Source organism: Rattus norvegicus, chromosome Y, assembly GCF_036323735.1.
Source record: "Rattus norvegicus strain BN/NHsdMcwi chromosome Y, GRCr8, whole genome shotgun sequence".
Lineage (NCBI taxonomy): Eukaryota > Metazoa > Chordata > Mammalia > Rodentia > Muridae > Rattus > Rattus norvegicus.
Window position 1 is genome coordinate 5,224,813 of NC_086040.1, and position 72,089 is coordinate 5,296,901.

The 72,089-nt window shown below is 37.7% G+C and overlaps 1 long non-coding RNA gene across 1 annotated transcript; it reads left to right on the forward strand.

Annotated features, from left to right (window-relative positions):
- The first annotated feature begins 5,886 nt into the window (after positions 1–5,886).
- On the forward strand, positions 5,887–59,884 carry LOC134484467 (uncharacterized). The gene is made up of 3 exons (XR_010061926.1): positions 5,887–5,960; positions 13,615–13,669; positions 59,687–59,884. It is a non-coding gene; the product is annotated as an uncharacterized LOC134484467 (long non-coding RNA).
- The last annotated feature ends 12,205 nt before the right edge of the window (positions 59,885–72,089 follow it).

A 72,089-nucleotide genomic window follows, 5' to 3' on the forward strand; every position in this document is an offset into this window, starting at 1 on the left:
CCCCTTTGGAGGAATTAAAGGTAGGACTGAAGGAGCTGAAGGAACTTGAGACCTCAACATAAAAAACTTCCTGCCTTGGTCCCCAGCTCCGAAAAAAAAAAAAAAGAACCAAAAACAACAACAACAACAACAACAACAACAACAACAACAACAAAAACTTCCTGCCAACCAGACCTTCCTATACATGATCTGACCCTGGGCTCCAACTGCATAAGTAGCAGTGAATAGCCTTGTTGGGGCACCATTGTGAAATTCTTGGTCCTACTAAGGTGGGACACTTCATGTAGGTTAAAGTACGGAGCTGTGCTTTAAGGGTAGGAATGGATGTGGAGGGGACAACCACATTATAAAAGGGGAGGGAGAGAATTTCGGGCTGATGGACTGGAACCCCAGAAAAGGAAAAATAATTGAAATATAAATAGTAAATACCTAATTTAATAAAATGGGAAAAAAGTGTAATCTTACACTTCCAAAACCTTAGTTTAAAATCAATATAACTTTTGAGGTTTTAAAACATTTATTTCCTATCGAGATTAATATTGTGTATGCACATGCATTAGAAGTGCTCAGCACTATATTAGTTAGTTATATGGAGCCTGAAAATGGAACTCAGATGTTCTAGAAGTATCTTTCAGAATAATTTAAAAAAAGTTTTTGAATATTTCTACATTTATCTGACACTTCTTTATTGACTATGTCCAATTGCTGTTAAAAAGATACAGAAAATTATTTATTCTTTTTACAAACATTGTTACACATATTTCAGCACTGACTCAATATGAATTAGGGTGGATATTATAAGGTATTATTAACCTACTGTCTTCCAATAAAAGTAAATTTTTTACCTATTTATTTATTGGATCTTTGATTTTTTATTGTATGAAATATCAAAATCAAGATATGAATGCCATTATCACTTACTTAAAATATTAATTTAATTGATTGTAACATAGTCCACATGTAGAGGACCATGGAAGAAATGTAAGGATTGCTGAAATGCATACAGTCTCCTCTTTGTTAAGCTTGGTATGTATCAAAATCAGAAAGGAAGAGTGACTGATATTGATATGTAAAAAAGAAGAAATTACACATGGTGTCCTATGCTGTGAAAATGATAAGCAAGCTCAATATTTAAGATTTTTAATATTTGGGGTTGGGGATTTAGCTCAGTGGTAGAGCGCTTGCCTAGCAAGCGCAAGGCCCTGGGTTCGGTCCCCAGCTCCGAAAAAAAGAAAAAAAAAAGAAAAAAGATTTTTAATATTTAAAGGAAACAAAGTTATGTTATATTGCTTTTAGTGGATATCCTTCTGAGAAGATAATTGGGCCTTAGTAACCAATGCCCACTAATATAATATACTGCTATGATTATTATTTTAAATTAATAATACCTGGGGTAGTCAAATGCTGTATGAGGTTCCATCCACTTGACCCCTGTTTAGAGATTGGATATGTCAGAGATGAAATGATTATTTTCGGTACCTTATTGAATTTTATTTAATTAAATGAATGTTTTGAAAAAGAAATATTAAAGAATATATCCATATCTGAACAGATTTTTTGTCACATGTTTTTGTTAGTGTTCTCACTCTATGTAATTTCCCTATAGGGTCAAGCAATATTCTTAGTATATATCAGTCATTCATCACGTTTTATCATCCACTAACCTTTAGCATATTCAAACTGACAACATCCATATTGAAATCAGGACCAACTTTTAACTTCATTTCCTTTTCTGCCCTATTACAATTTGATGCCATTTTTTCTAGTATTTCCCATGGATTTGTAAATAAACCTGCTTATATAGTCCACTCAGAATCACTTGTAAATATTCTTCAACAACTTTCACTCAATATGAAAATTCAGGTTTTTTACACTTTTTGTTTATAATTGCATCAAGCACTTCCCTGCACGAGGTCTTCTGCAAAGCTCTGCTTTCTCTTCCAGAAGTGTTCTTCCTATGCTTCCGCTCACATAGACAGCTTTCAATTTTAGGTCTGAGTAGAACTAGCACTTTGTAACAACTTTGTTTTTCTTGTCTAAAGTTTCAATGGAACAAACTGTTGGTAGATAATTTATTGGGGTAAGAATAGGTAATTTTATTATCTCATAAAAAGAGCAGTTATAATGTGGTTGATGTTGTAAATAGTACTGAAAACACAGAAGTGGGAGTGATCACATTTGTAACAGAGTAATAATAGTTACCTGTATGAGAGCAATGTTATTAAAGATAAAAATGATGAATCATGATTAATGTTCATGATATCACATGAGGATCTGTTATAGACTTAAATATAGCCATAGGATTTGAGGTAGAATGCAGAGCAGGGTGGAAAGTGACTGAAGATTTGAACATGCAGACAAATTATGATGTTGTGGATTTAAGTAACAAAGACAAGATGAAAAAAGAATTTGACAGACTAATGCAAAGGAAGTTAAGTATTTCATCTCTGTTATCTACCTGTGTGGAAGTGTCAAATAGACATTTTATTTTAAAAATTATGGCTGATTAATCACCCTTTAAGAATTAAATATGAACACAATTCACATTTAAAATTTTGCTCCATATTAGAAGATATTTTTATCTTTTCAATACTAATTATTTCATGATTTATGATTCTGAGTATGTGATATTTGTCTACTTATCATCTGTGATCTTTCATCAATGTAACTATGAATGTATGTATGTATGTATGTATCTATCTATCTATCTATCTATCTATCTATCTATCTATCACTCTGATCTATAACATATACCTGTCCTTTGATATATTTTCTACCTCCCACAATTATAGTAGTATCCTGAAATTAAATCACATGCAGGAAAAGCTAATTCATTATGTCTCATGCTAAAACATATATGCAGTCACATAACTAAAGTAAATATTTTTGTTTTATGAAATAGAAAAAATTTGATAGTTTAAAAATTAATTATGTATACTGAATCTATTTTCTGATATGTAACTTTAAAATGAATCAAAATTTATAAAGCAGCTTTTAAAATTCTTGAGTACTAATGTAAATATGAGAAAATTTTCATAAAATTAGAAAATAGAGTGCATTAGTATGTTATATATCTATACACATATACACATAATATATATATATGTATGTATACATATATACACATACAAATATACATTTATACATATACATTCACATGTGGCCAAATACACATATATACACATATATACATATACACATATATAAACATATATACAACATAAAAACATATGCCCTTATGTACACATACACATATAGACATATATAAACATACATATATACATACATACATGCTTTTACAAAGCAAAATCCTTGCTTTTAAAAGAATTTGCATAGGCATGATATATAAGGTTTAGCCAAATATGAGAATAATGATGTTATTGCTAATTGGCTCTGTCTGAGTACTCATTTCTGTTTGTTTAACATGAGGATAATTCTACCAATCTGACTTCTATGTAATTGAGGATTGATATGATGTCCTTTGCTTTTCTAACTCATTCATACACTTTCTCCAAAAATGAGTGATTCCTTATCACTACAACTAGATGGCATGTGCCTTTAGCTAAACATAGTAGGAAAATTAACAAAGGAGCTTCATGTCTTACAAACATTATTTCAAAACTTGCTGCTGCTTCCTGTTTGTTATGACAACTCTACAAAACTGAACTGTTAAGAGTATTCATGAAATGTTGCTAATGGAACAAGCTGCCTATTCCAACTTGAGAACTGAAATTCTGCTTTCCAGACAACACAGATGTGAGTTGCTCCAATGACCCTTTCTAAACAGGACCACCACCCCCACCCACGAATGCCCCCAATCAGTTATTTTACCTCTGATGCCTGGAGGGCTACAGGGAGGTTATAGCTTTGAAGAATCATCAGCAAATATTGATATGTGGAAAAAATAAAGTTTAAGTTTGAAGAGTTATTAGCTATGGGCTCTCCTTGGTGTGTAATATGACTCAGGCATTTGACATATACTGCATGGAAGGACCCTGGGGATGACCAATTAACAGCAAAAAGACAGGTATTTTCTGGTCCTGCATATATCAATGAATATAAGGTTTTATCAACAGTGGTAAGAAGCAGGATGTTTGGGGTCTGGGAAGAGAGAGAGGAAGACGATTACTATGTGTAAAATTGCATGGCTTCTCAGCTCCATAAATTCAAAGAGATCTGGGTCAGAGAGGGAGTTACAGACTCACACCAGAGATGCTGAGCACTATACTGAAAATGGTTCCTGGAAATCCGAGAGTTTAAATCATTAATTTCTTTATTCCAAAAGCCAAGTGTTGGTAAGGGCATAGTTGTTTTATTGCTTTTTTAACTTGATTTTTCTATATTTTTTTTGTTCTTTTTTTTTTCCGGAGCTGGGGACCGAACCCAGGGCCTTGCGCTTCCTAGGTAAGCGCTCTACCACTGAGCTAAATCCCCAGCCCTTGATTTTTCTATATTGACATTTAATGCTATTTTGTTTCCCATTTTCCTGCCCATAAGATTCCTAGCATATCTTTCCCCTTCTTCTCTAACCCCCCTGACTGCGCCTTTACATTCCCTTGACCTGGGAGAAAACCTAGAGAGGACAAATAGCTTCTGTTTCCATTCGTGATGAACAAGGCCATCCTCTCCCACATGCAGTTTGAGCCATAGCTCTGTCGATGTCCATTCATTGAATATTGGTCTAGTACCAGAAAGCTCTGGTTCATTGACATTGTTGTTCTTATGGGATTGAAAGCTCCTTCAGCTCTTTTAATCCTTTCTCAAAATCTGCCAACAAGAGGTCTGTTTCAGTTCATTGGTTTGCCACTAGCATTCACTTCTGTAGTTGAAATGATCTACCTGTGTCTCTCAGGAAAGACCTATATCGGGTTTCTGGCAGAATGCAATTTTTAGCTACATCAATCTTATCTAGTTTTGAGTTTTGGTGGCTGATTATATATATATATATATATATATATATATATATATATATATATATATATATATAATTTGGTGGCTCATACAGCTAAGTGGTTAGGTGGAATTGTAACATGGATTCTGACCAATTGGGTCAAGAATGTAGAGTTCAGAGATGACAATGCCAAATAGACACCCTCCTGTTCTTACGAAACTATTGAAGTTGAGGTTTCACTGGTCCTCAAGCCATTCTTCTTTCTGCCCATCCTCCTGTATCTTATGTTTGGCCTTCAGAAAGAATCATGGTGAAACATCAGACCCTCAAGTTCAGCAATGTGAGCAGAGGAAGGTAGATATTGTAGTATTGATATCCAATAGGACTAGAGAACTGAATTCTATACTTATTTATCCTTTGCTTTTCTGAAAATGGAATTGTAATCAGAATTTTGAGTACACATACAGGAATATTGATAAAGTCTCTTATCTAGGAATGTACAATGAGAAAGTGTAATGCAATATTCATTCAATTAAGTACTGTAGTCAAAATACTGGCCTTTGTGAAATAGAAAAAACCTGGTATATTGAAATGTATGTCACAGGAATGTACTGTGGAATAAAATATTATCCAGAAGAATCTCTTCCACTCTATGTTCCTAAATCTTTTCTAGCAATGTTAAGCTCGTGACTAACTTTGTCCATTCAGAGCATATAACCACTAATGAAGCAAAGAGAAGTCTCTAGCTTTTTAGAGTGATGTAGCATGTAAATGTTTCCACTGTTTCACCGGAGACACTCCTGGAAAGGGCACCCTCAAATCTGGTCAATGTAAGGAAAGCTGTTAAGCAGGTAGACCAGGGTGGTTCTCACTGACATCACCACTAGCCCTCCCTGAAAAATCTCTTATATCCTGGAGAGCCCTAGCTTCTTCTGTGATGTCACAACTGTTGTTGTGACTGCAACTGCCTCTCAGATATTCCTTCAGTACCTCTAGGGTTTAGCAATTGGCCTCTGATGTGGAGTAAACAGCCATTTGGGAGGGAGAACACAGAGAATGAAGTGATCAGGTATGGGGAGTAGGAAGCTGGCCTTCTCTCTTGGTACAAAAAAGGAAGAAACACGTGGTCAATGGGAAAGCTCCTTGAGTCTTGGGTAGGGGATGAGTAGGTTAACTAAAGAGATAGCTTTTATCTGAATCTTCCTTATATTGGAATCATGAACAGGGAGCCTGTCAGAAGTATGTGGACTTCCCTGCTTGTTATTTTTCTTGGAAGTCAAATAGCTTATATAATTCATTTCTTTACCCCAAAAGCCATGTTTTGGGAAGGGCACTATAGTTTTTCCTCATTGGTGTTATCCGTTTGCAAAGAAGGAAAAGGTCCTAAGGAAGAAAAGTAAGGTGAGTATTTGTCCTCAGCACAGAGTAAACTCCTCTATGCATTGGATTCTAGTAATGCAGTTCGTGTGTGGCACTGATATCTGGGAGGGACAAGTGCTTCTAGATGAGACTTCATCATATCAGTCTTTTCACTGGTATTACTCTGACCACCATTCCCTGACAGTGACCCTTTAAAATTCTGAGTCACTAGGTGTGATTAGTTGGTAGATTTCTTTTCTTTTATTTCTTTCATTTTTTTTTTAATTTTTAACAAATTTTATAGCTTTTTAAATGGATATTTTTAAATTTACATTTAAAATATTATTTCCTATCCCAGTTTCCTGATACAAGATCCATTACCAGTCCCCTTACCCTTCTCCTATAATCCCCCTTACTGCCCCTGGACATTCACTCTTACTGGGAGTCAAACCTAGGCAGGGCCAAGGGTTCTCCTTCCATTGTTGCCCAACAAGGGCATCCTCTACAACATATGCTGTTGGAGCCCTAGGTCTGTTCATGTACATTATTTGAATATTGGTCTACTACCAGAAATCTCTGTTTCATTAGCATTGTTGTTCTTATGGGGTTGAAAGCACATTCATCTCTTTTAATCCTTTCTCAAAATCGATCAACAAGAAGTCCGTTTTCAGTTCACTGGTTTGCCACTAGGGTTGATGTTGTCGTTTGAACTGAAGTTATCTGTGTTTGATGCTAATTCCAATGCCCAAGTTCAGCTGCATAGTCCTGTACTCAGAACTACCTCCCCATTGAATTTGTAAAGTATATGTGAGTGACAGGAACAGGATAGAAGGAGGGTTATCGTGGGAGGAGAAAGAATGGATGGGAGAGATGTTTGAAAGAAGAGGAAGAGACTAGAGGAAGAAAGAGAGAAAGGAAGATGACAGAGTGAGAAGTCATGGGAGGTGAATTTAAGATTCTGCTCTGTGTATTTACATGTCGTTATTAATGTTCCTAAGGGATGGATAGTACCCGGCATTGTATGTTTAACTGGCCAATGATCTAATCAACTATATCAAAGATTATTGTTTGGGTTTGAGTATAGGAGTGTGTGTGATGACATGAAACACTGTGTAGCCGAGGAGTGGGAAGGTGTTTCTTCCAAGATATCTAGCAGAGAATTTCAGACACATCAGTGCCAGAGTTAGGAGGGTAAAAAAATATTTTACTTTTTTTTATTTTTATATTTTTACAAGAACACATTCACTTCTGTATATAATATGTTCTAGCTGTGTCTCTCAGGAAATATCTATATCTGGTTCCTGGCAGAATGCACTTCTCAGCTTCATCAATCTTATCTAGTTTTGGTGATATATATATGGATGGCTCCTTCTGCTACTTGGGTAGGGAGAATTTTCATATGGATTCTGGGCAACTAAGTCAAGAATGTAGAATCCACAAAAGAAAATGCCAAATAGACTCCCTCCTGTTCTTATGAACATATTGAAGTTGAGATTTCACTGGACCTCAAGCCATTCGTCTCAGTGACCTTCCTCCTGTATGTTATTATTCCTGAAGAATGAAATATGGTAAAACCTTCACAACCCTCAAGTCTCTTCCTGGGAACACAGTATGGTAGATAATGCAGAACTGATATCAAATGGGACTAGAGACCCATATTCTATAGTCCATGTTGTCATTTGCTTTACTGATGTCTGGTAATTTTGGGATAAAATAAGCATTTGGGAGTTTATCATTTCAAGTAGGTACACAATATTTACAGTTATACTCATTCTATAGCTGGACCACATTTGTTGCCAAAATCATTGCAGAAAATAGAATTGGAATACAGAAGATTTGAGTACACATTCAGCAATATTTATAAAGTCTCATATCGTGGAATTTACAATAAGAAAGTGAAATACAATGTACACTCAATTGAAGTTTTGTAGGGAAAATACTGGCCTTTGTGAAACAGAGAAAAACTACAAAATTTAACTGTAGTTCACGAAATGTACCTGGGAATAAAATTATTATCTGGAAGAATCTCCTCTACTCCATATTACAAGATCTTTTCTACCCATGCCAAGCCCTTGACTAACTTTCTCCATTCAGATCATGCAACAACTAATAAAGCAAAGACAAGTCTCTAGCTTTAGAGAGACGGAGTACAGAAAGGTTTCCACTGAATCACAGGAGACATGCCCTCAAATCTGGTCAATGTAAGGAAAGCTCTTAGCAGGTAGGCCATGGCAGTTCTCAGTGACTTCATCATTAGGCCCTCCCTGAAAATCTCTTGTAACCTGGAGAGCCCTAGCTTCTTCTGTAATGTCAGAAGTGTTGTCATGTCTGCATCTGCCTCTCAGGTATTACTTCAGTACATCTAGCGTTTAGTAATTGGCATCTAATTCAGCATAAATAGTCATTTGGGAATGAGAACAAAGAGGATGAAGAGATCAGAAATGGGGAGAGGGAAGGGGCCCTTCTGTCTTGGTCTAAAAAAAGGAATAAATACGTGTGCTTGGGAAAGCTCAGTGACTCCTTGGTAGGTGTTGAGTGGTATTGCTGAAGAGATAGCATTGATCTGAGCCTTCCACATATGGGAATGAGGAGCTGGGGTCCTCTCAGAAACATCTGAACTTCTCTGTTCTTATGGTTCCTGGAAGTCAGAGAGTTTATATCATTCATTTCTTTATTCCAAAATTCATGTGATGGGAAGGGCACAGATGATTTCCTGAGATCTCATGGCCTTTATTCTTTTTGACAAGAAGAAAAAGAACCTAAGGATGAAAGTAGGGACAAGTATTGTGTCTCTAACTCAGAGTAAGCTCCTCCATGCTATATATATATATATATATATATATATATATATATATATATATATATATATATATATATATATATATGTGCAGTTTGTTCTGACACTGATATCTGGGAGAGATAAGTGCTTCTATTTGAGACTTCACCATCTTAGTCTTTCCACTATTATATCTCTGACTATCATTCCCACACAGTGATCCATTAGATTTCTGAGTCAACAGCAGTGTTTAGCTGGCAGTTTTCTTTTCATTTATTTCTTATACTCTTTTATTCTTTACAAATTTATTTGTTTTTTAAACGAATAAATTTATATATTTACATTTAAAATATTATTTCCCGTAAGACTCTCTTCCCATTAGATCCCTAACTGGTCGCTCTCCACTTCTTCCATAAAAAACCTTACTTTCCCTTCACATTTCCTTTAACTGCGAGTCAAACCAAGGCAGGATCAAGGCCTTCTACTTCAATTGGTGCCCAACAAGTCCATCCTCTGCTACATATGCAGTTGGATGCATAGGTCTGTAATGTAAAGTCTTTGAATATTTGTTTAATACCAGAAAGCTCTGGTTCATTGGCATTGCTGTCCTTATGGGGTTGAAAGCTCCTTCAGTTCTTGTTATCCTTTCTCAGAATCTACCAACAAAAGGTCCATTTCAGTTCATTGGGTTGCCACGAGCATACACTTCTTATTTGACACAGTCTAGCTGTGTCTCTCAGGACATATCTATATCTGTTTCCTGGCAGAATGCACTTCTTAGCTTCATGACCCTTATCTAGTTTTGAGAGCTGATTTTAAATATATATATATATATATATATATATATATATACATACTTTTGTTGCCTCCTAGAGCTATATGATTAGGGGGTTAAGGTGGAATGTTAACATGGATTCTGCAAAACTAGGTCAAGAATGTAGAATTTACAAATGACAGTGTCAAATAGACTCCCTCCTGTACTTATGAAGGTATTGAAATTGAGGATTCACTGATCCTCAAGCCTTTCTTCTCCCTGCCCATCCTCCTGTTTCTTATATTTGGCCTTAATCATGGTAACACATATAAAACCTTCAAGTCAGGCCATTGGAATACAGGAAGATAGATAGTGTAGAACAGTTATCAAATGTAACTAGAGAACCAAAATCTACAGTCATGTGGTCATTTACTTTATTGATGTCCGGTAATCTAGAATAAAATAAGGATTTGGTAATTATGATTTGAAGTAGGTACACAGTATTTACACTGCTATGCTCAATCTATAGGTGGGCCTACTTTGTTGCCAAAATCAGAGAAGAAAATGTAATTGGAAAACAGAAATTTTGAGTACACATTCAGGAATATTTACAAATTCTCCTATCAAGGATTGTACAATAAGAAAATGAAATACAATATTCATTCACCTAAAGGTCTGACAGAGAAAACCTAGAACATTGAACTGTATGTCACAGGAATGGACCTGGGAATAAAAATATTATCCAGAAGAATCTCCTCCATTCCAAGTTCCGAGATCATTTCTACCCATGCCAGGACCCTGACTAACTTTCTCCATTCAGAGCATGTAACCACTATTGAAGCAAAGAGAAGTCTCTAGCTTTAGAGAGATGGAGTACATAAAGGTTCCCCCTGTGTCACAGGAGACATATCTGGAAAAGGCACTCTCGAAATTGGTCAATGTAAGGAAGCTGTTTAGAGGTAGGCCAAGGCAGTTCTCAGTTATATCATCATTAGGCCTTCCATGAAATATCTCTTGTATCCTGGAGAACCCTAACTTCTCCTGTGATGTCACAAGTGTTGTTGTGTCTGCAATTGCCTCTCAGATATTCCTTCAGTACCTATAGGGTTTACTAATTGGCCTCTAGTTCAGAGGAAACATCAATTTGGGAGTGAGATCAAAGAGGATGAAAAGCTCAGAGATGGGGAGAACGAAGATGGCCTTCTGTCTTGGTATAAAAGAAAGGAAGAAATATGTCGACCGTTGGAAATCTCACTGAGTCCTTGGTAGGAGTTGAGTAGGTACATAGAAGATATAGTATTAATCTGAGCCTTCCAAACATGGGATCAGGAGCTCGGATCCTGTCAGAAGCATCTGGACTTCCCTGCTTCTAGTGATTCCTGTAAATCAGAGAGTTTATATCCTAAATATTTTTACCCCAAAAGCCAGGTGTTGGGAAGGGCACTGTTCTTTTCCTTAGAGCTCATGGCTTTTATTTTTTCGTAAAGAAAAAAAGGTCCTAAGGAAGAAGTGAAAGACAAGTATTCTGTCCTCAACTCAGGGTAAACTCCTCACATATTTGGATACCTATATTGCAGTTTGTGTCTGATAATGCTATTTGGGAGAGAGACGTGTTTCTAGTCCATCATATCAGTCTTTCCAGGAGTATTACTCTGACTCCCATTGCCTGATAGTGACCCTTTAGATTTTTCAGTCAATATGTATTTACATGGCAGTTTACTTATCTTTAACTTATTTAATCTTTTTTTATTTTTTAGCAATTTTTTCTTTATTAATTTGATTTTTCCATATTTACATTTCAAATATGTTTGCCTTTCCCCGTTTCCTGCCCATAAGATCCCTATCGGGTCCCCCTACCCTTCTTTTATAATCTCCCTTACTGCCCTTTGACATTCCCTTGAATTGATAATAAAAACTAGTTTTGACCAAGGGCATCTCCTTCTACTGGTGCCTAACAAGGCCATTCTCTGCTACATATGCAATTGGAGCCATGGGACTATCCATGTACAATCTTTCAATATTCATTTAGTACCAGAAAACTCTGGTTGGTTGGCATTGTTTTTCTTATTGGATTTAAAGCTCCTTCAGCTCTTGTAATCCTTTTTCAAAATCTACTGACAAGAAATCTGTTTTCAGCTCACTGGTTTGCCACTACCATTCACTTCTGTATTTGACATGCTCTAGCTGTGTCTCTCAGAAAGACCTATATCCGTTTGTTCTAATCATGCAATTCTATGCTTCATCATTGTTATCTAGTTTTGGTGATATATATATATATATATATATATATATATATATATATATATATCCTATAGCTATGATGTTAAGTGGAATTTTAACATGGATTCTGGGAAACAAGGTCAAAATAGTAAAATCCACAAATGACAATTCCAAATAGACTCTCTCATGTTCTTATGAAAGTAAGAAAGCTGAGGTTTCACTGGACCTCAAGCCATTCCTCATCCTGCATATCCTCCTGAATCTTGTTTGGCCTGAAGAAAGAATCATCGTAAAACATCGAAATCCTTCAAGTTTCTTCCTGGGAATACAGGAAGGTAGATATTAGAGAACTGATATCTAATGGGACTACAGAAACACATTTTATAGCCCATTCTGTCCTTTCCTTTAATGATGTCTAATAATTTTAGGATAAAATCAGAATTTGGGAGTTTATCATTTGAAGAAGGTACAAAATATTTACACTTTTATATTCACTCTATAGCTGTGTCCCCTTTTTGCCAAAAGTAATGCAAAAAATTGAATTGGAATACAGAATTTGTGAGTATACATTCAGGAATATATATTATATATATATATATATATAATGTCTGAAGAAAGATTCATGGTAAAACATCCAAAAACCTCAAGTCTTGCCTTGTGACCACTGGAATGTAGATATTAGAGAACTGATATCTAATAGAACTACAGAACCACATTCTATAGTCCATGTTGTCCTTTGCTTTACTGATGTCTGGTAATTTATGGATAAAATAGGAATTTGGGAGTTTATTGTTTGAAGGAGGTACACAATATTTACACTCTTATATTCACTCTATAGCTGGGCCCTGTTTGTTGCCAAATTCGTTGCAAAAAAATGGAATTGGAAAAGTGAAATTTTTGAGTACACATGCAGGAACATATATAATGTCCCCTGTCAATGAATGGACAATCAGAAAATGTAGCACAATATTCACTCAATTAAAGGTCTGATGGGAAAATACTGGCACATGGGAAACAGAGAAAACCAAGGGAATTGAACTTTAAGTCACAGGATTGGACCTGGAAATAAAATTAATCTCCAGAAGAATCTCTTTCTCTCCAGGATCCTAGATATTTTCTACCCATGACAAGCCCCTAACTAACTTTCTCCATTCAGAATGATGAAAAGAGATGTCTCTAGCTTTAGAGAGATGTAGTACATAAAGGTTTCCATTGTGTCACAGGAGACTCTCCTGGAGAAGGGTACCCCAGAATCTGGTCAATGCAGGGAAAACTGTTCAGCAGTTAGGCCATTGCAGTTCTCAGTGCCATCATCATTAGGCCCTGCCTGAAAAATCTCTTGTATCCTGGAGAGCACTAGGTTTTTCTGTGATTGCACAAGTGTTGTTTTGACAGCCACTGCCTCTCAGATATTCCTTCCGTATATCTATTGTTTACTAATTGGTTTCTAATTCAGAGTAAAGAGCCATTTGGTTGGGAGGACAAATAAGATGAAGAGATCAGAGATGGGGAGAAGAAAGCTGGACATCTGTCTTGGTATAAAAAAAAAAAGAAGAAATATTGGTTCTTGGGAAAACACCCTGGGAAGGTGGCTTAAGTTCTTTTGTTCTCTAGGTTCATCAAGCTCTTGGAGAAGTTGCTGAACATCCTAAAGACCTTTGGGCAAATGGTAAGGTTTCTATATACCCCTTTTTAGATTTCGACATCCTGGGGATTGTATGACTGATGGTAAATGTTTCCCAGGAAGAGTGCTAGAGCCAGATTGATTTTTTTAGATGCTTTAGAAGACATTGAATTTTTCTGATATACTTGGGCTAATGGCACAAGGTCTAAATGATTTTTTTTTCGATGTAGACTTTCCCTCAGAACTTTGGAAATATAAAAAAGGTTTTGTATTTTTGAAATCTAATTTGCACAATGACAAATCACTTTGAGCATGGAGAACACTTTCTGGAGCCATAGAGTGGGGTGAAGAAATTCTCTGAAACCCTGGGGAAGATGGTGAACATGCCTTTTGGGTAGAAGGAGGAGTTACTTGAGCATCTTTGGGCGATATGGAATATCCAGCATTCCCTTGTAAGGATTGGCAACTTTCCACAATTCCATGGTCATTTTTGGAAAATTCCAGGCCCTTTGGACAGATGTAGAAGGTGTGGGACTCACCTGAGGAGTAGTTGTAGTCTTTGGTGTCTCTTTGGCCACAGAAGATGGCACAAGATCCCTTCTGGCAGAAGGGGGAAGGTTGAAATTGTCTTCCTTAGAGGAGAAATTTCTCAAGACTCAGAAGGATCAAATCTTCATCCTTCGTTTCGAGAAACTGGGTGCCTGTGGTCAATTTTGGTAGAGGGAGAATGTCGAATATTTCTCCCCAGAGTGGACATATGAAATAAATCTACTGGGGTAGATGGGGATAGTTGTAAAACATGCTGTTCAGATGAAGTAGATCCTAAGACATCCTACTCAGATGAGGAAGGTCTTAATGTGCCATGGATATGTGTAGAAATCCTGACTGTTACGTCAGAATGGGGGCTTAGGTTTTACAGCTACCGCTGAAAATGGGACCTCTGCTAGAGCATCATGGACATATGTGAAAGGTCTCAGAGTCTCATGACCAGATAAGGATGTTTCTAGATACCATTGTGTAATTAAGGAAGTTCCAAGAAAAATTTCTTCTGCTGGAGAAGAGGAAACAGACTTTCCTATAGAAGTGTCAGGTTCTGTAGCCTGCTTGACAGGCAAAACAGGTTCCAAGGCCCCTTCAGAAGATTAGGTAAATTCCAGAGGCTTTGAGGTATTTGGCAGATGTTCTGGGTCTGCTTGGGGGATAAAGAAGGACTGACAACCCTTTGTGCACATTTGGAATAGTGTGTACCATCTTCTGTAGTTGCAGAAGATGGCTGATCTTGAGGAGATAAGGAAGTTCCTAAAGCCTCCTGTGAAGTTTGCGGAGGTCATATGCATTCTTTTGCACAGATGGAATCGACGTAATCCCTTTCCTCAGATGCTGAGGATGCTACAGACACTGGTGTTTTCATATCATGTTCCACCACTCCTTTTCACTTATGGTTGGATCCATAACCTTCTCTACAGATGGAATATGTCCTAGATCATCTTTTGTACATGTGTCACATCCACAAGCCATTTCTAAATATGTGGCTGTGGGTAGAATTCCTTTTGTAGATGTGTCTTGTCCCACAGTCTCTTTATGAGATAGAGTACAACTCAGAGAATCATGCTCAGTTTTGGGAAATTCTAGCATCTCTGATGTATATGTGGAAAATTTTTGAGCCTCTCCTTTCAGGACAGAATGAGCTAGAGTCCCCTGAGGAGGAAGGGGATGTTTACTGTTCCCTGTACATTGTATAAGTATGGCTCATTGACTGTGTGTTGTGATAAACTTGTCTCTTATGGGCCTGATGGCAAGTCAGGAGGGTCCTTTTCTGTGGTAGAGGATATTTGAATAATTATCTGATATATAGGGACATAGGAAGCACTGGGGGAGATGGTGAGGGTGCTAGATCCTATTTTGTATGTGCACAAGGCACAAGAGCCCCTTTGTTAGACTCAGAATTTTCTACCACATCTTGCATGGATGTGGAAATCTCAAGAGACCCTTCTTAATTAGCAGTGGTCCTTGATCTAATGGTGTACATGCAGAAATGTTTGTCTCTTCTTGGACTGGTATGTGTGTTATGAGGTTCACTTGGGGATTTGTGACTGCATTTTGTCACCCTTGGACCATAAGGGATTATATAAACTCATTTCTTAATAGTGGAGGACTTTGAAGGTCCTCTTGGTTTAATAGGGAAGATACGAAATCCCTTTGTCAGCACAATCAGGTTTAAAACTCACTTTACCCAAAGCAGATTGCATAATGCACTTTGGTGGAGATGGGATATATCTTTTACTGTCTTTTTGAGTGGACATAGCTCTCTGCCCTGCTTTGGCAGCTGGTGAAGGTATTAAAGTCTCATATGGAGAGGGGCATGCCATAATCCATTTGTGGAATATGATAAATCACTTAGAGTACCTTTAAGAGAAGTTTTGCAGCGCTCTTTGTCTGATGGTGCCTGTTGTACCTACCCTTGATCAGAGGGGTCTTCTCCAACACATTTGGAGGAGAATTGGAAAGAATGGAGACCTGTAGGATAGGGAATGAATATTTGAAACTCCTTTGGAAACTCTGTGGGACAGAGAGCTGGTCACCCTGTACAGTAGGCGATACTGACACCTCAGGGAAGGAGAGACTGCCAATTCTGCCCACCTGTGCACACATTCCTAGCCCAAGAGGAAACTGCATTGTGCCTCTGGACACATGAATATAGGAGCAGTCAAGCTGCAGGAGCCCTGTAGTCCAAACTGCACCTGGATCTGAACTGGTCCAAAGAGCATCCTACACCCAAATCTCGTGTGGGGAGGGGAGGACTTAGACCACCAGAGGGGCAGAAATCCCTGAGAACTCTGCTTACATTCCTGACCTAAGACAAAAGCAAATAGCTCCATCTGGGCCTCCTGTTCATAGGGACCTAGGAGCAGTAGGTGCTGGACATTTCTTGTTGCAGCTCACATGGAGAGCTGAATGTCAGACTGAGGAGGAACTTCAGGTCTGAGACCAGAGGTGAATCCAACTATTTTGCTCTAAGTGACCTGACTGTTGGACTTAGGACATGCAAAGGCATAACTCCTCTGTAACTAGGCACTTCCAATTTCTAGCTGGCTTCTGAACCTCGCTGATCCCCTGCCCAGATCTCTCTGCTCCAAACGATGTGGAGAGAGAGCTGATCACCCAGTAGTGTGGGCAATACTGATCCTACATGGCACAGAGACTGCCACTTCTGCCCACCATTACCCACATCTCTGGCCCAAGACAAAACTGCATAGTGCCTCTGGACCCAGGAATATAGGAGGAGTAATACTGCAGGAGCACCATGTTCTCGACTGTGCCTGGATCGGAACAGAACTGGTCAAACAGCTCCCTGCACACAAATCCTGAGGGTGGGGAAGCTAGACATTTGGAGGAGTAGAACCAGAGGGAAACCAGTGGAGACTACTCTCTGCCCAGATTCCTGACTCAAGAGGAAAACACCTGTCCCTTCTGTGCTCCCTCCCCCCACAGAGGACCTAGAAGGATTATGGGAAGTTCCTTTTGGTTCCTGCCCACCAGGACAGCTGAAAGGCAGTGGACAGAGCAACTGTACACATGAGAGCAGAATACTCTGTTCTCATGACTGGGAAAAAAATAGGTCAACAGCAGTCCTGACACATGAGCCTACAGGACGGTCAAACCACTGTCAGAAAGAGCATGACATGCTAACTCCAGGACAATCTGATGGCTAGAGGCAAGCACAGGGAGAAAAACCACAGAAATTAAGACTACTTGGGCTCCTCCGAGTCCAATTCTCCCACCAAAGCAATCACTGGATATCTTAACACACCATTAAAGCAAGATCTAGATGTAAGTTCACATTTTATCATGACAATGGAGGATGTTAAGAAGGTCATAAATAACTCCCTAAAATAATACTGGACAACAGAAAATACAGAAGTAAACAAGTAGAATCCCATAAAGAGGGTACACATAAGTACCTTAAAGAACTACCAGACAAACAACAAAACAGTAGAAGGAAATGAACAAAACTATCCAGGAGTTAAAAATGGAAATAGAAACAATAAAGAAAGCACAAAGGAAGACAACCCTGGAATTGGAAAACGTAGGAAAGAGACCAGGAGTCATAGATGTGAGAATCACCAACAGGATACAAGAGATAGAAGACATAAGCTAATGAGCAGAATAGTCCATAGAAAACATTGACACAACTATCAAAGATAATGGAAAATGGAAAAGCACCTAGCAAAAAACATAAAGGAAATCCATGACACAATGAGAAGATCAAACCTAAGGATAACAGGTATATAAGAGAGTAAAGACTGCCAACATCAAGGGACAGTAATATCTTCAACAATATTATAGAATTAAACTTCCCTAATATAAAGAAAGAAGTGAACATAAACATACAAAAAGCCTACAAAACTCCAAATAGATTGAACCAGTAAAGGAAATCCTCCCATCACATAATAGTCAAAACATCAAATACGAAAAACATATTAAAATATTAAAAGCAGTAAGGCAAAAGGTCAAGTAACATATAAAGGCAAACGTATCAGAATAACACCAGAATTCTCACCAGAGACTATGAAAGCCAGAAGATCCTGGACAGATGTCATACAGACACCAAGAACAAAAACTCCAGCCAAGGCTACTGTATCCAGCAAAATTCTCAATTAACATAGATGGAGAAACCAAGATATTCCATGACAAAACCATAATTACACAATACCATTCTACATATCCAGTCCTACAAAGGACACTAACTCTCAAAGCCCAACACAAGGAGACATGAAAATCATAAAGCAAGATATTAATCTTTTCACAACAAAACAAAAAAAAAAGAGAGAAGCACAGAAACATAAACTAAACTCCAATAATGAAAATAACAGAAAGTTACCATCACTATTCCTTAATATCTCTCAACATCAATGGACTCAATTCCCAACTAAAAATACACAGATTGACACACTGGATATGTAATGAGGACCCAGCGTTTTGCACTACAGTAAACACACTTCGAGACAAAGACAGACACTACCTCAGAGTAAAAGGCTGGAAAAAAACTTTCCAAGCAAATGGTCTGAAGAAGCAAGATGGAGTAGCCATTCTAATATCATATAAAATTGACTTTCAACCAAAACTTATCAAAAAGCATAAGGAAGGAAACTTCATATTCATCATAGGAAAAATCCACCAAGATGAACTCGAAATCATAAATATCTATGCTCCAAATACAAGGGGACCTACATACATAAAGGAAACCTTACTAAAGCTCAAAGAACATATGGCCACAAAAAATAATAGTAGGAGATTTTAACACCCCATTCTCACCACTGGCCAGATCACAGAAACAGAAATTAAACAGAGACATAGGCAGACTAACAAAAGATATAAAACAAACGGACTTAAATGATATTTAGAGAAGATTCTATCCTAAAACAAAAGGAAATACCTTCTTCTCACCACCGCATGGCACTTTCTCCAACATTGATCATATAATCAGTCAAAAAGCAGGCCTCAAACTATACAGACAGATAGAAATAACCCATGCACTCTACCAGACTAACATAGGCTAAATATGTTCCTCAATAAAAATTAGGAAAGAACGCCCATATATATATATGGAAGTTGAACAATGCTCACCTCCTGATAACTTGGTCAAGAAAAAATTAATGGAAGAAATTAAAGACTTCTTAGAATTCAATGAAAATAAGGTAAAATATACCCAAACCCTTGGAACACAATGAAAGCTGTGCTAAGACGACAACTCATTGCTCTGAATGCCTGCATAATGAAACAGGAGAGAGCAAACATCAGCAGCTTGACAGAACACCTAAAACCTCTAGAACAAAAAGAAGCAAATACATGGAGGAGTAATAGAAGGCAGGAAATGATCAAACTCAGGGCTAAAATCAACCAAGTAGAATGAAAGGGACTATACAAATAATCAACAGAACCAATACATGGTTCTCTGAGAAAATCAACAGGATATACTAACCGATAGCTAGACTAACCAGAGGATACAGAGAGTGAGTCCAAATTAACAAAATCAAATATTAAAAAGTGAGACATATCAGCAGAATCAGAGGAAATTAAAAAAAAATCATTGTACTACAAAAGCCTATGTTCAACAAAACTTGAAAATGTGGAGAAAAAGGACAATTTTCTAAACAAATACATTGTACCAAAGTTAAATCCGGAAAAGATAAACCATTTAAACAACCCATAACTCCCAAAGGAATACAAGCAATCATCAAAACTCTCCAAACAAAAAAGAGTCCAGGATCAGAATGGTTTAGTGCAGATATCCATCCAAAATTCACTGAAAATTTCATAACAATATTGTCCAACCTATTCCATAAAATTGCATCAGATGGAGTACTACCAAATTGTTTACATGAAGCCACCATTACTCTTGTAACTAAAACACAGAAAGACCCAACAAAGAAAGAGAACGTTAGACCAAATTCTCTCATCAATATCGACACAAAAATACTCAAAGAAATTCTTGCAAACATATTCATAAAACACATTAAACAATCATCCACTATGATTAAGTAGGATTCATCAGAGGCTTGAAGGGATGCTTTAGTATACAGAAAACCAACAACCTAATCCACTATATAAACAACTCAAAGATAAAAACCACATGATCCTTTCTTTAGATGCTGAGGAAGATTTTGATAAAATTCAGCATCCCTAAATGACAAAAGTGCTGGAAAGTACAGGAATTTAGGGACCATACCTAAACATATACAGCAAATCCGTAGCTAACGTTATACTAAGTGGAGAGGAATTTAAAGCAATCACACTGAAATCAGGGACTAGACAAGGCTGCCCACTCTCTCACAAGTTATTCAATATACTTCTAGACATCTTAGCTAGAGCAAGCAGACACTGAAGGAGGACAAAAGTATATAGATTGGAAAGGAAGAAGTCAAAATAGCACTGTTTGTATATGATATGATAGTATACTTAGTGACCTCAAAAGTTCCACAATAGAATTACTATGCCTGATAAACAACTTCAGCAAAGCGGCTGTGTATAAAAATAACTCTGCACAAAAGCTAGTCAAGCGGAGAAAGAAACTAGGGATATGACACCCTTCACAATAACCCCAAATAATACAAAATATCTCGGGGTTTCTTTATCCAAGCAAGTAAAATATCTGTATGAGAAAAACCTCAAATCTCTGAAGAAACTGAAGGAGATTCCAGGAGATGGAAAGATATCCCATGCTCAGACTGGCGGGATTAATAGAGTAAAAATTGCCATTATACCAAAAGTGATCTACAGATTCATTCCTATCCCCATCAAAACTCCAATCCAATTCTTCATTGAGTTAGACAGAAAAATTCATAAATTCATCTGGAATAACAAAAAACACAGAATAGCTAAAACTATCGTAAACTATGAAAGGACTTCCTTGGGAATCACTATCCCTAAACTCAAGCAGTATTGAAGAGCAACAGTGATAAAAACTGAATGGCATTGAGACAGAGGCAGGCAAATAAACCAGTGGAATAGAATTGAAGACCCAGAAATGAACCCATACACCCATGGTCACTTAATGTTTGAGAAAGGAGCCAAAACCATCCAATGGAAAAAAGAAAGATAGCGTTTTTATCAAGTGGTGCTGATTCAACTGGGGGAGTCAATATGTAGAAGAATGCAGATCGATCCATTCCTACTGTCCTGTAGAAAGCTTCACTCCATATTGATCAAGGACATCCACTTCCACACAGATACACTCAAACTAATAGAAGAAAAAGTGGGGAAACATCTCGAAACATGGGCACTGGAGAACATTTTCTGAACAAAGCACCAAAGGCTTATGTTCTAAGATGAAGAATTGACAAATGCAATCTCAAAAAACTGAAAAGCTTCTGCAAGGCAGAGGACACTGTTGTTAGGACAAAATGGCAACCAATAGATTGGAAAAAGATTTTTACCAATCCTACAACTGATAGAGAGTTTATATTCAAAATATACAAAGAACACATGAAGTTAGACTGCAGGAGACAAATAACCCTATTGAAAAGTGGGGTTCAGAGCAAAACAGAGAATTCACAGCTGAAGAATTTAGAATGTAAGAGAAACTCTTAAAGAAATGGTCATCATCTTTAGTCAAATGGGAAATGCATGTCAAAATAATCTGAGATTTCACCTCACAACAGTGAGAATAGCTAAGATCAAAAAATCAGGTGACAGCAAATGCTGGCTAGGATGTGGAGAATGAGGAACACTCCTCCATTGTTGGTGGGATTGCAGACTGGTACAACCATTCTGGAAATCAGTCTGGAGGTTCCTCAGAAAATTGGACATTGAGTTATCTGAAGACCCAGCTACGCCTCTCTTGGCCATATACCCAAAAGATGCCCCAACATATAACAAAGATACGTGCTCCACTATGTTCATAGCAGTCTTATTTATAATAACCAGAAGCTTGAAAAAACCCAGATGCTCTTCAACAGAGGAATGGACACAGAATATATGGTACATCTACACAATGGAGTGTCATTAAGAGATACCAAGTTAATAAAAATGGAGAAAAGAAAACTTTCCTGGCTCTTTATCTGACGTATGGATCATATCTGTAAGACACAAAATACCTTATTCTTCAGAAATAAAGTAATGCAATTGCATATGCTATATATGTGAATTAATGCTTAAAATAATGGCATAGTATTTATCAAAAATTACATGAAAAATACAAAACCCACAAATCGTTGGTGAAGTACAAATACAAATGACAGTGTTTGTATAGTGTTGCTGAAAGAAAGAACCCTGGTATATGTTTTTTGGGTCTAAAATTTAATATAGCTCCTAAAGAAATTAATATAAAACTGAAAACTGAAATTATATGTGATTCAATAGTACCACTGACGGAATATGTACCTGAATGAATCTGTCTAATCCAGTTAAAAACCATGAATGTCTTTACCTTCTCGCTGTTCACAATATCCATGTTACAAAATTGGAAAAATAAATTATATAGGCACTAGACCTTCATTTAACCATCAAAAGAGCAAAATTATATCACTGGCGTGCATATTGATGAAACTAGATATAATTGTGCCAGTTCAAAAGTCAGAAGTATGAAGACAATTATCTAAATCTTATGAAAGTGGTCAACTGCTGTTTGTTTGACTTTGAAGCCTCTTCTATAGAAGGAATGTCAGATATCATAATATAAACACAGTCACAGTTTTCCCATGGCTCACTTGGCCATAGAGAGGATCCTACTATTCCTGTTTTGCTAAATGGCCATGTTGTTAAACTGCCTTCCAATTCTTATTGTTTTTCTCCATACATTACTGCTTTTATGAGCTGTGGTCAGAGAAATGTATAGGTGTACTCTGCAGCAACTACTGTAGATCTGTGTAACTGGTATAAGTGCTAAGACCGTGAGAATAAGAAAGCTGAGCATAAGGCTGGGGAAACATGGCAGAAAAGGAGAAGGCAGAACTTGAGGAGTGAGAGGATGCAATCATGACATATAGACATGACACAGTTATTGGATCTATGGACTCACTGCCTCTATAATCATATGCACAAGTCCTGTACACAATTAACACAATGAATTAGGGAAGATCCCAGCAGGCAGTACTCAGTGAACCAATAGATTATAAAGAAAATAAAACAGGAAAATATAAAGAACATGAAGCTGGAAAGGGAATGTATCCAGAGAGAGTAGAACCAAGTTAAGGATCGGTGTGATAAACGTACTTTGTATATTTGTGAAGAATAAATAAAAATTCTAAAATAAGAAAAAGTTCTGAGAATATATTAAGAATTTTTATATCCTGTGGAAGTCATTTTTTCCCTAAAAGTAGAATAGAGTATCCTAACTTTTTGTAAGTTGCAGAAAAGTCAGTGAAAAAAATGTAGTTACATTGGTCCAGTGCATGCTGTCTGCATTATGGAAATATCAAACTGAGGCTCATTAATCTGTACAGTTAACTTATATCACCAGTTCAAATTAAATAAAATGAAACACTGTGTAATGATCCACCAAAACCAAACTACACACTAGAGATTTAAATGCAAACCAAAAAATGCCCTGTTCTTAACCTCAACCATTTTACTTTTTGAAACTCTGATAACATATGAATATAAACGTTCTAACCTGATACACAGCATATATTGTGGTGTCTCTGTGACTTATATCTTAAGACTTTTATGGTTGCACATTGACATCAATTATGTCATTCGTTTTAAAAATCCTAGGACACCAAGATCTAAAATCCACAGGCTTTGGTCCTGACAGTCAGGGATTGCACTCTGTATATGATCATTTTATATTAATTAGCTAAACTCTGAAAGGCAATTTGCTGCATCACAAAATTAAATTGATTCATTGCTATGGTTATGATAAGGGTTTCTTGTAAGAAGAGATATAAATTTCTCATGACAAAATTTGCTTTCTCTTATGGTATTTTGTGAGCTATTGATGAGGTTACACCTCTTCCCACCCCACCTAGCACTTACAATCGATTATTTTTCACTGCCGATCCTAGACACACTAAAGAAAGGAAAACATTGAAAATAGTATGGGCTTTGTTCTCTGTCCCAAAAGATCGTTTTTGACTTCTTCTTCATCATCTTCACAACCACCACCACCACCACCACCACAACCATGATCAACATCATCATCACCACCATCATCTAATTTATGAAGTTTGATTACATAATGCAATATTCTGTCATTTGTTTTTCATTTAACAATATATCTTGAATACATGTGCATGGGGAATTTCTTCATGGAATATCATGCATTTAATAAATGGTAGTATACTCATTTGTTGAAATAATAACTTAATTGTGGCATTCAGATTATTTATATTTTCATTAACTAAAGTTCGCTACAGAAAATCAGTATAGACACTGACTCAGGCACTGTATTCAATAGTGATTATTTACATTATATTTTGTATAAATTACAAAACACATTGTTGGAATGATGTCAAGGCTGTTATGTAGTGTAATAGTATAAATACTGCCAAATTTCCATCTCAGAACTATAATAAATATATTTTGCCATCAATTTTGTATGAGAACCCATACTATAGCATTAAAAATTAAATGGTACATGTATTTTAAAAAGGGATCAGTCTCTGACTTCTTTCAGTTCTTTAATTAGGGGAAGGATTGAAGAAGTTGAAGGGGAGGGCAACTTCTATAGGAAGACCAGCAATCGCAACTAATCTGGACCACTGAGATCTCGCAGACACTGAGCCACCAACCAGGAAGGATACTCAAGGAGATCTGAGGCCCTGACACTTGTATAGCACAGGAGTGCCTAGTCTGGCCTAATTCTTGAGAGACTTGAGACCCCAGGGGTTATGGTGTCTGGCAGGTTCTGGGGAGCATCCTCTTCGAGTCAGGGGATGGGATGAGGAACTGTGGGAGGGAACATGGCACAATGGTAGGAATGTAAATAAATAAAATAAATTTTAAAATAGTTTCACTCATAAATTCAAATGCTAGTTTCTTTTTAACATCTACATTGCAATTCAATCATGAAGTTTAACATTTTTGCTTACTGAACTGTGTAAGCATTAGTCCTTAATTTACTCTTCATACTATTTGCGATTTTCTCCATTCTTTTACTTTGCATCAATTGTGTTTGCATATGTAGAAGGCTTACAATTCATAATTTGTGCAGAAAATACATTCATGAATCTTTTTTATTTTAATGATCTGTTATTTGTGAATGTCTATATAGATTTGTGCACATGAACACAGGCACTTGGGGAGACCAGGAGATGTCAGATTCCCTGGAACTGCTTTTACAGCTGGTTGCAAGTGGCTTCATGGGTGTTGGAAACTGAACGTGTTTGCTCTAAAGAGTAGTAAGTGCCCTTAACCAATCAGCTAATACTACAATACTTATTCCATAATAAAATCAACCTATTTATCATTCTCTCATGTATTTCAGGGTATCTTTGAATTTGAGATATCTTGCCACATTCTAGGTGCTGAGACTACATTCAGGCATTATTTTTTCCAGTTTTCTTTCTTTATCATAGTAAGATGTGTTGGATTAAATATGTTGATATTATGCAATAAATCTTTCAAATTTTTACTTTTAGAAACTTGGGTTAGTATCTGTTTCTTTCCTCTGCAATGATTATATTAATTTTACAGTTTACAGTTCTCTCTTTCTTTACGCAATCCATATGATGTGTTTTTGCTTTCATATAGAATGAAGTAAAAGCCTTTTAGTTTTTCTTTGAATAGTTAATCTACTAAGAAAATGTGTTGAATATTCTATTTTAAGGCCAATACATCATTTCTTTAAAATATTCGTACAGTTTTGTTTTTTCTTTTTCTTATTATTATTGTTCTCATTAGTCTCATTATTGATATTCTGTGTAAGCTTTTATGTGCTCAGGTCATGTAGTGAATATGGAAGTCTTCCAAACATATATGTGTAGGTATCAAATTTAAGTATTTGGTTTTTCAAGGCACAAAATTTTATCTACTCGGCCACCTCACTGGAACACACTATAAAACTATAAAGTGACATATAGCTCCAGGCTGCTTTTATATAGACAATATTTTCATCATTTTGCTTTAAATAAATATTTTTGGTTATTTTAATATATTTTACTTTCCATGTATACTTGATAACACAAGTATGCTTATTTTAATACTTAATTAATGATTTAATCATAATTATTATGAATTTGAAAACTAGCTAATATGAAATAATCTTAAATACAGTTGAATAAATGTAATTACTTAATTAAAGCATGAAGCTTGGTACATAATTTTGTTCATGAATCCTATGCATTTGCATAAAGCAGAGAATATTTCATTGTTACAATCCTGATGCCAATTTTACACAGTGTGACAGCTACCAACTACATGTGACTTTTAAATATTTAAAAGGAGATAGGATTATATTATTAAATTATATTTCCCCAAAATCAAGTAAATAGATTTATTTTGCTTCAATTAATTAAACGTGCTCAAGCAGGAAAAAAAAAAGTTTAGAGACACCGCCGGAACCTGAAGGCAACAGACAGGATAAACAGTTCTCTCCACCCAAATCCCGTGGGAGGGAGAGCTAAACCTTCAGAGAGGCAGACAAGCCTGGGAAACCAGAAGAGACTGTTCTCTATACATACATCTCAGACGCCAGAGGAAAACACCAAAGGCCATCTGGAACCCTGGTGCACTGAAGCTCCCAGAGTGGGTGGCACAGGTCTTCCTGGTTGCTGCAGCCGCAGAGAGCCCGTGGGGAGCAGCCCGCAAGCAAACTTGAGCCTCGGGACCACAGGTAAGACCAACTTGTCTGTTGCAAGAAAGCTGCCTGGTGAAATCGGGACACACAGAGTCAGAATTGCTCTAGGACCAGGCACGTCCAGTGTTTTCCGGAAGTCCCATACCCGCAGATCCCGGTCCGCAGCAGCTCTCTGCTCCCAGAACCCGTGAGAGAGAGACCTCACCACCTAGTCAGGTGGGCGCTCCTGAGGCTGCAGAGTGGAAGAGACCACCAACACTGCCCACCCCTGCCCACATCCCTGGCCCAAAGGAAACTGTATAAGGCCTCTGGGCTCCCGTGGGGGAGGGTCCAGGAGCGGCAGGACCCCTGCCTGAGACTCTGAAGCACCCAAAAGGGGCGGCACAGGTCTTCCTGGTTGCTGCCGCCGCAAAGAGCCCGTGGGCAGCACCCCTAGAACGAACTTGAGCCTTGGGACCACAGGTAAGACCAACTTTTCTGCTGCAAGTGACCTGCCTGGTGAACTCAAGACACAGGCCCACAGGAACAGCTGAAGACCTTTACAGAGGAAAAACTACACCCACGAAAGCAGAACACTCTGTCCCCATAACTGGCTGAAAGAAAACAGGAAAACAGGTCTACAGCACTCCTGACACACAGGCTTATAGGGACAGTCTAGCCACTGTCAGAAATAGCAGAACAAAGTAACACTAGAGATAATCTGATGGCGAGAGGCAAGCGCAGGAACCCAAGTAACAGAAACCAAGACTACATGGCAACATCGGAGCCCAGTTCTCCCAACAAAACAAACATGGAATGTCCAAACACACCAGAAAAGCAAGATCTAGTTTCAAAATCATATTTGACCATGATGCTGGAGGACTTCAAGAAAGACGTGAAGAATTCCCTTAAGAAACACAGGAAAACATTAATAAGTGGTAGAAGCCTACAGAGAGGAATCGCAAAAATGCCTGAAAGAATTCCAGGAAAACATAAATAAACAAGCAAAAGCCCAAAGAGAGGAGACACAAAAATCCCTGAAAGAGTATCAGGAAATCATAAATAAACAAGTAGAAGCCCATAGAGAGGAGACACAAAAATCCCTGAAAGAATTACAGGAACTCACAATCAAACAGTTGAAGGAATTAAGAATGGAAATAGAAGCAATCAAGAAAGAACTCATGGAAAAAACCCTGGATATAGAAACCAAAAGAAGAGGCAAGGAGCTGTAGATAAAAGCTTCACCAACAGAATATAAGAGTTGGAAGTGAGAATCTCAGGAGCAGAAGATTCCATAGAAATCATTGACTCAACTGTCAAAGATAATGTAAAGCAGAAAAAGCTACTGGTCCAAAACATACAGGAAATCCAGGACTCAATGAGAAGATCAAACCTAAGGATAATAGGTATAGAAGAGAGTGAAGACTCCCAGCTCAAAGGACCAGTAAATATCTTCAACAAAATCATAGAAGAAAACTTCCCTAACCTAAAAAAAGAGATATCCATAGGTATACAAGAAGCCTACAGAACTCCAAATAGATTGGACCAGAAAAGAAACACCTCCCATCACATAATAGTCAAAACACCAAACGCACAAAATAAAGAAAGAATATTAAAAGCAGTAAGGGAAAAAGGTCAAGTAACATATAAAGGCAGACCTATGAGAATCACACCAGAATTTTCGCCAGAAACGATGAAGGCCAGAAGATCCTGGACTGATGTCATACAGACCCTAAGAGAACACAAATGCCAGCCCACGTTACTGTATCCTGCAAAACTCTCAATTAACATAGATGGAGAAACCAAGATATTCCATGACAAAAGCAAATTTACAAAATATCTTTCTACAAATCCAGCACTACAAAGGATAATAAATGGTAAAGCCCAACATAAGGAGGCAAGCTATACCCTAGAAGAAGCAAGAAAATATTCGTCTTGGCAACAAAACAAAGAGAATGAAAGCACACAAACATAACCTCACATCCAAGTAAAAATATAACGGGAAGCAATAATCACTATTCCTTAATATCTCTCAACATCAATGGCCACAACTCCCCAATAAAAAGACATAGATTAACAAACTGGATACGCAACGAGGACCCTGCATTCTGCTGCCTACAGGAAACACACCTCAGAGACAAAGACAGACATTACCTCAGAGTGAAAGGCTGGAAAACAATTTTCCAAGCAAATGGTCAGAAGAAGCAAGATGGAGTAGCCATTCAAATATCAAATAAAATCAATTTTCAACTAAAAGTCATCAAAAAAGATAAGGAAGTACACTGCATATTCATCAAAGGAAAAATCCACCAAGATGAACTCTCAATCCTAAATATCTATGCCCCAAATATAAGGCTACCTACATATGTAAAAGAAATCTTACTAAAGCTCAAAACACACATTGCACCTCACACAATAATAGTGGGAGATTTCAATACACCACTCTCATCAAAGGACAGATCATGAAAACAGAAATTAAACAGAGATGTAGACAGACTAAGAGAAGTCATGAGCCAATTGGACTTAACGGATATTTATAGAACATTCTATCCTAAAGCAAAAGGATATACCTTCTTCTCAGCTCCTCATGGTACTTTCTCCAAAATTGACCATATAATTGGTCAAAAAACAGGCCTCAACAGGTACAGAAAGATAGAAATAATCCCATGCGTGCTATCGGACCACCACGGCCTAAAACTGGTCTTCAATAACAATACGGGAAGAATGCCCACATATACTCGGAAATTGAACAATGCTCTACTCAATGATAACCTGGTCAAGGAAGAAATAAAGAAGGAAATTAAAAACTTTTTAGAATTTAATGAAAATGAAGGTACAACATACCCAAACTTATGGGACACAATGAAAGCTGTGCTAAGAGGAAAACTCATAGTGCTGAGTGCCTGCAGAAAGAAACAGGAAAGAGCATATGTCAGCAGCTTGACAGCACACCTAAAAGCTCTAGAACAAAAAGAAGCAAATACACCCAGGAGGAGTAGAAGGCAGGAAATAATCAAACTCAGAGCAGAAATCAACCAAGTAGAAACAAAAAGGACCATAGAAAGAATCAACAGAACCAAAAGTTGGTTCTTTGAGAAAATCAACAAGATAGATAAACCCTTAGCCAGAGTAACGAGAGGTCACAGAGAGTGCGTCCAAATTAACAAAATCAGAAATGAAAAGGGAGACATAACTACAGATTCAGAGGAAATTCAAAAAAATCATCAGATCTTACTATAAAAACCTATATTCAACAAAACTTGAAAATCTTCAGGAAATGGACAATTTCCTAGAGAGATACCCAGTACGAAGTTAAATCAGGAACAGATAAACCAGTTAAACAACCCCATAACTCCTCAGGAAATAGAAGCAGTCATTAAAGGTCTCCCAACCAAAAAGAGCCCAGGTCCAGACGGGTTTAGTGCAGAATTCTATCAAACCTTCATAGAAGATCTCATACCAATATTATCCAAACTATTCCACAAAATTTAAACAGATGGATCACTACCGAATACCTTCTATGAAGCCACAATTACTCTTATACGTAAACAACACAAGGACACAACAAAGAAAGAGAACTTCAGACCAATTTCCCTTATGAATATCGACGCAAAAATACTCAATAAAATTCTGGCTAACCGAATCCAAGAGCACATCAAAACAATCATCCTCCATGACCAAGTAGGCTTCATCCCAGGCATGCAGGGATGGATTAATATATGGAAAACCATCAACGTGATCCATTATATAAACAATCTGAAAGAACAAAACCACATGATCATTTCATTAGACGCTGAGAAAGCATTGGAAAAAATTCAACACCCCTTCATGATAAAAGTCCTGGAAAGAATAGGAACTCAAGGCCCATACCTGAACATAGTAAAAGCCATATACAGCAAACCAGTTGCTAACATTAAACTAAATGGAGAGAAACTTGAAGCAATCCCACTAAAATCAGGGACTAGACAAGGCTGCCCACTCTCTCCCTACTTATTCAATATAGTTCTTGAAGTTCTAGCCAGAGCAATCAGACAACAAAAGGAGGTCAAGGGGATACAGAACGGAAAAGAAGAAGTCAAAATATCACTATTTGCAGATGATATGATAGTATATTTAAGTGATCCCAAAAGTTCCACCAGAGAACTACTAAAGCTGATTAACAACTTCAGCAAAGTGGCTGGGTACAAAATTAACTCAAATAAATCAGTAGCCTTCCTCTACACAAAAGAGAAACAAGCTGAGAAAGAAATTAGGGAAATGACACCCTTCATAATAGACCCAAATAATATAAAGTACCTCATGTGTGACTTTAACCAAGCAAGTAAAAGATCTGTACAATAAGACCTTCAAGACACTGAAGAAGGAAATTGAAGAAGACCTCAGAAGATGGAAAGATATCCCATGCTCATGGATTGGCAGGATTAATATAGTAAAATTGGCCATTTTGCCAAAAGTGATCTACAGATTCAATGCAATCCCCATCAAAATACCAATCCAAGTCTTCAAAGAGTTAGACAGAACAATTTGCAAATTCATCTGAAATAACAAAAAACCCAGGATAGCTAAAACTATCCTCAACAATAAAAGGACTTCAGGGGGAATCACTATCCCTGAACTCAAGTAGTATTACAGAGCAATACTGATAAAAACTGCATGGTATTTGTACAGAGACAGACAGATAGACCAATGGAATAGAATTGAAGACCCAGAAATGAACCCACACACCTATGGTCACTTGATTTTTGACAAAGTAGCCAAAACCATCCAATGGAAAAAAGATAGCATTTTCAGCAAATGGTGCTGGTTCAACTGGAGGTCAACAGGTAGAAGAATGCAGATCGATCCATGCTTATCACCCTGTACAAAGCTTAAGTCCAAGTGGATCAAGCACCTCCACATCAAACCAGATACACTCAAACTAATAGAAGAAAAACTAGGGAAGCATCTGGAACACATGGGCACTGGAAAAAATTTCCTGAACAAAACACCAATGGCTTATGCTCTAAGATCAAGAATCGACAAATGGGATCTCATAAAACTGCAAAGCTTCTGTAAGGCAAAGGACACTGTGGTTAGGACAAAACGGCAACCAACAGATTGGGAAAAGATCTTTACCAATCCTACAACAGATAGAGGCCTTGTATCCAAAATATACAAAGAACTCAAGAAGTTAGACCGCAAGGAAACAAATAACCCTATTAAAAAATGGGGTCCAGAGCTAAACAAAGAATTCACAGCTGAGGAATGCCGAATGGCTGAGAAACACCTAAAGAAATGTTCAACATCTTTAGTCATAAGGGAAATGCAAATCAAAACAACCCTGAGATTTCACCTCACACCATTGAGAATGGCTAAGATCAAAAACTCAGGTGACAGCAGATGCTGGCGAGGATGTGGAGAAAGAGGAACACTCCTCCATTGTTGGTGGGATTGCAGACTGGTAAAACCATTCTGGAAATCAGTCTGAGGTTCCTCAGAAAATTGGACATTGAACTGCCTGAGGATCCAGCTATACCTCTCTTGGGCATATACCCAAAAGATGCCTCAACATATAAAAGAGACACGTGCTCCACTATGTTCATTGCAGCCTTATTTATAATAGACGGAAACTGGAAAGAACCCAGATGCCCTTCAACAGAGGAATGGATACAGAAAATGTGGTACATCTACACAATGGAATATTACTCAGCTATCAAAAACAACGAGTTTATGAAATTCATAGGCAAATGGTTGGAACTGGAAAATATCATCCTGAGTGAGCTAACCCAATCACAGAAAGACATACATGGTATGCACTCATTGATAAGTGGCTATTAGCCCAAATGCTTGCATTACCCTAGATCCCTAGAACAAACGAATCTCAAGACAGATGATCAAAAGGTGAATGCTTCACTCCTTCTTTAAATGAGGAAAAAGAATACCCTTGGCAGGGAAGGGAGAGGCAAAGATTAAAACAGAGACTGAAGTAACACCCATTCAGAGCCTGCCCCACATGTGGCCCATACATATAAAGCCACCCAATTAGACAAGATGGATGAAGCAAAGAAGTGCAGACTGACAGGAGCCGGATGTAGAGCACTCCTGAGAGACACAGCCAAAATACAGCATATACAGAGGCGAATGCCAGCAGCAAACCACTGAACTGAGAATAGGACCACCGTTGAAGGAATCAGAGAAAGAACTGGAAGAGCTTGAAGGGGCTCAAGACCCCATATGCACAATAATGCCAAGCAACCAGAGCTTCCAGGGACTAAGCCACTACCTAAAGACTATACATGGACTGACCCTGGACTCTGACCTCATAGGTAGCAGTGAATATCCTAGTAAGAGCACCAGTGGAAGGGGAAGCCCTGGGTCCTGCTAAGACTGAACCCCCAGTGAACTAGACTGGTGGGGGGAGGGCAGCAATGTGGGGAGGGTTGGGAGGGGAACACCCATAAGGAAGGGGAGGGGGGAGGGGGATGTTTGCCTGGAAACCGGGAAAGGGAATAACACTCGAAATGTATATAAGAAATACTCAAGTTAATAAAAAAAAAATAAAAAAAAAAAAGTTTAATTTCGTTTTGTTAGGTTAAGACTAAATTTAACTTTTACATTCTCCTGCATATCGGAAAGTCACTATTCTTATACAGAAAAATGTGCCAGGCACAGGTCTAGTTTCTAGTATAACCTGTAATTACAATCATCAGTCTTGTCAGTTTCAAGGGAGTGTTAACATCATGTGTGAACAACACAATTATCTGCATGGCAGGATAACCATTAGGGCAGTGCAGTGGTATAAATAGCTTGGTGATAGCCAACAACTCTCTAATTTTGCTTAAGTCCTGTTGAATGAACATGGATGGTACTGGTAATTTAGCAACATATATAAGGCTATTGAAGCTGTGGTTATGGGAGCGAATGTACAGCCACTTACTTACTTAAGCCAGTATCATACCTAACAACAATCATAGCCATGTGTCTTTATATACAGAATAAATTAGAGTCTCTGCAACAAAGATCCCAGTAAATATCCCAGCCATTCAAAATGCAGGATAGAAATCTCAAGTTCAGCCTCAATGGCTCTGTCTACCAAATGTTACTTGATTCAAGGCTGAGGAACATTACAGAGGAGGGTGCGAGAAAATTGTAAAAAGAGCAAAGTTTACTATGAGATGGTTTCTCAAAGTAATACCAGAAATTACACTCATAACGTCTCACTAACATGATTGACTAAACAACAGCTGAGGAAGAGAGGCAATGGGGAAGATTTAAAGATTAGTTTTCCTTCTGTTTCATTTCTTCTTCTTCTTCTTCTTCTTCTTCTTCTTCTTCTTCTTCTTCTTCTTCTTCTTCTTCTTCTTCTTCTTCTTCTTCTTCCTCTCTCTCTCTCTCTCTCTCTCTCTCTCTCTCTCTCTCTCTCTCTCTCTCTCTCTCTCTCTCTTGTTGTTGGGTATTTCCTCTTTACACTTCGAATGTTATTCCCTTTCCAGTTTTCCATTCCATAAGCCCCTTAACCCTTCCCTCCACCCTTCTTAAAGGGAGTTAACATCCCCACCTACGGCCTACCCACACCTCCCCACATTCCCCTACACTGGGGGCCCAACCTTGGCAGAAACAAGAGTTTCTCATTCCATTGTTTCCTGCAAGGCCATCTTTTGCTACATCCACTTGGAAACATGGGTCAGTCCATGTTTAGTCTTTCCGTTGTGGTTTGGTTTCTGGAAGATATGGTTGGTTGATATTGTTATTATTATAGGGTTGCAAATCCCTTCTGCTCTTTCAATCCTTTCTCTAATTCCTCCAACAGGGGTCTGATTCTTAATTCAATGGTTTGCTGATGGCATTTCCCTCTGTATTTGACATATTCTGGCTGTGTCTCTCAGCAGGGATCAAAATCCAGTTATTGTCAGCCTGCACTTCTTAGCTTCACCCATCTTATCTAATTTTGGTGTCTGAATATGTATGAGCAACATGTATTCCAGGTTCTTAATGTCCGGTCCTTCAGTCTCTGCAATAAACTTTGCCTCCTTATCACCTCCTATGGGTATTTTTGTTCTCCTTTAAAAGAAGGAGTGAAGCATCTGCATTTTGGTCATCCTTCTTGTTTTCATGTGATCTGTGCATTGCATGATGGATAATCTGTGTTCTTAGATTCGGTTTCCAAGAATTGTATTAAGTATTTTTGTGTCAATATTCATAAGGAAAATTGTTCAGAAGTTCTCTTTCTTTGTTTGGTCTTTGTGTGGTTTAGGTATAAGAGTAATTGTGACTTCATAGAAGGAATTTGGTAGAGCTCCATCTGTTTCCATTTTGTGGAATAGGTTGGATAGTTTTGGTATGAGGTCTTCTATGATGGTCTGATAGAATTCTGCACTAAACCTGTCTGGACCTGGGTTCTTTTTCGTTGGGAGACGTTTAATGACTGCTTCTATTTCTTTCAGAATTATGGGGTTGTTTTTATTTTTTAGTGATTTGACTTTGCTACCTGGTATCTGTCTACAAAATTGTTCATTTCCTCCAGATTTTGCAGTTTTGTTGAATACACGCTTTTAGAGTAGAATCTGATGATTTTTTTAAATTTCTTCAGATTCTGTTGTTATGTCTCTTTTTTCACTTCTGATTTTGTTAATTTGGATACAGTCTCTGTGACCTCTTTTCTGGCTAAGGGTTTATCTATCTTGTTGTTTTTCTCAAAGAATCCTCTCCTGGTTTTGCTGATTCTTTGTATAGACCTTTTCATTTCTACTTGGTTGATTTCAGCCCTGAGTTTGATTATTTCCTGCCTTCTACCCCTCTTGAGTTTACTTATTTCTTTTGGTTCTAGAGTTTTTACATGTGATCTCAAGCTGCTTACATGTGCTGTCTGTTCTTTCTTTTCTCAAGCACTCAGAGCTAAAAGTTTTCCTCTTAGCTTCTCTTTCATTGTGTCACATACGTTTGGGTATGTTGTATCTTCATTTTCATTAAGTTCTAAGAAGTCTTTAATTTCTTTCTTTATTTCTTTCTTGACCAAGTTGTCATGAAATAGAGCATTTTTCAAAATCCATGCATATGTGGTCTTTCTGTCATTATTGTTTTTTTTTGAAGACTAGTCTTAGTGTATTGCGATCTTATAGAATGCATGGGATTATTTATATCTTCCTGTATCTGTTAAGGCCTGTCGAGTGACTGATTATATGGTCAATTTTGAAGAAGGTTCCAAGAGGTTCTCAGAAGAAGTTATATCCTTTTGTTTTAGGATGGAATGTTCTATAAATATCTGTTAAATCCATTTGGTTTACAACTTCTATTACTTTCTCTACATCCCCGTTAAATTTCCGTTCCCATGATCTCTCCAGTGATGAGATTGGGGTGTTGAAATCTCCTACTATTTTCATGTCAGGAGCAATGTTTGCTTTGAGCTTTAGTAAGGTTTCTTTTATGAATGTAGGTGTCCATGCATTTGGAGCATAAATACTATGATTGAGAGTTCAGCTTTGTGAATTTTTCCTTTATGAATATGAAGTGTTCTCCCTTATCTTTTTTAATGACTTTTGGTTGAAGGTCAATTTTATTTGATATAAGAATGGCAACTTCAAATTGTTACTTCATGCAATTTGCTTGGAAAGTTGTTTTCCAGCCATGTACTCTGAGGTAGTACCCATCTTTGTCTTTGAGTTATGTTTCCTGCATGCAGTAAAATACTGGATCCTCTTTATGTATTCATTCTGTTAGTCTGTGTCTTTTAATTGGGGAATTGAGTCCATGTTGAGAGATATTAAGGAATAATGTTGGTCACTTCGTGTAATTTCTGTTGATAGAGGTAGAATTATGTTTGTCTTTCTTTTGGTTTCATTGCAGGGAAATTATATTCTTGCTTTCGGTATGGTGTATTTTCTCCCCTTGTATTGGAGTTTTCCATCTATTATCTTTTGTAGGCATAGATTTGCTGAAAGATATTGCACAAATTGCTTTTGTCATGGAATATCTTGGCTGATCCGTTAATTGAAAGTTTTGCTGGATACAATACACTGGGCTGGCATTTGTGTTCTCTTAGGGTCTGTTTGACATCTGTCCAGGATCTTGTGACATTCATAGTCTTTGGTGAGAAGTCTGTTGTAAGTCTTATAGGTCTGCCTGTATATGTCACTTGACCTTTTTCCCTTACTAATTTTAATATTCTTTATTTTTGTGCATTTGGTGTTTTAACTATCATGTGATGGGAGGAATGTCTATTCTGGTCCCATCAATTTGGAGTTCTGTAGGCTTCTTTTTTGTTTATGGGCATCTCTTCTTTAGGTTAGGGGAATCTTCTTTTATAATTTTGTTGAAGATATTTACTGGTCCGTTATGTTGGGAGAGTAATTTCTTTCTTCTATACTTATTATCTTTAGGCTTGATCTTTTCACTGTGTCTTGAATCTCCTCTATGTTTTGTGTCAGGACCATTTAGTTTTACATTATCTTCATCAGTTCAATGTATTCTATGGTATCTTCTGCCACTGAGATTCTCTCTTCTGTCTCTTGTATGCTTTTGGTGATGCTTGTTTCTACATTTCCTTGTCTCTTTCTTGGGTTTTCTCTCTCCAAAGAAATTTATTTATTGTTTCTATTTCTTTATTGTTTCTATTTCTTTTTCAAGTTGTTCACCTCTTTGATCATGATTTCCTGTAATTCTTTCATGGATTTTTAATTTTCCTCTCTAAGGACTTCTACTTGTTTACTTGTGTTTTCATGCATTTTTCAAAGTAGGTTTTTAAGTTTTCTTAAAGTCCTCCATCATTATCAATAAATGTTTTTTTAAATCTAAATCTTGCTTTTCTGGTGTGTTTAAATATACAGTATTTTCTTTGGTGGAATAACTGGGCTCTGTGGATGCCAAGCAGTATTAGTTTCTGTTGCTTAGGTTTCTACACTTGCCTCTAATCATTGGGATGTCTCTGGTGTTTGCTTGTTTTGCTGCTTCTGAAAGTGACTTGACTCTGCTTTGGCCTCTCTATCAGAACTTTTTAGAACTGTTTTCCTGTTTTCTTTCAGGCTTTCCTGAGAACATGTGTTCTGATTTCATGTGTGTAGGCACTCCAGGAGACAGTTTTACACCTATAGGTGCAGGCAGCTATCAAGGATCCAGCTATACCTCTCTTGGGCATATACCCAAAAGATGCCCCAACATATAAAAAAGACATGTGCTCCAGTATGTTCATAGCAGCCTTATTTATAATAGTCAGAGGCTGGAAAGAACCCAGAGGCCTTCAACAGAGGAAGGAATACAGAAAATGTGGTACATCTACACAATGGAATATTACTCAGCTATTAAAAACAATGCCTTTATGAAATTAATAGGCAAATGGTTGAAACTGGAAAAAAATCATCCTTAGTGAGGTACCCAATCACAGAAAAACACACATGGTATGCACTTATTGATAAGTGGCTATTAGCCCAAATGCTTGAATTACCCTAGATGTCTAGAACACATGAAACTCAAGACGGATGATGAAAATGTGAATGCTTCACTCCTTCTTTAAAAGGGGAACAAGAATACCCTTGGCAGGGAATAGAGAGTCAAAGATTAAAACAGACACAGAAGGAACACCCATTTAGAGCCTGCCCCAGATGTGGCCCATACATATACAGCCACCCAATTAGACAAGATGGATGAAGCAAAGAAGAACAGGCAGACAGGAGTCCGATGTAGATCTCTCCTGAGAGACATAGCCAGAATACAGCAAATGCAGATGTGAATGCTAGCATCAAACCACTGAACTGAGAACAGAACTGAGAACAGAACCTATGTTGAAGGAATCAGAGAAAGAACTGGAAGACTTTGAAGGACTCGTAACCCCAAGTGAACAACAATGCCAAGCAACCAGAGCTTTTAGGGACTAAGCCACTACCTAAAGACTATACTTGGACTTACCCTGGACTCTGACCCCATAGGTAGCATTGAATACCCTAGTAAGAGCACCAGTGGAAGGGGAAGCCCTGGGTCCTGCTAAGACTGAACCCCCAGTGAACGTGATTGTTGGGGGGAGGGTGACAATGGGAGGAGGATGGGGAGCAGAACACCCGTAAAGAAGGGGAGACGGAGGGGTTAGGGGAATGTTAGCCCGGAAACTGGGAAAGGGAATAACACTCGAATTTTCAATAAGAAATATTCAAGTTAATAATAATAATAATAATAATAATAATAATAATAATAATAATAATAAAAAGAGTCCTGCCCCTGATTGCTCCTCTATGTCCTTGTACTACATGTGCACTGTTAGCACTGTAGGATTCCCGCTTGGGTGCGTACTGTGGGAAGGTGGGTAATCTCCTTGTAATTCTCAGGAATATCCACACACCTGAGGTGCAGCTCTGGGATTTCGGTACAGGGAACTGTTTGGCAATTCAGTGAAGTCTTGCCTGCAGACCTGAACCGTGGGTATCGATAGCTGACTGTTCCTATATACCAGTGTCTAGAGGCACTTTTCAATTTCTCCTTCCACCAGGGATGTGGGCTGAAGTGCGCAGATGTGTCGATCTGTCCTGGGGCCTCAGGACGTCTTTTAAATCACTTTTATGGGACAAATTTAAATATAAATATAACATTCCAGTTCTTGAGTTGATTTTCTGGAAATTTAACTGGGAGAGGAAAGGCCTCACTCTCTTACTAGAGAGCTACCTATACAAATACAGAAACTGCTAATGATAAGGAAGTTTCTTTAAAATATTTCAAATTTAAAAAAGGGTTCATTTTCTGTGTTGGCTGTCAAGCTTACATATTCAAAAACACCTTGTTATCACATTTTTTTAGCTAACTGTATTTTATTTCATACAAGACTTACAATAAGTTACTACTATTGAGGTGGTTGCTGTACCATCACAGCTCATAGGTGGAGTTTTTAAACTTTTTATATTGGATACATGGTTAAAGCATCTACATTGTCTTGATTTTTCTCATCTGACCACATATTGGATTACCCATTTCAACATTAGCTGCAATAGCTGTAAATGATTGGAATAGTCACTATCCCCCTGAAGAGAAAATGATGTACAGGATTACTCAGCTACAGTCATATGTTTATAGCAGCACAAAACCTTTCAAAAATCTTATATTTTTCCAAGAGAAAGATGGCTATACAGACTATGACAAACAAATAAAGCAGCATCAACAATGTTTGTGCATCTTGAGTATCTGCTGCTCTTCAATTCCCTGAGAGAAGCACAGCACAGAACTTCTCTCTGTCCAGGTTACTGACAGAAGCCTGGCTGTTCTACTAGGTTGTGCCACTTCTGTTGTTTCCTGTTTGCTATGACAACTCCACAGAACTGAACTGTTAGAGTATTCATGAGATGTTTCTAATGGAAGAAGCTTCCTATTCCAACTTGAGTACAGAAATTCTGCTTTCCAAAAAACACAGATGGGAGTTTCTCCAATAAACCTTTCTAAACAGGGCCACCACCCCCACCCCACAATACCATCCATCCTTTCTTTTACCTCTGGTACCTGGAGGCCTACAGGGAGGTTAAAGCTTTTAAGAGACATCAGAAAATACTGATATTTGGAAAAAACAAAGTTTTAGTTTGAAGAGTTATCATCTGTGAGCTCTCCTTGGGGTGTAATATCACCCAGGCATTTGAAGTATGCTGCATGGAAGGACCCTGAAGATGCCAATTTAACATCAAAAAGACAGTTGTTTTCTGGTCCTGCATATATCAGTGTATATAAAGTTTTTATCAACAGTGGTAAGAAGCAGGAGGTTTGGGGAGGGAAGGGGAGAGAAGGAAGATGGTTACTATGTGTAAAATGCATGGCATCTCAGCTCCATAAATTCAAAGATATCTGGGTCACAGAGGAGGCGACAGGCACATACCAGAGATGCTGAGCAGTATATCAAAAATGGTAAAGTGCTAAATTTTGTGCGGTATATATTTTGATACCAAACCAAACCAAAGAAACAAAAAACAAATGAAGAACCATGATTGTGCATAAATATCTGATGGAAGAACTTTGTCTGGGGCTCTCAATATTCAACACTAAATAAATAATCTAAAATAAATGATGACCCATTCACTCATGGAGCTGGCCATCAAGTGATGTTGGCAATAGTATTGTGAAACAGCATTGAATCCCACAACATGTTTTAATTGTACAATATGTGGAAAATATGTGAAAATATTTTCATGCTTTTTTTTTCAGTGTGAACAAAGCTCTGGTTACATATGTTCATGCATTTGTGTGAACATACAGCTTCCTGAGGTCCAGGCTCATTGACCATTGTTTCCCTGCTGCAAGGACAGAACTGACAGCAGTGAATCTGAATAAGCTGTTGTTCAGTGAATGCAGAAAGAAGTGAGGGACTAAATACAAATTAAAGAGTACACATGGAGGCATCCAGGGCTTCAGCCTCATATATAGAAGAGGATTGCATTGTCTGGCATCAATAGGATGAAAGTCCTTGGTCCTATGAAGTCCAGTCTCCATAGTGTAGGGAATGCCAGAGTTTTGAGGAGTGAGTAGGCAGGCAGGGTTGGTAGCAAACTAAGAGAAGCATGGAGAGGGTGGATGGGAGAGAGGGGAACCAGGAAAGGGTATATCATTTGAAATGTATATACATAAAATATCCAATTAATAAAGAAGGAAATGAGTGAGAAAGGAACAGGAGGCTTACCTCAAAGGAATGAGAGAGCTTCTAGATGATGGTATAAGTTAAAAGATTCAAGAATCTTCATTATGTATGAAATGCAAAGGCAGCAGACTATAACATTTCATGTTTTTAAAGAAAAATAATTGAAATAATAGTTCCGTTTTCTTATATGAACACACAGAATCATTGGAAGAAAAATAGACAGCTGGTTTCATTGTTTTGTTGGTTAAAGAATCACTGGTCTATCTTCCAACATAGCTTAAACCACTCTCAGAAAGATTTTTATGGGAGAAGACAGCAATAGAGAGTATGGGTCAGTGTTGGGATACAGGTATCTTCCATGTATTTTCAGTCACATACATATATCCTTTTAAACTGTGAAAATATAAAATTATTAATTGATTGCATGAAATCCTAAGAATATAATTCCTTATATGAAGCAGTACTGTCTGTTTATATGACTTTCACACTTAGAATAATATTAGTAGATTAATTCATTTAAAAATTTATTAAAAGTGCTGTGGTATAGTGGTGGAATACAGCATCTACAGTCTTACTGTCTTGGATGGGATACTGGCTCTCCATTATCTAATCGTAAAGCAAATAAGAATGTAAAGAGACAAGTTCCTCTGAGAAAAGACTCACTATAAAATATAAAATGCCCTTATACATTCAAAAGAATACTATAAATATTTTAGATCTTCTAAAAGGACATAAGGATGAACCTTTTAGAATGGGTTCATATTCCCATACAATATATTTTATTTAAAATTTAAAGAAGGTGTGAAGCAGGTGGGTGGCAATGGGGTGAGGATGGGGAGGGGAACATTGTAAAGAAGGGGAGGGGGAGGGGCTAAGGGGATGTTTGCCTGGAAACCGGGAAAGGGAATAACACTCGAAATGTATATAAGAAATACTCGTTAATAATATTTAAAAAAAGAAACATATCAAATGTCCTTTAAAAAATTAATGCTTACACGTGTGAAGCTTTGTTTGGTCCAAACTCTTTTCCAGCTAGCATGCATTAATCTTCTACCTGACCTACCACTTTAATTCTGATTGACTTATTTTTATTGCAATCTTTTAGTTGCCAAATTTTTGTCTGCTGTGTGATAGCAACAACCAGTGCCATCTTCGAGGCACGTCGTAGCTCTCTACAGACCTCAAGCCATTCTTCATCCTGCACATACTCCTGAATCTCATATTTAGCCAGAAGAAAGAATGATGGAAAACATCCAAAACACACAAGTCTCTTCCTGGGAACATAGTAAGGCAGATAATTCAAAAGTGATATCAAATGGGACTAGAGAACAGAATTCTATAGTCCATGTAGTCCTTTGCTTTACTGATGCCTGAAATTTTGGGATAAATTAAGGATTTGGGACTTTATCATTTCAAGTAGGTACAGAATATTTACTCTGTTATACTCATTCAATAGGTGGGCCACATTTGTTGCCAAAATCATTGCAGAAAATGGAATTGGAAAACCGAATTTTTGAGTACACATTCAGCAATATTTATAAAGTCCCATATCTAGGAATGTACAATAAGAAAGTGAAATACAATATTCATTCGATTTAAGTTCTGTAGGGAAAATACTGGCCTTTGGGAAACAGAGAATGTCTACAAAATTGAACTGTATTTCATGAAATGTACCTGGGAATAAAATTATTATCCAGAAGAATCTCATCCACTCCATGTTACAAGATCTTTTCTACCCATTCCAAGCCCTTGACTACATTTTTCAATTCAGACCCCATAACCATTAATGAAGCAAAGAGAAGTCTCTAGTTTTAGAGAGATGAATACATAAAGGTTTCCACTGTGTCACAGGATACATACCTGGAAAGTGCATCCTCAAATTTGGTCAATGTAAGGAAAGCTGTTTAGCAGGTAGACCATGGTAGGTCTCAGTGACATCATCATTAAGCCCTCCCTGAACAATCTCTAGTAACCTGGAAATCCCTCTCTTCTTCTGTGATGTCACAAGTGTTGTCGTTATAGCAACTTCCTCTCATATATTCCTTCAGGATGTCTAGGGTTTACTAATTGGCCTCTAGTTCAGAGTAAACAGCCATTTGGGAGGGAGAACAAAGAGGATGAAAAGATCAAATGTGGGGAGAAAGAAGGAAGCTGGCCTTCTGTCTGGGTATAAAAAAAGGAATATGTAGTCCTTTTCACAGCTCAGTGAGTACTTGGTAGGGATTTAGTGGGATTGCTAAAGAGAAAGCCTTAATCTGAGCCTTCCACCTATGGCAATCAGGAGCTGGGAGCTTCTCAGAAGCATCTGGACTTCCCTGTTCTTATGGTTCCTGGAAATCAGAGTTTATATCATTCATTTCTTTATTCCAAATTCTAAGTTTTGGGAAGGGCACAGTTGATTTCCTGAGAGCTCATGGCTTTTACTCTTTTTGACAAGAAGAAAAATGTCCTAAGGAAAAAGGGAGAGACTGGTATTGTGTCCCTAGCTCAAAGTAAACTCCTCCATATTTTGGATATCTATAGTGCAGTCTGGGAAGCAGCAGTGCTATTAGTTGAGACTTCATCATCTCAGTCTTTCCACTAATATTTCCACTGATTACCACTTTACTTTTCTGAGTCAATAGGTATGATTAGCTGTCAGTTTTCTCTTCTTTTATTTATTTCATTTTTTTATGTTTTAGCAATTTTTATTGCTTTTTTAACTTGATGTTTCTATATTTACATTTAATGTTATTTCGTTTCCAATTTTCCTGCCCATCAGATTCCTACCCATATCCTTCCCCTTCTTCTCTTTTCCCTCTGACTGAGCCTTCACATACCCTTGACCTAGGAGAAAACCTAGAGAGGACCAATAGCTTCTGCTTCCATTCGTGATGAACAATGCCATCCTCTGCCACATGTAGTTTGAGCCATAGCTCTGTCCGTGTACATTCATTGGATATTGGTCTAGTACCAGAAAGCTCTGGTTCATTGACATTGTTGTTCTTATGGGATTGAAAGCTCCTTCAGCTCTTGTAATCATTTCTCAAAACCTGCCAACAAGAGGTGTGTTTCAGATCACTGGTTAGCCACTAGCATTCACTACTGTAGTGGACATGATCTACCTGTTTCTCTTAAGAAATGTCTATATCCGGTTTCTGGCAGAATGCACTTTTTAGCTACATCACTCTTCTCAAGTTTTGGTGGCTGATACCTCTGGGGTTTACTGATTGGCCTCTAATTCAGAGTAAACAGCCATTTGGGAGGGAGAAGAAAGAGGGTAAAGAGAACAGAGATTGGGAGAAGGAAGTTGGACTTCTGTATTTGTATAAAAAAGGAAGAAATACTTAGTCCTTTGGAAATCTCAGTGAGTCCTGGTAGGGGGTTGAGAGGGTTTGCTGAAGAGATATCCTTTATCTGAGCCTTCAACATATGGGAATCGAGAGCTGAGAGTCTCCCAGTAGCATCTGGACATCCCTGTTTATTATAGTTCCTGGAAGTCAGAGAGTTTATATCATTAATTTCGTTATTCCACGCCATGGGTTGGAAAGGGGCCACTTGTTTTCCTGAGAGCTCATGGCTTTTATTCTTTTTTCCCAGAAGAGAAAGGTGCTCAGGAAGAAGGGAAAGACACATATTCTGTCCTCAGCTCAGTGTAAACTCCTCCATGATTTGGATTCCTATAGTGCAGTTTGTGTCTGAGACTGTTATCTGGGAAAGAGAAGTGCTTCAAATTTGGAATTCATCATCTCAATCTTTCCACCAGTATTATTGTGACTACAATTCCCTGACAGGGACTCTTTAGATTTCTGAATCAATAGGTCTGGTTAGCTGCCAATTTTCTTTTATTTCCTTTTTTTTATATTTTGCAAATTTTATAGCTTATTTTAATTGGATATTTCTATATTTACATTTCAAATATTATTTCCTCTCCCTGTTTTCTGTCCATAAGATTCCTATCCGGTTCCCTTACTCTTCTTCTAAAGCCCCCTTTACTGTGCTTGGACATTCCCTCGAACTAGCAGTAAAAACTAGGGAGAACCAAGGGCTTCTCCTTCCATTGATGCCCAACATCGCCATACTCTGCCACTTATAGGTCTGTCATTATACAGTCTTTGAATATTGCTTTAGTACCAGAAAGCTCTGATTAGATGAAATTGTTGTTCATATGGGGTTGAAAATCCATTCAGCTCTTGTGATCCTTTCTCAACATCTACGAACATGAAGTCCATTTTCAGTTCTCTGGTTTGCCACTAGCATTCACTTCTGTATTCGACATGGTCTGGCTGTGTCTCTAATGAAAGATCTATATCCAGTTCCTGGCAGCATGTTCTTCTTAGCTTGATGGTAAGATTGATGAATCTTATCTACTTTTAGTCCCTGATATATCAATCTCTCTCTCTCTCTCTCTCTCTCTCTCTCTCTCTCTCTCTCTCTCCCTTGCTCTCATATATATATATATATATATATATATATATATATATATATACTTTTGGTGGCTCCTACAACAATGAATTTTGATGGAATATTTGCATGGATTCTGCGTAACTACGTCATGAATATGGGACCCACAAATGACAATGCAAAACAAATTCCCTCTTCTTATAAATTATGGAATTTGAGGTTTCACTGGACCTCAAGCCATTCCTTTCGCTGCCCATCACCCAGGAACTGATGTTTGGTCTGAAGAAAGAATCATGGAAATACATCCAAAATCCTCAAGTCTTTCCCTGGGGAACACAGGAAGGGAGATTGTAGAGAAGTAATAACAAATAGAACTACAGATCTGCATTCTATAGTACATGTTGTCCTTTGCTTTACTGATGTCTGGTAATTTATAGATAAAATATGTATTTGGGAGTTTATCATTTGAAGAAGGAACACAATATTTACACTGTTATATTCACTCTATAGGTGGGCCCTGTTTGATGCCAAATACATTGCAAAAAATGGAATCGGAAAAAAGAAATTTTTGAGTCACATGCAGGAACATATATAATGTCCCCTCTCAATGAATGTACAATCAGAAAATGTAGCACAATATTCACCTATTTAAGGTCTGTAGGGAAAATACTGGCACCTGGGAAACAGAGAAAACCTAGGGAATTGAACTTTATGTCACCAGATTGGACCTGGTTATAAAATTATTCTCCAGAAGAATCTCCTTCTCTCCATGTTCCTAGATCATTTCTACCCATGACAAGCCCCTGACTAACTTTCTTCATTCAGAGCATGTAATCCCTAATGAAGCAGAGAGAAGTCTCTAGTTTTTGAGAGATGAAGCATGTAAAGAGTTCTACTGTGTATCAGTAGACACTCCTGAAAAGGATACCTGCAAATCTGTTCAATGTAAGGAAAGCTGTTTACCAGGTAGGCTATGGCAATTCTCAGCGACATCATCATTAGGCCCTTCATGAAAAACCGCTTGTATCCTGGAGAGCCCTAGCTTCTTCTGTGACGTCACAAGTATTGTCTTGACCGCCTCTCAGATATTACTTCTATATATCTATGGTCTACTAATTGGCCTTTAATTCAGAGTAAAGTGCCATTTGGGAGGGAGAACAAATAGGATAAAGAGATCAGAGATGAGGAGAAGGAAGCTGGCCTTCTGTCTTGGTATAAAAGGGAAGAAGAAATATTTGGTTCTTGGGAAAAGAACCTGGGAAGATGGTTTTAGTCCTTTTGTTCTATGGGTTAACCCTGCTCAGGAAGAAGTTGCTGAATATCCAAAAGACCTTTGGCCAGATGGTAAAGTTTCTAGATACAACTTTTTAGACTTTTATGGTCCTGGGTATTTTATGGCTGATGGTAAATGTTTGCCAGGAAGAATGCTACAGCCAGATTGATTTTTTAGATTCTTTAGAAGACATGGAATTTTTCTAATATACATGGGCTAATGGCCCAATGTCTAAATGATATTTTTCAATGTGGACTTTCCCTCAGGCCTTTGGAAATATAAAAAAAATTGTATTTTTGAAGTCTAATTTGCACAATGACAAATCACGTTGAGGATGGATAACACTTTCTGGAACATTAGAGAGGGTAAAGAAATTCCCTTAAATCCTAGGGCACATGGTGAACATGCCCTTTTGTAGAAGGAGGAGTTACTTGAGCATCTTGGAACAATATGGAATGTCTAGCAAGCCCTTGTAAGGATTGGCCACTTTCCACAATTCCTTCATCATTTTTGGAAAATTACAAGGCCTTTTGGAAAGATAGAGAAAGTGTGGAGTCACCTGAGGAGTAGTTGTAGCTTTTGTGTCTCTTTGGCAGCAGAAGATGGCACAAGATACCTTTTGGCAGAAGGGGAAAGGTTGAAACTGTCCTTAGAGGAGAAATTTCTGAAGACTACATCAGAAGGATCAAATCTTAAACTTTGTTTCTAAAGACTGGATGCCTGTGGTCCACTTTGGTAGAGGGAGTATGTTGACTATTTCTCCTCAGAGTGGACAGGTGAAATAAATCTACTTGGGTAGATGGGGATAGTTGTAAAGCATGCTGTACAGATGCAGTAATCCTAAAACATCCTTCTCAGATGATGAAGGTCTTAATGTACCGTGTATATGTGTAGAAATCCTGACTCTGACGTCAGAATGGGGGAAGGTATAAGAGCTACCTCTGAAGATGTGACCTCTCCTAGAGCATCATGGACATCTGTGAGAGTTCTGAGAGCCTCATGAGAAGATAAGAATGTTTCTAGATATCTTTGTGTAATTAAGGAAGTTCCAAGAAAAATTTCTTCTGCTGAAGAAGTGGAAACAGTCTTTTGTATAGAAGTGTCAGGTTCCCAAGCCTGCTTGATAGGCAAAGCAGGTTCCAAGGCCCCTTCAGAAGATAAGGTAAAATACAGAGCCTTTGATGTATTTGGCAGATGTGCTGGGTCCACTTGTGGGTATAAAGAATGACTGGCAACCGTTTGTGCATATTTGGAAGAGTGTGTAGCATCTTCTGTAGTTGAAGATGGCTGATCTTGAGGAGATAAGGAGTTCCTATAGCCTCTTTGAAGTTTGCGGAGGTCATGTGCATTCTTTTGCACAAACAGAATCGATGGAATCCCTTTCTTTAGATGTCGAGGATGCTACAGACACTGGTGTTTGCATATCACGTTCCCCCACTTCTTGTTCACATATGGTTGAAGACATAACATTCTCTAAAGATGGAATATGTCCTATAACATCTTTTGTACATGTGTCACATCCACAACCCATTTCTAAATATGTGGCTGGGGGTACAACTCCTTTTGTAGATGTTTCTTGTCCCACAGTCTCTTTATGAGATAGGGTACTACTCAGAAAATCCTGCTCAGTTTTGGGAAATTCAAGCATCTCTGATGTATATGTGGAAATTTTTGAGCCTCTCCTTTCAGGACAGAATGACCTAGAGTCCCCTGAGGATGTAGGGGATATTTTATCTTCTATGTACATTGTATACATATGGAGTCTGCAGGGCTCATTGACTGTGTGGTAGAGGATATTTGAATAATTTCTGTTGTATAGGAACATTGGAAGTACTGGGGGAGATGGTGAGGGTGCTAGATCACCTTTTTTATGTGCAGAAAGCACAAGAGTGCCTTTGGTGGACTCAGAATTTACTAATACATCTTCCGTGGGTGTGGAACTCTCAAGAGCCCCTTCTGAAACTGACAGTATTTCTTCAACTGATGGTGTACATGCACAAAGTTTTGACTCTGCTTGGGCTGGAATGTATGTTATGAGGTTCACTTGTGGATTTTGTCCCCCTTGGAACATAGGTGATGATTTAATCCCATTTTCAATAGTGTAGGAAATTGATTGTCCTCTTGGCTTAATAGAGAAGTTCTGAAATTCCCTTTGTCAGCAGAATCAGGATTCAAACTCATTTTACATGAAGCGGATTGCATAAGGCACTTTGGTGGAGATGGGGGACATCTTTGACTGTCTTTCTGAGTGGACATATGTCTCTGCCCTGCTTTGGCAGCTGGTGAAGGTAGTAAAGTCTCATGTGGAGAGGTGGCAGGACTTAATCCATTTGTGGAATATGAAAAACCACTGAGATTACCTTTAAGAGAAGAAGTTTTGCAACCCTCTTTGTCTGATGGGGACTGTTGTACCTCCCCTTTACCAGAGGGGTCTTGTCCAACACACTTTGGAGGACAATTGGAAAGATTGTGGACTTGTAGGATAGGGAATGAACATTTGAAACTCCTTTGGAAACCCTTTGGGAGAGAGAGCTTATCACCCACAGGAGTGGGCAATACTGAGACCTCAGGAAAGGAGAGATTGCCACTTCTGCCCACCTGTGCCCACATCCCTAGCCCAAGAGGAAACTGCATAATGTCTCTGGACACATGAATATAGGAACACTCAAGCTTCAGGAACCCTGCAGTCCAATCTGCACCTGGATCTGAAATGGTCCAAAAAGCATCCTACACCCAAATCTCGTGTGGGGTGGGGAAGACTTACACCATCAGAGGGGCGGAAATCCCTGAGAACTCTGCTCACATTCCTGACTCAAGAAAAAAAAAACACCTGGCTCCATCGGGTCTCCTGTGCATAGGGACGTATGAGGAGTAGGGCCAGTACATTTCTGGTTGCAGTTCTCATAGAGAGCTGAAATTCAGCCTGAGGAGTGACTTCAGGCCTGAGAACAGAGGTGATTCAAATTTTTCTGCTCTAAGTGACCTGATTGGTGGACTCAGGACACACAAAGGCAGAACTCCTCTGGGACCAGGCACTTCGAGTTTCTAGCTGTCTCCTGAGCTTCACTACTCTTGATCCAGAGCTCCCTGCTCCTAGACGTTGTGGGAGAGAGAGCTGATCACCCAGGAGTGTGGGCAATACTGAGCCTACAAGGCACAGAGACTGCCACTTCTGCCCTCCATTACCCAATTCTCTGGCCCAAGACAAAACCACATAGTGCGTCTGGACATAGGAATACAGGAAGAGTAAAACTGCAGGACCACCATGTCCCAGACTGTGCTTGGATCTGAACTGAAATGGTCAAACAGCTCCCTGAACCCAAATCCTGAGGGTGTGGTAACTAGAACTTCAGAAGAGCAGACACTCCTGGGAAACCAGAGGAGACTACTCTCTGCCCAGATTCCTGACTCAAGAGGAAAACACCTTGTGCCTTCTGTGCCCCTTCTCCAGAGGGAAGGACCTAGGAGAAATATGGGAAGTTTCTTCTGCTTCCTGCCCACAAGGACAGCTGAAAGCCAGTGGCAGGAGCAACTGCACACATGAGAGCAGAATACTCTCATGTAAAAAACAGAAAAAAAAGAAAAAAAAAACAAAAAACAAAAACAGTTAAACACATCTACAGCAGTCCTAACACATGAGCCTATAGAATGGTCAAGCCACTGTCAGAAAGAGCAAGACAAGCTAAATTCTGAGGCAACCTGAAGGGTAGAGCCAAGCACAAGTACTCAAACAACAGAACTAAAGACTACTTGGGGTCCTCAGAGCCCAATTCTCCCACCAAAGCAAACACTGGATATCCAAACACACCAGAAAAGCAAGATCTAGATTTTACGTTCACATTTTATTATGACCATGGAGGATGTTAATAAGGTAATAAATAACTCCCTTATGAAAATACAGTACAACAGAAAATACAGAAATAAACAAGTAGAATCCCATAAAGAGGGAACACAAAATAACGTAAAGAACTACTGGAAAAATAACAAAACAGGAGAAGGAAATGAACAAAACAATTCAGGAGTTAAAAATGGAAATAGAAACAATAAAGAAAGCACAAAGGAAGACAACAGTGGAGCTGGAAAACCTAGGAAAGAGACCAGGAGTCATAGATATGAGAATCACCAACAGAATAAAAGAGATAGAAGACATAATCTAAGGAGCAGAAGATTCCATAGAAAACAATGACACTTCTGTCAAAGATAATGTAAAACAGAAAAAAGTTCCTAGCCCGAAACAAACAGGAAATCCAGGACACAATGAGAAGATCAAACCTAAGGATAACAGGTATAGAAGAGAGTGAATACTGCCAACATCAAGGAATAGTAATATCTTCAACAAATTATAGAAGAAAACCTCCCTACTCTAAAGAAAAAGATGCCCATAAACATAATCAAATCCTATAGAACTCCAAATAGATTGGAACAGAAAAGGAAATCCTCCCAAGACATAATAATCAAAGCACCAAACGCACAAAACAAATAAAAATATTAAATGCAGTTAAGGAAATGTTAAATAACATATAAAGGCAAACGTCACAGAACTACACCAGAATTTTCACCAGAGACTATGAAGGCCAGAAGATCCTGGACAGATGTCATACAGACACTAAGAGAACAAAAACTCCAGCCCAGGCTACTGTATCCAGCAAAAACCGCAATTAACATAGATGGAGAAACCAAGATATTACATGACAAAACCAAATTTACACAATATCTTTCTACATATCCTGTAATTCAGAGGACACTAACTGTCAAGCCCAACAATAGGAGGTAAGTAAAATCATGGATAAAGCAAGAAATAAATCTTTTCCCAACAAAACAAAGAGAGGGAAACAAACATAAACTAAACTCCAATTATGAAAATAAGTGAAAGTTACCATCACTATTCCTTAATATCTCTCAACTTCAATGGACTCAATTCCCCACTAAAAATACACAGATTAACAAACTGGTTATGTAATGAGGACCCAGCGTTTTGCACTACAGTAAACACATTTCAGAGACAAAGACAGACACTACCTCACAGTAAAAGGCTGTAAAACAACTTTCCGAGCAAATGGTCTGAAGAAGCAAGCTGGAGTAGCCATTCTAATACCATACAAAATCTACTTTCAACCAAAAGTCATCAAGAAGCATAAGGAAGGACAGTTCAAATTAATCAATGGAAAAATCCAACAAGAAGAATTGAAATCATAAATATCTATGCTCCAAATACAAGGGCACCTACATACATAAAAGAAACTTTACTAAAGATCAATGAACATATTGCACCACAAATAATAATAGCAGGAGATTTCCACACCCTACTCTCATCACTAGACAGATCATGGAAAAAGAAATTAAACAGAGACATAGACAGACTAACAGAAGCTATAAAAAAAATGGACTTAACAGATATTTTAGAGCATTCTATCATAAAACAAAAGGATATTCCTTCTTCTCACCACTTCATGTCACTTTCTCCAAAATTGATCATATAATCAATCAAAAAGCAGGCCTCAAAGGAAAAAGAAAGATAGACATAATCCAATTCATCCTATCAGACCACCGTGGTCTAAGGCTGTTCAATATCAATTAGGAAAGAACACCCACATATACATGGAAGTTGAACAATACTCTACTTAATGATTACTTAGTCATGGAAGAAATGAAGAAATTAAAGACTTCTTAGAATTTAATGAAAATAAAGGTACAATATACCCAAACATTTGGAACACAATGAAAGCTGTGCTAGAAGGAAAACTCATAGCTCTGAGTGCCTGCAGAAAGAAACAGGAGAGAGCATACATCAGCAGCTTGACAGCACACTTAAAACCACTAGAACAAAAAGAAGCAAATATGCGCAGCAGTAGTAGAAGTCAGTAATAATGAAACTCAGAGCTTAAATCAACGAAGTAGAAAAAAGGGGACCATACAAAAATAAACAGAACCAAAAGCTGTTTTTGACAAAATCAACAGGATTCATTAACCCATAGCCAGACTAACCAGAGGGCCCACAGAGTGTGTCCAAATTAACAAACTAAGAAATGAAAAGGGAGACATAACAGCAGAGTCAGAGCAAATTAAAAAAGTCATCAGGTCATCCTAAAAACACTATATTCAACAAAGACTTAAAAATTTAGAGAGAAATGACAATTTCCTAGAGAAATGCCAAGTACCAAAGCTAAATCAGGAACAACAAAAAAAAAAAAACGTTTAAACAACCAATAACTGCTAAAGAAATGCAAGCAATCATTAAAAGCCTCCCTACCAATAAGAGACCAGGATCAGATGGGTTTTGTGCAGAAATCTATCCAGAATTCATAGAAAATTTCATACCAATACTCTCCAAACTTTTCCACAAAATTGAAACAGATGGAGCACTACTGAATTCCTTTTATAAAGCCACAATTACTCTAATACCTAAACCACATAAAGACCCAACAAAAAAAGAGAACTTCAGACCAATTTCATTTATGAATATCGATGAAAAAATACTCAGTAAAAGTCTTGCAAAAAAAGTCAAAGAAACACATCAAAACAATCATTCCTCATGATCAAGTAGGTTTTATCCCAGGCATGCAGGGATCGTTTTGTATATGGAAAACATAAATGTAATCCATTATATAATCACACTCAAAGATGAAAACCACATGATCCTTTCATTAGATGATGAGAAAGCATTTGACAAAATTCAACACCCCTTCATGATAAAAGTCCTGGAAAGTACAGGAATTTAAGGCCCATACCTAAACATATACAGCATATCCGTAGCTAACATTAAACTAAGTGGAGAGAAACCTAAGCAATCACACTGAAATCAGGGACTAGACAAGCCTGCCCACTCTCTCACAACTTATTCAATATAGTTCTAGACATCTTAACCAGAGCAAGCAGACACTGAAGGAGGTCAAAGGGATATAGATTGGAAAAGAAGAAGTCAAAATAGCACTGTTTGTAGATTATATGACAGTATACTTAGTGACCTCAAAATTACCACTAGAGAATTACTAACCCGGATAAACAATTTAAGCAAAGTGACTGGGTATAAAAATAACTCTGCACAAAAGCTAAACAAGCAGAAAAGAAACTAGGGGTATGAAACGTTCATATTAGCCCCAAATAATATACAATATCTTGGGGAGACTTTATCCAAGCAAGTAAAAGTTGTGTATGAGAAGAACTTCAAGTCTCTGAAAAAACTGAAGGAGATTCCAGAAGATGGAAAGATTTCCCATGCTCATGGACTGGCAGGATTAATACAGGAAAAATGGCCATAATACCAAAAGTGATCTACAGATTCATTCCAATCCCCATCAAAATTCCAATCCAATTCTTCATAGAGTTAGACAGAACAATTCATAAATTCATCTGGAATAATAAAAAACACAGAATAGCTAAAACTATCATAAACAATGAAAGGACTTCCTTGGGAATCACTATCCCTAAACTCAAGCAGTATTGAAGAGCAACAGTGATAAAAACTGTATGGCATTGAGACCAAGGCAGGCAAATAAACCAGTGGAATAGAATTGAAGACCCAGAAATGAACCCATACACACATGGTCACTCAATTTTTGAGAAAGGAGCCAAAACCATCCAATGGAAAAAAGATAGCATTTTCAGCAAATGGTGCTGGTTCAACAGGAAGTCAGCATGTAGAAGAAGGCAAATTGATCCATTCTTACTGCTCTGTAGAAACCTTTAGTCCAAATGGATAAAAGGACATCCATATCAAACCAGATACACTCAAACTAATAGAAGAAAATTGGGGAAGCATCTCAAACACATGGGCAGTGGAGAAAATTTCCTGAAGAAAACTACAATGACTCATGCTCTAAGATCAAGAATTGACAAATGTGAACTCATAAAACTACAAAGCTTCTGTATGGCAGAGAACACTGTTGTTAGTGCCACAAAATGGCAAACAACAGATTGGAAAAAGATCTTTACCAATCCTACAACAGATAGAGGGCTAATATCATGAAGATAGACTTCAGTGAGACAAAGATCCCTATTGAAAAATGGGGTGCAGAACAAAACAAAGAATTCACCGCTGAAGAATATTGAATTGCAGAGAAACACCTAAAGAAATGTTCAACATCTTTAGTCATAAGGGAAATGAAAATCAAAACAAGCCTGACATTCCACCTCACACTAGTCAGAATGGCTAAGATGAAAACACAGGTGATAAAAGATGTTGGTGAGGATGAGGAGAAAGAGGAACACTCTTCCATTGTTGGGGAGATTGCAGACTGGAACAACCATTTTTGAAATCAGTCTGGAGGTTCCTCAGAAAATTGGACATTGAACTACCTGAGGAACCAGGTATATACCTATCCTGTATATAATCATAAGATGCCCCAAGATGTAACAAAGACACATGATCCACTATGTTCATAGCAGCCTTATTTATAATAGCCAGAAGGTAAAAAGAACCCAAATGTCTTCAACAGAGGAATGGATACAGAAAATGTGGTACATCTACACAATGAATTACTACTCAGATATCAAAAACAATGACTTTACTAAATTCATAGGCAAATGGTTGGAACTGGAAAATATAGTCCTGAGTGAGGTAACCCAATGACAGAAAAACACACATTGTATGCACTCATTGATAAGTGGCTACTAGCCCAAATGCTCGAATTACACTAGATGCACAGAACGCATGAAACTTAAGAAGGATGACCAAAATGTGAATGCTTCACTCCTTCTTTAAAAGGGGAACAAAAATACACTTGGTAGGGAATGGGGAGGTAAAGTTTACAACAGAGGTAGAAGGAAAACCCGTTCAGAGCCTGCCCCACATGTGGCCCATACATATACAGCCACCTAACTAGATAAGATGGATAAAGCAAAAGAGTGCAGGCCGACAGGAACCAGATATAGATCTCTCCTGAGAGACACAGCCAGAACACAGCAAATACAGCAAATGTCAGCAACATACCACTGAACTGAGAACAGGATTCTTGTTGAAGGAATCAGGGAAAGAACAGATTGAGCTTGAAGGGGCTCGAGACCCAATCTGAACAACAATGCCAACCAACCAGAGCTTCCATAGACTAAGCCACTACCCAAAGACACTACATCGTCTGACCCTGGGCTCGAACTTCATATGTAGCAATGAATAACTTAGTAAGAGCACCAGTGGAAGGGGAAGACCTTGTTCCTGCCAAGACTGAAGTCCCCATTAAATGGGATTGTTGTGGGGAGGCACTAATGGGTAGAGGAAGGGGAGTCAACATCCACATAGAAGGGGATGGGTAGGGGAAATGGGGATGTTGGCCCAGTAACTGGGAAAGGGAGTAACAATTGAAATGTGAAAAAACAAAATAACCAAGTTAACAAATATGGAGAAAATAAAAGAAATTTTCAACATGTTTATTCATAAGGAAAATGCAAATCAAAACAACCCTGACATTCCACCTCACACCAGTCTGAATGGCTACAAAAAAATCTCAGGTGACAGGAGATTCTGGCAAGGATATGGAGAATGGAAAGAGCACTACTCCATTGTTGGTGGGATTGCAGACTGGTAAAAACCATTCTGGGATTCTGTCTGAGAACTTCTTTAGAAAACTGGACACTGCACTATCTATGTACTCAATTATCTCCCCTGAGCATATACCCAAAACATTCTCCAACATACAACAAAGACACATGCTCTACTATATTCACAGAAGAAGATGGAAAGTACCCAGATGCCCTTCAACAGAGGAATGGATACAGAAAATGTGATACATCTACACAATGGAATACTACTCAACTATCAAAAAATGATATCATATAATTCATAGGGAAGTGGATGGAACTAGAAAATATCACCCTGAGTGAGGTAATCCAATCACATAAAAACACACATGGTATGCAGTCAATGATAAGTGGATATTAACCCAAGTGTTCTAATTACCCAAAATGCACAGACCAGAGGAATCTCAAGAAGGATGACCAAAATACGGATGCTTCACTCCTTTAATAGGGGAACAAGAATACCCATAGTAGGGCCAGGGTGGCAAAGTTTAGAGAAGAGAATGAAGAAACAGTCATTGAGAGACTGCCCCACATGGGACCCATACATATACAGCCACCAAACTAGGTAAGATGGATGGAGCAGCAAAGAAGTGCAGGCCGACAGGAACCGGATGTAGATCTCTCCTGAGAGACAAAGCCAGAATATGGCAAATCTTACGCAAATGCCAGCAGCAAACCACTGAACTGAGAAAGGGATCCCGGCTGAAGGAATCAGAGAAAGGCCTGAAAGAGCTGAAGGGGCTTGAGACCCCATATAAAAAAAATGCCAACCAACCAGAGCTTCGAGAGACTAAGCTACTACCCAAAGACTTTACATGAACTAACCCTAGTCTCCAAAATCATAGGTTTCATTGAATGCCTAGTAGTGGCACCAGTGGAAGGGGAAGTCTTTGCTCTTCCCAAGACTGAACCCCCATTGAATGGCATTTTTGGGAGAAGGGCAGTAATGTGGGGATGGATTGGGAGAGGAACACACCTATAAATGGGGAGTGGGAGGGGCTAGGAAAATGTTAAGGTGGAAACCTGGAAAGGGAATAATATTTGAAATGTAAATTAGAAATTCCCAAGTTAATAAAGATTGAAGAAAAAAAACACTCCTTCTGGAAGAGGAGAATGTATGATTTTCCATTCAGGATCTGTGGGAAGAATTTTGAACCCCTGGGCAAATGTGGACTAACCCTACAGAACATTGGAAACATTAGGTTATTTCCGGAAAGTCTTGGATGGGTAGGAAAATCTTGGGGAAAAATGGAAGACTCAAGTTCTCCATGTTTAGATAGGGCAGGATATTGGGAACCTTGAATGTGTGGGGAAATTACCTGTCCCAGGTTGTCAGTAGAAGAGTCAGCAGAAGGTGGCCCAGACACAGTGTGAAGCATGATGTTCTTTGAATCTTTCACTGGTCTCTCCAGTACTGTGTTTTGTAGATGTTGCAGGCACTCTGGCAACCAACTCGTCAAAGTCTATATGTTCTTCAAACCCAGTAGACATAACCTACTTTTTTTTCCCACCTTCCCAAGAATGGGCACTAAAGATGAGGCCACTCTTTCTGGTAGCAGGCTATAAAGCATATGTTCTGGTATCCCTGCTCAGTGATCTGCTATCCTTGGTCAGTGGATTACTCATGCCCTCAGGAATCCTCAGAGGAAGTGGAAGTGTCCATTTCTTGTTCTCTGTCAGTTCCGGTCTGGGGTCTAGGGCCCTCTTATTGACTGAAGCCTTTATATGATCTTTGAGTTTCTGCAGCTTTTCTGTAACACGAGCATCAGGTTTTTTGAATCTCTGGTCTTCATAGGGTTTTGGGCATCTGAACTTGTGCCGAGTCCATCTAAGTAGTCCGGGAGGTACAATGTCGCTTGGGTCACAGCTATTCAATTACTTCCCCTGTTGGGGTAGGATGTTTTAATCTGGTTGGGGGACACTGAAGGGGATCCCAGGCAGCGGAGGCTGGGAATCCTTCAAGTGCTTCCCCCATTGAAGTCCGGTGTTATAATAATCTTTGGGGAAACTGAAGGGGTTCCCAGGCCGTGGAGGCTGGGAAATCGGCGGTGCACGGTCAGAGGGTAAAGTCCGGGATGAAGCTTGCTGGCCTCTCTCCACACGTTTGGCCATTTAGTCGTTAAGGAAATTGAACAAGAAATTGCAAATGGGCTACTACCACGTGAAGGGGCAGCGTACGTACTGGCCAATGGTGAGTCATGACGAACATCAGTTAAGCTGTACCCTTTGAGTATGGCTCTCTCTCCCGAGAACCATGGACATGTCCTGAACGGGAAGCAGGCACAACTCGAGTGACCATTGATCTCGAGAAACAAGCAAAGCTCGAGAGGGAAAGTCCTCGAGACTGCACCGGCCAGTCAGGACCTGCCTCACTTGTCATTTCTGCTTGTAGTAACGGGGCGATCATCCAAGCTTTCTGAATGAGGAGGAACCCTGTCGACTCTCTTTCTTTGAGTCCAGAGTGCTACCTGTTTTCGGCACACTGTCAGGGGCCATGACAAGGGATTCTGGAAGGAGCAACATGAATGGAAAGGTCAAGGGGTGCTTAGGAGACTGTGCGGTCAAGCGACTCTTTAAACAGGGTAGATCCCTCTAACTAGAGGCCATCAGTGGTGCAGTGTTGTGTTTGGAGCCTAATAACCGAATGGGAAAGGCTGATCCAGACCCTTGCTCCTCAGGGATTGCAGGGACTAGAAAATCACTAGTGGACTGTGTTAGGGAATGAACATCTGATAGGATTTGAATAGAGCATAGAATGCATGGGATTGATATTAGAATTTCATGTCAGTTCCAGGTGTTACTGGGATGCTTCTGGCTTGATGTATCACTGTTTTTTCTTGTCCTAAAGCTCTTAATATTCTTTCCATGATGATAGATTTGAAATAATGAGTATGCTACACAGTGCAATGTATTTTCTGTACTCACATATATTGAAATTCTAAATGTCTCTTGATGTCGTATGCAGTTGCTTGGCTAGAAATCCTGGGATGTTTTCAATACTGGTAAGTTGATTGAAAAAATAAAACTGCGTTAAAAGCTTTGCTTGTAAATATTTCTTTTGGTGATCCCAAATTAGATTGTATAAATGTCTTCTGTCTTTTACAGACATATCTACAATCACCCTTGTTTGGAGAACAGAGTTAAGTGTTATGCCTTCTTTGAATGAAGAGAAAGACCTAAGGCTACACTTCTCAGAGAAACAAGAAATCAGGAACTGTAGGAAGAAATATGCATCTAAGCAACAGTAAATGTTCCAAGCTAACCTGTGCAGTAAAATAATGTATGGAAAATACCACTCCTTTACTATTAGTATTATTAATCATTGTATTTGTTTTCATTGCAAATATTAACCCCTTTCCAGTTCCGGTTAATAAAACCCACCACCACATACTCCACCTCTTGTCTCTAAGAGGGTGCCTCCCCAACTCTCCCAATAATTCTTGCCTCACCCCTCTAGAATCACTCTTCTCTGAATCGCTCTTCTCTGGGATATCAAGCATCTAAAGTGCTTCCGCTTCCACTGATGTGAGATGAGGCAGTCTTCTGCTACATATGTAGGGTACCAGACCAAGTATATTCTATGGTTGGTGGTTAGGGCCATGGGAGCTCTGAGGGGTCTGGTTAATTGATATCGTTGTTCTGCCTCTAATTACAATCCCCTTCAGCACCTTCAGCCCTTCAACTACATCTTCCATTGGGATCTGTAGTACCAGTTCAATGGATGGCTGTGAATATCTGCATCTGTATCAGTCAGGTGCTTGCAAAGCAGATCTCTGGATGGCCTGTCTTTCAACCTCTGCTCCATATTTGCCCCACCATTGCCACTAGACAGGGATAACACTGATTTAATAAGAGATGAGTGAGTCGTCCCATCCTTGCACTGGGGGCCATGGCTATCTACTGCACGTGGTGTCTTCAGGTTCAATTTTACTGTTGTTATGTATATTGGCTAGTGTCATCACTGTTGGGTCCAGGGGACCTGTTGCATCCTTAGTATCTGGGACATTCTAGAGGTTAGCCCTATCCTCTACTGTTCCTTCTTTCTATCCTCATTCTTCTGGTCCTCTCTGCTTCTCTACTGTCTCTTCCCACATCTGATCCTGCTCCTCTGTTTTGCCATTTCACTCCCCTCTCGAACACAGGGTTTTCTTCCCCCTTCTAATTGGGATTTAAGCAATCACCCTTGTCCTTTCTTGTTAAGCTTCAGAGTGTATATGGGTTTATTGTGGATATTCTGAGCTCTTGGGCTAATTTCCTCTTACCAGTGAGTGCATGCTTTTTGTGTTTATTCGTGTTTGGGTTATTTCACTCAGGATGATATTTTCTAGTTTCATTCATTTTCCTATGAATTTTATGAAGTCATTCTATTGAATAGCTAAGTACCACACAATTGAGTAAATGTACCACATGATATGAATCTGTTTCTCTTTTGAGGGACATCTGAGCTCTTTCCAGCTTCTGTCTTTTATAAATAAGGCTGCTATGAACATACTGGAGCATGTGTCCTTGTTGTAGGTTTGAGCAAGTTTTGGGTATATGCCATCGAATGGTACAGCTGGGTCCTCAAGTAGTAAATACTATGTTCAATTTTCTGAGGAACCTCCAGCCTGGTTTACAGAGTGGTTTTAAGAGCTTGCAATTTCAACAGTGAAAGAGTGTTCCTTTCTCTCCACATCCTTGCCAGAGTCTGTTGTCACATGACTTTTTTAACTTAGCCATTCTAACTGGTATGAAGTAGAATCTCAGGATAGTTTTGATTTGCATTTCCCCAACGACTAAGGATGTTGAGCATTTTTTAGGTGCTTCTCACCCATTCAATATTCATCAGTTGTGAATTTTTTGTTTAGAACTGTAGCCCACTATTTAATAGGGTTACTTGATTCTCTGAGTTAAATCTTCTTCAATTTTTTGTAAATATTGGATATTAGCTCTCTATTGGTGTAGGATTGGTAAAAATCTTTTTCCAACCTGTAAGTTGCTGTATGGAACTAATGACAGTGTCCTTTGCCTAACAGAAACTTTGAAATTTTATGAAGTTCCATTTGCCATTTCTTGATTTTAGAGCAAAAGCCATTGGTGTTCTATTCAGGAAACTTTCCTTAGTACCAGTGTATTCGAGGCTTTTCCCTGCTTTTTCATGAATTAGTTTCAGTGTATCTGGTTTTATGTGCAGGTCTTTAATCCGCTTTTACATGAGCTTTGTACAAGGAGATAGGCATGTATTGATATGCATTCTTCTACATTATGTCCTTCAGTTGAAACAGCACAATTTTTTTTAAAAAATGTTATCTTTTTATCCACTGGGTGGTTTTAGATCCTTTGTCAGTTATCAAGTGGCCATAGCTGTGTGGGTTCATTTCTGGATCTTCAGTTCTATTCAATTGATCTACCTGCCTATCTTCACACCAATACAATGGAGTTTTCGATCATACATCACTCTGTAATACAACTTCTGTTCAGGGATGCTGATTTCCCCAACATGCTTTTACTTTTGAGAATAGTTTTTTTTTTTTTTTCTATCCTGGGATTTATTTTATTCCAAATAAATTGGCAAACTGTCATTATTATGTCTGTTAAGAATTCAGTTGGAATATTGATGGGGATTGCATTGAAAGTGTAGATTGCTTTTGGCAAGATGGCCATTTTTACAATATTAATCCTGCCAATACACGAACATGGGAGATCTTTCTAATTTCTGATATCTTCAATTTATTTCTTCAGAGACTTGCGTTCTTGTCATATATATCATTCACTTGCTTGGGTAGAGTCAAACTGAGGTATTTTATATGCTTTTTGACTATTGTCAAGGGTGTCATTTCCATAATTTCTTTCTCAGCCTGTTTCTCTTTTGAGTAGAGGAAGGCTACTTATTTGTTTGAATCAATTTTATACTCTGCCACTTAGTTAAAGTTGTCTATCAGGCTTAGAAGTTCACTTTTGCAATTTGTGGGGTCACTTAAATATATTTCCACATCATCTACATATAGTAACATTTTGAATACTTCCTTTGCAATATGTATCTCTTCACCTCCATTTGTTGCCTAATTACTCTGGCTAGGACTTCGAATACTATACTGAAAAGGTAGGGAGAGAGTGGGTATCCTTGTCTAGTTCCTGATTTTAGTTGGTTTGCATTGAGTTTCTCTCCATTTAGTTTGATGTTGGCTACTGGATTTCAGTATATGGATTTTACTGAGTTCAGTATGGTCCTTGAATTTCTGATATTTCCAAGACTTTTAACATTAAGCGGTAGGTTCTGTAAAATGTTTTCTCAGCATCTAATGAGTTGATTGCTTGTTTTGTTTTCTTTGAATGTGTTTTTATAGTGGGATTAGGTTGATAAGTGATCATGTTCTGTATATTGAACCATCCCTGTATCTCCAGGATGAAGCTTACTTGTTCATGATGGATCATTGTTTTTATGTTTTCTTGGATTTGGCTTGCAAGAAATTTACTGAGAATTTTTGCAGGGATATTCATGAATAAATTGGACTGAAATTCTCTTTCTTTGTTGGGTCTTTGTTTGGTTTAGTTATAAGCATAACTGTGGCATCAGAGAAGGAATTGTGTAGTGTTCCTTCTATTTCTAGTTTGTGGAATAGTTTGGAGAATATTAGGTATTAGGTATGAACGTCTGAGAGAATTATGTACTAAACCTTTCTGGTCCTGGGATCTTTTGGTTGGGAGACATTTAATGACTGCTTCTAAATACTTTACAAGTTATGGGAGTATTTAGACGGTTTATCTGATCGTGATTCAACTTTGGTGCCTTGGATCTGTCTAGAAAATTTTCCATTTAATCCTTACTTTTCCCATATAGGCTTTTATAGTAGGGTCTGATAATTTTTTGAGTTTCCTCATTTTCTTTGGTTATATCTCTATTTCACTTCAGATTTTGTTACTTTTAATTTGAATACTAAGGATTTACCTATCTTCTGGAGTTTTTAAAGAACCAGCTCCTGGTTTTGTTGATTATTTATATAATTCCTTTTGTTTCTACTTGGTTGATTTCCGTCCAGAGTTTGATGATTTCCTTCTGTCTAGTCCTCTTGGTGTATATGGATTTTTATTGGTTCTGAGATTTCAGGTGTTCTGTCAACTGCTTGTTTATCATAGCTCCTATTTCTTTCTGGAGGCTCTCAGAGCTATGAGTTTTCCTCTTAGCATTGCTTTTTGTATTCCCAAGTTATGCCTTCATTTGCATTAAATTCAAAAAATGTCTTTAATTTTTTTCTTTATTTCTTCCTTGAACAAGTTCTCCTCGAGTAAATCATTCCTCAGCTACCATGTATATGTGGGTCTTTTGTTGTTCTTGCTGTTATTGAAGACCATTCTTAGGCTGTAGTGATCTAGTAGGATGCATGAGATTAATTCAATCTTCTTGTATCTGTTGAGGCATGTTTTGTGATGGACCATGTTGCCAGTTTTGGAGAAAGTACCAAGTGGGACTTAGAAGAAAGTGTCAGGAGACATAACATGACAACTTAATAACTAGCAGGTGATCATCCTCAGATGGACAGTCTCGGATTATTTTATAATCCACAACTGGTTTGCCCTTAATAAGCAACGCTGTAAGGGACTCATTTTCAGAAAGTTTCTTGCTACTAAAATGCTATTCCTGTTGTTTTTATTAGACATATATAACAATCATTGAGTAATAGCACACCCCTTTGGAGCAGATCTCTGCAGGCCTATGAAGTTGTACTGTCCCGTAGTGATGCTATACAGAAAAATAGATGAATTCTTTATACTTAATAATTTTCATAAAGTAATTCCTAAAATTATATCAATGGTTATTAAGCTCTATTATAGAGGAACTCCTATAAGTCTCTTTCTAATGGTCAAAATTGTAGTGACACCTCTGCCAGTTTCCCAGGTGTCACTAGTTAATTGTTCTGAGATAGTAAACAGACTTTCTCCTACTCAGAACACATTCCAAGAGGTTGCAAAACAGTTATCAATAGTCATTAAAAGAGAACAAACGATTTGTTACAGGTTCAAGGACAGAGGATAAGATATTGACTGGGTTTATCTATATATATATATATATCTATATATAGATATATATATAGATATATATATAGATATATATCTTCACTAACAACTATGGTTTTGAATTTTCAGTGAGCCTGTGCAGCTGATAGTGGTGATGAAGGTTTAGCCAGATAATTAGTCCTGATGGATATTCATGTAAACATTCTTGGTTGTAAACTTGTATTTCAATTTGTGCTTTGATCTTTCATATGAACTAATGATGAACTTTGTAACATGTGATCATATATTCTGAAAGATGTTTAGGTGCTGAGGAAAAAGAGAAGACACACAGAAGGAATGATAGAGAAGGTCTGAACTGGAAGGACAGTGACAGATGGACTGGGATGGAGAGGGGCTGAGATGGAAAGTCTTGATTGAGATAAGGAGAACTGAGCTAAGTACAACTGAGCCAAAAAGATCTGGGCTGAGAAGAAATGTAGAGATGAATAACTTATGTAACATAAGAGAGCAATCTGCAGAATGCAGGGGAAAAGAGGAAAGAAGAAGAAGCTGGAAAGGACAGAATGTGCAGGCAGGTTTCTCCTTACCATGGGACAGAAAAGGTCTTTTCTTAGTAGTAATGTAGCCTTAGTCTTGTTAAAAGGAACAAGCCTTTTCTTTTATAAACTTGGGTTTAATTCATTTAGCACTAAAAGGGTAGAAGCGATTTCTTTCTCTCTGTAATAAAGATTGGACTTCATCTTTCTCCACTGGTCCTTGGTCTTTTGCTCCATATGCAGATGAAATTATGGATGTCTGTGTAAATGTGTAATTATGAGAATGTACAAAATTGTGTGTGTTTATAAGAATATAAATGTGAGATTGCATGTAAGTTGGGCCCAGCTGTATTTGATTGGAAATGTATCAGTGCACATTTATTGAATCCAGGTGTGAAATTATATGTTTTTGCATATTTGACTATTTAAAAGCTTTTACTTCTATAATTGCTATGCACCTCTCATGGTTTAATAGACATTTATTGCTCCAAGCTTCTCTCTAGCCTGACAAGCAAGGACAAAAGGGAAAAGGCTCCAGCAAGGAATCCTCTACTTTATCTCCTGCTGTTTTCGAATGAGGTGGTAAGTGCCAGAGACTGCATTTCTGGTCGCAGAAGGCAGACCAGTTACACTAGGAAAGCATTGTGACTTAGACATAGATAAGTAAATCAGGTACAGTAAAATAATAACTTCGACTTAAATGAGTAAACGTATCACTACACAGCAATCCTAAATATCTTGTAAGACAAAATCTAATCCCATATCTCGTAAGACAAAGTCTTACTCTCCGCTAACACTCTTCCTCCTCAGCTGCCTCAAAAAGAACCAACAGGAGAAAGAAGATCAATTTTAGGGCTGACCCATGGCAAGGAGGTGTATTATTTGTTTTAGGATGAAATGCTGTAATAATATTTGTTAAATATATTTGGTTCATACTTTGTTAGTTTCTGTGTTTCTTTGCTTAGTTTCTCTTTCCTTGATCTGTCCATTTATGAGAGCGGGGTATTGAAGTCTCCAACTATTATTGTATATGGTATTATGTATGCTTTGTGATTTCGTAAAGTTTCTTTGATGAATGTGTATGCCCTTCAATTTGTAGCATAGTTATTGAGTATTGAGTTTTTCTTGGTATATTTTTTGTTTGATGAGTATGAAATGTCTTTCATTAACTTTTTTCATAACTTTTGCTTGAAAGTCTCTTTCATTTGATATTAGGATGGTTACACCAGGTTCTTTCTTGGGAACATTTGCTGGGAAATGTTTTTCCTGCCTTTCACTCTGAGGAAGCATTTGTCTTTGTTATTGAATTGTGTTTACTTTATGCAGCAAAATGCTGGGTTTTATATACATATATATATGTATTGTGTATATGTATATACATATGTATGTATATACATATATGTATATATATATATATATATATACATACATACACACACACACACAGTCAGTTAGTGTGTGATTTTTATGTACAATTGAGTCCTTTGATGTTTAGTGATATTTGGGACCAACAGATGCTTTTTTTCTATTAATTTTTTGTTTGATATCAAATTATGTTTCTGTGCCTATCTTCTTTAACTTATTTTGTGTATTTTTTTTCAATGTAAGCTATTTTCTTTCTTTTTGTACGGTGTAGTTTACGTCCTTGTGCTGGAATTTTAGATCTATTATCTTTTGAAGTACTGGATTTGTGGAAATATATTGTGTAAATTTGCTATTGTCGTGGCATATCTTGGTATCTCCATCTGTGTAGTTGAGAGATTTTATAGTAGCATGTGATGACATTTTTGTTTTTTTTAGATTTGTTTGATATATCCTCAGGATCTGCTAACTTTCATAGTGCCTTTTATGAAGTTTTGTCGAATTCTGACATGTCTGCCTTTTTATGTTACTCGACCATTTTTCCCTTACTGCTTTTAATATTTTTTCTTTGATTTGTGCCCTTTATATTTTGACTATTATGTGATGGGATAAATTTCTTTTCTGTTCCAAGTTTTTTGGAGTTCTTTATTCTTTTCATATGTTTAAGGTTCTCTTTCTTTAGGTTAGGGATCATTTCAAGTATAATTTTGTAGAAGATATTTACTGGCCCTTCAAAGTGGCAATCTTCATTCTCTTCTATACCTATAATCCTTGTTTTATCTTCTCATTTTGTCTCATTTTGTACTTCAAATCCCATTTCTGGGATGTTTTGGGTTAGGAGGTTTTTTGTGTTTTGTGATTTTTGACAGTTGTATCAATGTTTTCTATTTTATCTTCTGACCCTGAGAATCTTTTCTATGTTTTATATTCTGTTGTTTGATGCTTGCATTTTTGACTCCTAATCTCTTTCCCATGTTGTCCATATCAAGAGTGTCTCTCTTTGTGTGTTTTTCTTGTTGTTGTTGTTGTTTCTTTTTAAATCTTTACTTCCTGATGGGTTTTTCAATTCCTCCACCTGTTTGATTATGATCTCCAGTAATTCTTTAAGGGATTTTTGTGTTTCCTCTATAAGGGCTTCTATCTCTTTATGTCTGTTGTCCTGTATTTCTTTGATGGAGTTATTTATGTCTTTCTTAAAATTCTTTAACATCATCATGTTAAGTGATTTGAAGTACAAACATTTCTTTTTCTTTTCTGTTGTGTTGAGGTTATCCTAGCCTTGCGTAGGTGTGAGAACTGGGTTCTGATAATGTCATGTAGCCTTGGTTTACGTTGCTTAGGCTATTATACTTACCTCTCGCCATCTCGTTATCTCTGGGGTTAGCTGGTTTTATTGTCTCTGACAACGGATTGATCCTCCTGTAAGCCTGTGTGTCAGCACTCCAGGGAGACTAGCTCTCTCCTGAAGGATCTTGTGTACCAAGAACTGTGGATCAGGTTCAGCTACAAGGATTACATAGAAACCAAAAGTATCCTGTAACAGCCTGCCCCTCTGTTCCTGGGTTCTGAGGCCTCCAGGCATTTCCCTCTGAAAAGTGGTAGTCTCTACTGTGATCTTGAGTGTGTCAGCACTCCTGGAAGTTCATCTATTTCCTCATGGGATTTGGGGACAGAGATCTGAGGTATAGGTTCAGCTCTGGGAACAAAGCTCTGGGTCCTCTTGGTTTTTAATCATTCACTCGAACAGCTCACAAATGAAATTTGACTCCCTGACCAGTAAGCTCCTAGGAATAATCATATCTCTGTCTCTTCAGAGATGGGACCACAAACATATGGCACCTGACATTTTCACATGGGTGCTGTGAATTAAACTTAGGTATCTCATTCTTTCATGTCAAATGTATTTCCAGCTGAGATAATTGCTCAGTGAACAAAGTATTGTGTTGAGTATGAAATAGACTATCTGTTACAAATTAAAATGTTTAGGCAATGTCAACTAGGTCATTGAATTGTAATATATTGAAGAGCCTCACATAATTACTACATGCTGGCCTAACCAATGCATGGAATGCATATTCATTATAGCAAAGAATAGTGTAAAGTTTATTTTTCACAACTTACTGAATCATGTATTAAATAATAAATCTCCATTAATGTACCAGGTCTATAATAGTGTTATAGATTAGGAATGAATAAAAAGTATTATGAACTTTCTTTTATAAAAATTACATTATAGTACAAGAAAAAAGAAAGAAATGAATCCATAAATCAGTGTGTTGGAGTTGATAGTATGCAAGTAATTCAAGAATCTATTTTAGAAATAAGGTCACGGAGATTGTCCTAAGTATGTGACATTTAAGTTAGATTAGATTAAAAATAATTGAACTATATTTTGGGAAAAATTAGAGTAAATATAAGGTCCATAAAATGATGAAGACCTTGACATATCCAAAACATAAATATGAGAGAAGTTTGTATTGATCAAGAGATAGAAGTGCAGTCCAAATAAACCTGAAGCTTAGGCAATGACACATATGGGAATATAGAAACAATATTAAAGATATAATTTTTATTGACTGAAAATGTCTTAGAAATCATTGAATAGTTTTAAATCAGTTTGTTTAACTCACAATGTATATAGGAAGGGACTCTGACTGCTTATGTATTATGAAATGATACAGAAAATCATTTGAAGAATTTTTGAAGTCTATCTGGAAGTAGTCTCAATGATAATGAAAAAGAATCATATCAGAGAGCTATGTTGGAAATTGATGTGTTTTGTAGTAGAATGAGGGTGGTTTGGGCAGGAAGAAAAGAAATCCAATGTCTTTTTTTTTTGAGCAAATGAAAAAATGTTGGTGTTATTTACTCTGATGTGGAATATTTCATGATAAGTGGGTTTAGGAGAATTTTAAAGAAATTTATTTTAGATCGATTTACTTGAAGATGCTTGAAAGAACCTCTAACTCACTAGACATTCCTACTTACTGTTCATGGTTTGGTGATTTAAGCCATTATTCAGACCATTATTAGCTGTTATATAACAAAAGAACTTACTTTAATATCGTATTTTTTTCAAGTTATATCTGGGAGTACTTATTTAATTAAGAGCAAACCTATGATTACATTACATGCTTATTTAATATATTCAGACAAATTATTTGTCATTTACATACTACAAACATTTGCCCATTTTCTTACTACAAACATTTTGGATTGCAATTAGAATTTAATCCAAGTTTATAGATGCTGACACACTGTTTGATTAGAATTTAATAAGTCATGAATGTTAATTTCACAGAAAGAAGTCATTTGCTCAGATTTTGTAAATTTACAAACCCTAGAAGAGTAAAAATATGTAATAAATTCTAGTTCTTCTATTTTTATCTTTAGTGTTTTAGTGTATTATGATATACTTGCAAAAATTCCTAATCCAGATGATTTTAACTATAGTATCCAGTACTATTAAACATATCAACAGTATTTTACAACTATGAATATTATATGCTTTCAGAAAATTTTTGTCAATTGAGCCAGAAATTCTTCATGACTTCAACACAACATGGCCATTGGGAACAGAATGAAACACAAATAAGGAAAGCCAGAAAATGATTGACACATGCACTGTTCTTGGTTTGAAATTTAACAATCATGCGAGTTATAGGATAGAGCTTTGAAAGTAGAGTCAATGAGAGGATGAAAACTACTGAGGATGAGTAGGTAAATTTCATTCTTGCTACATGAAAGAAAACACTGGATCTGAAGGTAAGATAATTTTATATAATGAACCTCATCTTGTGCCACTACTTATTCAATGCTTTGGTATTTGTTCCTATATTATGTTCCAGAAACATATCAATGATTCTGGTTATTCTTAATTAAATGAACATGGAGTTCAGCTGATTTAATATTCCACATTATCTTAATGTTCTTCTGTATATTTGGATATTAAAATTAGAGAGAATTATTTTGATTAGATTAAAATTTTCTTGTTTGTATATCATATGAGAGAAGAAATTATTAAAAAAGAATGGATACCTGCTATTTTCCAAAAAAAATGTCAATAGAGTTTGAAACTGTATATGTAAGCTCAACCATTTATACCTTCTCCAAATGAAACTCATTGAAATGTCACTACACATATAGTACGTAAAGGGAGTGATATATAGGATTAAAAACATACCCTATTCATCCAGACTCATCTATTATCCCCATAATGAAAGCCAATATTAGGAAGAGAAGATGGTACAGCCACATTGCTGGATAAATCAGCTTCAATCAAAATGATGATTGAGTTGGAAAGTGATTTGAACTAAGTATAGTTAAGAATAATGTAAATGCCCAAAAATTGCAATCTCACTAGGTGGTATGTCCTTGTTGGAGGAGGTATGTTGTTAGGGATAGGCTTTGAGGTTTCAAAGGACTTAAGCTATTTCAATCTAGTTTTCTTCACCTTCCGCTTGTGTTCTGAGATGTAATCTTTCAGCAACCACTTCTGTGTATCTTTGCTCTGATATCATCTATCACTGACTCTGATATTCCGGAATGTAAGCCCAAATAAATTATTTCTGTTATAAAGGAAAGCATAATATAAATGAGTTTAATGTTATGAGAAGCAGACCTTGTTTACCTGATATGGTTGACTTTTCCCTTCTTAGGTTGGGCCGTCACACTTCTGCTATGTTGAATGAGACGTTTCCACCTTCTCTATTCTCACATATTGCAGTTTTTCATTTGGTCCTCAATATCTCCTTATACCTGGGGCTGTATTTTTGTTCTTGTAAGTTAGAAAGTTTGGAATTTCCTGACTTTGGAGCAGGGTTAAAAGTAAATGGGAAGTGAGTGACATACATACCATAACTCTTCTGTTTTAGTCCCTAAATGGGGGTTTTCGGAGGATGTGATTACTGAGGTGAGAAGAAAGAAGGGTGCTGCTTTAACTGAAATGTTTTCTTACCTCATTCTGTGCCCCTGTAAAGGGCCCAGCCTCATCTGTCCGGCCTGGCCATGTTCCTGTCACTGCTCCCCTGACTATCTCTTGCAGATCTTAATTCTAGTTCCTGCTTGCCACTCTAGGTTTCATCTTGACCAGATTTAGCTCACTTTCCAGTGCTCCTGCTCTGAAACATACACAAGTTTTTTTTCTTTTGTTTTATTTTCAAGCTTTAATGATTCTGTTGGTTTTTGTTTTACCTCTTTTATGGAAGCCGTAGAGGGGAATCATTCATGGATGTCTGATTTGATTGGAATGAGAATATAATGAAAAAAATCTCTTTTAAAAATTACAGGACATTTTCATGTCTACGTTTTTTACTTACATCCACCTGCCATGCTAGTTTATCTCCCTGTTTTGTCGTGAGTTCTTTCCTCCCATTGCTACTTGGATACTACCACTTAGGACTTACTGCAGAACCATGAATGGTGGCATACACAAGGAAGGTGTTGATTCTTCACCACTTTTCTAACCCTTTTTTCTTCCTTTTCTTTTGAGCTGTTTGAATTAATTTGGATCACTGTACTCAATAGTACAGTGCTATAGTTCTTGGGCCTTGAAAATATCTGATATTATTGCCTTGTCATAGTTTTACAGTTCAGGTTTGGGCCTAGTTAAATTT